Here is a 72,089-nt window from a genome sequence, read left to right on the forward strand (position 1 = left end):
ATAACTGTCCATTATATATACGATGGATGGCCAACATCATTAACATTATACTAATGACTTAAAATGTCTCTGGAGGAGAGCTTGCATGTTTTTTTATTATCCTATAACTCAATAATCAAGTCTCATTTAGCAAAAACCTTTCCTTGACAAGTGAAAGGTCATTAACTTTAGTACTTTCCTCATTGACATTCTAGAACATGGCAGAGAATCATGTTAAGACATAGTTAACTGAGTACATGCACAAGTAGTACAATGACACATGATATGTAGGAAATTGCCCGCCCGTTTAGGGAATACCACCGTAATGCCAAAAGGATGTGATTTCTAGACCTATTTAGACAGTAAAAATATACAAATGGTGGAATGGACTCTTCACTTGTGGCATTTATTCAGGAGTCCAGCTTAGGTATTCATTTGAATAAAGAGCAAAGCAAGTAAAGGGTATTCATCATTGTGTAAAGTCTTTTATGCCCCAAACAATACTTTGTTAATAAAGATGCGAAACCAAGAAGTATTCTACTATGGCGCCTTGACAGTCGCAGCACATTCCTATTATATATGTCTAACCTATTATATATGCATTCTAACCTATTATATATGCATTCTAACCTAAGTCTCTGATTTAAATAACACTTTGAATGGTAATATACTGTCATAAAAAACTGAAGCACACTTCATAGTCCAATATATGTCAGGAACAGTCAGAAAGAAGATGAATAGAGCAAGGATTTAAACACATTAAAGTGAATTACTTAACATGATGGATATAATAAGTAAAAATCCCAGAGAAAAAAACCTGTGTCCAACTAGTATAATTGCAGGTGGAGAGTCTCCGTACATTGCCTTCAGAACAGCCAAAACATCATTGCATAGAGTCTGCAAGTTACTAAAATTAGTTATATTTTCCTTTAATAAAAAAACTATTTGCGTTGACAATGTGATACAGAAATAGCTTAAATTAAACATGAATAGTTAAAGAAAAATTAGATGAAAGGAAGCTCATACATCAATAGGTAAGTCCACATCATTATCGGTGGATGACTTTCCATGACCTCTCAGATCCATAGCTACAACCCGAGCCTTTTCTTTGATTTTTCTTGCAGTTAATGCAAAGGAAAGCCTGGCAAGATAATGAATATCTTTAGAACTAATAAACATCGTAACGTAAGCATAATCTTCTGTTCATTTCCAATTAAACATAAATATTGATATCTTAGAAGAGTGCATTTTCGACATTAAGACAATATTCTTTCAATTCAATATCATCTAAAGCTTTTAATTTTTTCAAATCAAACAAAAGACCAAAATTTCGAGATTAAGATGATATATGTATCTTTACAAATTATCTAGTTGCAACGTTTAAATGGAGCAATTATTCCTGCGTAGAAACCATCTAGTGTAAGGCTTAGAACTGCCCACTAACCAATACCCCGTCTTTAATATTTTATAGAGAAATTTCCTTCTTAATCCTAACAATTAATCTTAACTACAAATCAGAGATGTTGAACAGAATAGTTAATAACACATATAGCATTTCATATTAAAACCCCAAACACACTCGATCACAATCAATTTTGTCAATTATTACCCACATTCTGCTTAAATTAAATATCAGAACACCCAAAACACCAAATATAGTTAAACGAACATCAAATTCTTATGCAATGGAGAATGTGCAAGTGTAAATAGCATGTTGACCTATAAATTGATACTCAGATCACCTGCCGGTCAAATGTCGACGGAAGATTTTGCCAGGTATTAGCCACCCAGAGATCCCATGACTAATAACTAGATTTGATTGTTAAAAATCACTTCTATGCCCACAAATACCTGTAAAATTGATGATAACAGTAACTCATTTCGAGGTTCACGGTCAACAAAGTGCTTTTCACGAATATGTTCGAAAGAACCATGAAATTGATTTGATTCTTAAAAAGAAGATGGATTAAAACATTGACCTTTGGACCAAAATCAGCGGAGGCGGCTCACGGCTGGCGGTGGCCGGTGGGACCATGGGAGCGGAGGTGGCTCAGGCTGGTGGTGGTAGCGGAGGTCAGGAGGCGTGGCGATGGGAGGCTGGACCGGAGGTCTTGATGTTTGAGAGAGGAGAGGAGATCGGAGGGAGAGGGAGAGGAGGGGGACGCGGTGGAGGGAGGAGTAGGAGGGGGTTTCCAGAAATGAAAACAAATTTGGGGATGATTTATTCGTTTTAGGGGGGAAAGTAGGGCATTCGCGGGTTTAATTGGGTGAAATTTTTTAAAAAAATTGATCTATGTATTCTAGACGGAAATTTCCGTCTAGGATACTATTCTAGACGGAAATTTCCGTCTAGAATACCTGGTTATTTTTTAAAAAAAATAAAAAATAAAGTAACCGTCTAGAATACTATTCTAGACGGAATTTTCGGTCTAGAATATTTATTCTAGACGGAATATTCTAGACGGAAAATTTCCGTCTAGTTTAATACATTCTAGACGGAAAAAATTCCGTCTGGAATATTCCGTCTAGAATACGTGATTTTCTACTAGTGGGAGTTAATATCCCTCGTAGAACCAGTTCTCCCACTTCTTTCATTTAAAGTCATATTAAAGTCACCAAAGATGACCTAAGGCAATGGAAAGAGTTGGCTAATTCTTTTAATCTCCTACCGACACACATTTCTTTCTTCCGAATCATAAGGTGCAAAAAGTGCCACAAGCTTCCAATTACAAGGCTTATGAAGAAAAACATTAGAAACAGAGAAAATACAATTCTAGAAGCACATCACCTCTAGTTTCAATAGCATCTAAGCTAAGCCATTCATTCAACCTATTACCACCCATAGCATTAAGGGATCTAATTCTAGAGACATTGAGTTTGGACTCTTAAAATCGAACTTTGACTAATCTTCCTCTTGACAGGGTCATTAAGCCCTGTAATATTCAAGCATCATATCTTCATGGAAATTGATTAAAAACTTCGAAAAAGACCCAAGTATGAAACAATGTAAGGAGCCAAGTTCTCTGTATCTGCCTCTAGGGTCTTAACTTAGAGATAACCTCCTTAGATATTAGTTCTATAATTCCAAGATTTGCAGCAATTTTAACTAATGCCTCATGAAGAAAAGAATTAATTGGTCTAGTAGAAGTGAAGCAATTTTAATTCCATAAAATTACTCTATGTTTTTATTTGTTGAGATGATTATGTTTATAGTTTGAGAAATTCTAATGGGTTCAAAAGGGTGGAATTTTACTTATTTTTTCCATGCGACTATACTTTATTAATATATTAATGTATCTGAGTATCCTAGTAGTTTGTGTGTTCATATTGAATAAGGGGCTGCTTGGTTGTATGTTTTTACCATGTAAAAGGATGGAAAGTGTAAAAAAGTGGGTCCCAATGTCAGCTTTCATCACTTTCAATTGTTTGTTTGTAGTTGTGAAAATAGTGTAAAGTGATTTCATATGCTGATGTGGCTTGTAAAGTGATTTCATAAAAAAAAGACATGATTTTAGAAGAAAGCTGACATTAAAGTCAGGAAAAAATAATAAAAAATAATTCCAACCAATATGATCATTTGAGTAGGGATCACTTTTTACACTTCCCAAACAAACAATTAAAGTTACATTTACAAACCAAACAAGCAATTTATGATTCCAATGGAATAAAAAATAAACAAAGAAAAATATAAAAGTAAAATTGATGAGGTGGACAACAACTTTCCAAGTTGTGTCATAAATACACAACTTTACCAACAACAACCAAACAACCCCTAAGAGGCGTCATTTGTAGGCCAAATTTCATAAATACCCTGAAACTTTGGGGTGTCTTCCAACCCCACCTCGCCAATTCAAATTTTCACGACGGACCATCTTAATAGTGTTAATGGCGTTGTCAACCATTTTTTTTAAATAGGATAGGATTGGAGGGATGGATGTGAAGGTTATTGAACTCATCAATGTTTATTGAACTCATTAATGATAGCCAACTCATTATCCAATAGGAGGGGGACACCTCACTTGTCCCCTCTATTAGTCCCATATTTTGGGTCCCCGTAGCAAAGCTCTTTACTTTAACATAGTGCTTTTTTTTAAATAACAAATATAAAATGTCCTTTTTCAATATTAGTTCCAAATGTTCAAATTTTGAAATTAGCTCCTCAAATCATTAACCTGCTATTAGGTTCCTCCAATTCCCCAGTTTCATAAGTTGTATTGAGTTCGTCCGTATAGTCAGTAATTCCACTCGTGATTGGGAGAAAACTTATCAGAATTAGTGAACCTAATAGTAATTTCAACGATTTAAGAACTTTGGGAATTTAGGGACGTTTCAATGATACGACGGATTAATATCGATAAAATCCGTAAAAATTATCATAATTTATGCAAAGTGTAGATGATCCTACAACTAAACCCTATTCTGTAATTATCAAAAGTTGAGGCAGTTATTTGTAATTTTTTACGAAAAGAGAAACCACGTGCCATCCTTCCCAAGAATCAACCCCCTTCCACTTCAGATCAAAAACAAATCCCAAAAATTATTTAAATAATAATAATAATAATAATAATAATAATAATAATAAGAATCACCAAACTGAGAGCCGAAATCGTTCATCCCTTCCTCTGATCGAAGAAAGAGATGGAGACGGTGAAGAATCTGCTGAAACCGAAGCCAGACCCTCAGCAGCACGAGAATGGCAGCGGAAGCTCCGGCAAAGAGTGCCGCAACGTCGAGCGCAGGCAAGCGTCGAGTTTCCTCTCGTCGATCGATTGATCTAGGGTTCCATCTCGGATTTCTCTTTGAATTTTTTTGTCTGATTTTATTTATTTTATTTTATTTTATTTGGGTAGATGTTCAGAGAGAGGAGAAGAACGTTCAGAAAGCGATCAAGGATGCGGCTAAGCGCAACGATATGGCCTCAGCGAAGGTATAATCGATGTTTCTTTCTTCAGATTTTAAAAAAAAATATTTTAGTCTCAGTATTTCATCTTGGTGTGAAAAAAATCGTGATACTTCGCTACAAACACGAAGTCAATTAACCTAATATATAGCTTGTTGGTGTTTAGAAGTACACCGAAACTCTGAAGTTGTGTTGGGGATTGTGGGTTATAATTTCATATTCTAACATGACTCCGTAGGTTGAAGGCCCTTTTTGGGCGGAGTCCGGGACTCATGCCGCGATGTCAAATTTTTATTATTATAAATCCTCTTAGAAGTTTGTGGCCAACAAGATTCAGATGGGTAGTTCTGATACCATAATGATCTGGCCACTACACCAAAACTCTGAAGCTGTGGTGAGGGTTGACAGTTATAATTTTATATTCTAACAAGTTTTTTCTTCTTGGTGAAAACTTTGCCCAGGTAGCTAGGGCTTAGATTGTGTCATCACCTTCGATTTTACTTTTGGCATATGAGGTTTGGCGTTGCTCTTTGGTAACTATTGAGTAGTGGACTGTGAGAGCTTAATTCCTATTTACCATGCCAAATAGGAAGGGAACAAGGATTTGTAATGAAGGATTAATAGAAGTCTCTGGTCAGTCCCAAGATTGAGGGGTTTAGCAAATGTGCTTCTATACGAGTTAAGAGATAATCGTTCTGTTTGTGTTAGAGTTGAGTACTTTTACGCTGCGCAGCCCCTTGCTATGCACAAGATTTGCTTAAGCTTTTCTAAGGGTGGAGTAGCTAATTTAAACCTTTGTTTTGATCTCTATTTTTGAAGGGGGTTCCTGCTTAAGCCTACAATCTTAATCCTTGTCAGACACAGGAGATTACTGAGAACAGTTTTTTTTAGATATTTAATACTTAGAAGATGGGGTGACATATCTCCTATATTAGATTATCAGTTAGTTGTTTTTCTTTTTTTTCTTTCTTCACTTGACCTTTCTACACTTGTAAAAAAGACCGGGCATGCCTTAATTTAGACTACTTGATCTACTCTAGAGTTAATCCATTTTAAGTATCAAAAGTATCACTGATGTTGTTGGAAAAACTAGAAAGAATTAATGCAAGGAGACCATGTTTCAGATCTAAGTAATTTTTGGCTCTGCAGAAGCACGGTTGAAAATTTGAACATGCAAAGCCTAAGGAATCTTGAAATTGTGGTTCCATTTGGAATCTTTTTTTCCTTTTCAAAACTAAATTGTAGGGAACTAGGGATCGTGTCTTCGTTGATGATTGCGCATGGCTGGTCGAGTTACAAGACCCAAAAAGTGTCTACATAATAATATAAAGATGGACACAGGGGATTTATATATTTTATCTGCTTGAACTAGTTAATATAGATGGCATTAATTAGTTTATGGATCATGGGACTGGTTAATAAATAGTCTGATGGTTATGGTTTGGTTTCTTGTCATCATACATGGGTTTATATATGCTTTGCCACTGAGGTTACTAGCTTATCAGCTTGTCATACCTTCCAACTTAACTGATGTTCTTATGCTCTTGTTTCTTTAAAAACAATAGAAAATAAATTCATATGGACATGACGCAACACATGTAACTGACAATTTCAAAAGATTTATGTGCAGAATAACAATTACACGGAAAGAATATTTTTTGTTTTCCCATCTCAGGTAACGTGCATAGAAGTCACATAAACCACCAAAATATTATGTTTTCTTTTGAACATTCCTTTTTCCCCTTTCACTCATTTGTAGTAAACATATGTTCGTTAGAAAAGGTTGTTTCCTCCTTTTCAGTTATCTTACAGGTCTCCACTCAGAAAATTAATGTTACTCCCAACTTTTCACTAAAATTTTCTATTTGCCATCACATCTTGTATTAAGAGACTAGCAGAAGTTGCTGAGATGTCAATGATCTGATCCATGAATATAGAATAAATATATGTAGGTACTAGGTAGTAGGATAAATAACATGCTATTAAGCCATTTCGATTGGGTATACCAGCTTTAATTTTGCTTCAATTACAGTACTACTTCTTTTCTGTTGCCCATATTGCTTTCAACATTTTCTCTCAGTAGCTATCAGTTTTTAATTTTTGAGAAGCAAAATCATCTAAAATTTGCCAAAGTGTATACTTTCTAATACCAGATCTATGCCATATCTGTTATTCTCACTTGCAGACCTGTTTACCTACGTCTGTCTGGTATTACTACATCCAACGGCTGGAACTTTCTTTTCTTATTCTGTTGCACTTCCTCCACCTAGCACTGAGTTGTTTTCCTATTATAGATTCTTGCTAAGGAAATTGTGAGGTCGAGGCATGCTGTGAACCGCCTTTATGAAAATAAAGCACAACTGAATTCAATTTCAATGCATCTTGGTGAACTTGTTGGTAAGTCAATTTGAACTTGTCCTTTCTATGTCCCTGTTGTTTAGACTAGTTAGATTAAAAGTTACATGATTCCTTTACTTTTCATATAGCCTGAATTGATTTTGTATCTTACAGATTAACTAAAGAGAAACTTCTCCCACCTTCCATCCATATGATTACTGCTATAGATCCACTCAAATACTGTAGACAGCTAATTAAATAATAATACTAAAATGCTCTAATGATATCGTCTGTATTCTTCCTTTGAACAATCTTCTTTTTTCCAAAATAGTCTTAACTCGTTGTAGATTTATATATTTTACAAGACAACGAACCTTTAGCATTCCACTATGAAAATAGTACTACACTTCAAACACTTCTTTTTCTTAGCTACCTCAAAATTTAACTTTCCAACGTTAATCCTCTACATGATCCAAACCCAAACTTCTTCAACATGAAATCTCCTGTCCCAAATGAAGCTTGTGTTGGTCAAGGTTTACTGGATCTGCAAAATTGTGGAGCTTGGTGTAGAGGCGTGAGACATGGATAGGAAGGGAAATGTTGGTTTTGGAGAAGGAGATATTAGGTGAGAGGAGGATAATGGTTAAGATTTAGAGGAGCTGATGGGTGGTTGGCGTTCCGGGAGATGCTGTGACGAGAAAGATAGTGCAAAGATGTTGGTGGTATTAAAGAAAACCTTTATGCTAAATCTATATTGGCTAGCAAGCAAATTAAGTGAAAAGTTAGGAAGTTGGAGTAATTGTGCTTCATTTGGCACCAGTATGGTAAGTTTCACAAATATGACAAAGAAGTAGTCTTGTGGATACTCAAGACTCAGGTAGTTGTCCGTAATTTAGCCTTAATAACATAATGAAAGCCCTGTGCCATTGACATGTCAGAATTTTAATGTGTCAGTTTATTTACCTGTTCGATAATGCTTGTATGATTTGGGTTACCTACCAATTGAATCTAGTGCACATGGTCTATTAGTTACAGCCTAGGTTACCCGGACACTTCGTTTTGGGTGCTATATTCGTGTCGAACACGTGTTGGACATGGATTCACAGCGGACTAGCCATGCGACGTGTGGTTCAAAGCAAAACCCAATTTCCCCATTACTTGTAACCCTAAACTAGCTTCTTTGGTATATGGAGCTCAAAACCAAAAGGTTTTTGAACCCAAACCCCAAAACTATTACTAAACTATTTGAAAAATACCCATCATATCCCATGCTATCAAAAGTAAACTTTTATTGTTAAACCTTAATTTGTTGCTTGATTTGACTTGATTCTTAATTCTTTGTGGGAGTGTGCCTGTTTTTTTGTTTTTTTTTTTTTGGGGGGGGGGGGGGGGGGTCATATCCTGCCTTTTACAAATTTTTCATGCCCCATGTCCGCACCTGCACCCATAACCGTGCAACCTAGGTTAACGCACGAGGCAAACCATGTGCCTACTAAGGCTTTCTAAAGGCTTTCAACCTTTCAATACATAGAAAGGCCCCTTCGCTTATCATTTCTTTCTTTTCCGAGGCAGCAATAGGATATGGAAATGTATCGAAAAAAGGATTATTTTGTACCTCATCAGCACTTTATTAACGTTAACTGTATTCTTCAGTTCTACTTAGCTTCTATCTATCTAATTTTCCTTTCCATGTTTTAACAAATAAGTAGTGATGTTCATAAGCTTGAGGATGTTTTATATGATATAAAGTGACTCTTAGTTATGATAGTTTTATGCTTTCATATTCAGTGTGATACTTGCAATACTATTGTATTGGTTTGACTTGGAAAACTCCATAATAAGTTCCCAGTGCTGATTCTTATTCTCAGCAACTGCAAGAACTGTGGGCCATTTATCCAAGAGCGCAGAGGTCATGAAGCTTGTCAATAATCTCATGAAAGCTCCAGAAGTTGCTGCTACAATGCAAGAATTTAGTAAAGAAATGACCAAGGTAATCCATTTGATGTTGACTCATATACCTCGATTTTCCATGATTACTCTCCATCATCTATAGTATTCAAATTTTAAGATTAACTTTGAGAGGCTTATTCACATTATAAAGATAATAAAACAAGGTTTATTTGTTACTGCATTTTTACGGTCTACTTTATATTATTTTTTATGACTATACTCCATGTCATTCATTAATGAATCATTATAGATGTTTTGATACATTGTCTGTCTTTGAGCTCAGATAAAATATTGCTTCTTAGCAAAGGGCATCTATGCATTGATTGTATTCTTGCTGATAATCAAGATGTTATCTACGAAGACATGCAGGATGCAGCATGTTTTTTTGTTGCTCCATGTTCTACTGTCCTATAGATTTTAAATGTTGCATTGTTTATAGAAAATTTACCATTTTATGGCGGGCTTCCAATATTTCTGCTGCGGTAATTGTCTGAAACCATATATACATGCTAACTTTTGGCTTTTGGGTTATTTCTGAAAGAAACTTTTAAGAAAAAAGTCAGTTTAGCAAAGCACCATGTTGTTTATCAAAATGCAATTTTGGAAACATTTTGGACAAAAGTATGCCTCTTAAATATTCATTTTGTACCCAATATCTTCATATATATGTGTATATATATTTATTTATTCGTTATTTATTTATTTATTTGAGAAAACATCCACTCTGCTCACGTTGGGCTGTTCAGACTCATCAGCCACATGCAACAACCTTTGAATTTCCTTCAGCCATTCTCATGGGTATATGAATTTAGTGTTGGCTTTACGTGCATATTGACAACATACCTGCTATAGAATTCAGGAACATTCGTGATGTTATAGTATGACCACATAGCATATATCAGCTTGTTAAGATCTACACCAGTAGGCAGTAGTACATCTCATTCATATGCTGATATGGGGTTGCCTTGCCGTCACTTTGCAATTGTTGTGTACCACATTATAAGTGGACATTTTTTCTTAATCAATTAGCTTGCCAACATTGGATGATATTGTGTGTGTGTGTGTGTAAAAGAAGCGCCTCTTGATCCATGAATTTGTTTGTGTCATTATGGAGAGTTGATATTCTTATGGACAATCTCTTCGTTGGCATGGCATTGTTTTCTGTTCCATCTTGATATCTAACACTACACATGTTCCATTAGTGTACCTATGAGGTCATCCCAAGTTAGTCGCAGCACTTGGTATTACTCCATTTGTTCCAAGAGCCTTTTCCTGCTCCTCTTAGTTTTTTTGGAGTAGAAACAAGTTTTCTTTGAGCTTCCAGGTTATCAGTTTACTTTCACCTTGATGTATGTTGCATACTTGCTTAGAACTCGCAAGTTACGCAAGAAGAAATTTCTACTTTGATCATAAGCGGTATCAACTCATTTGTCATATGTGTAGATATATCAAGTTGGGAATTTAACTGATGATCTCAGTGAATGCCCAAAAGCTTCAAAAGAAAATGCATATTCCACCTCTAATCAAGAGTTCAATCAGTTTTGATCTATAAATGATTGAACAAAGAATTCTTAGATGATTTCTTGGATTCTTAGATTCTCTTTCCGAACAAACAAGTATTCTTTGATGATTGAACAAAGATCTAAGATCAGAGAAGCATCTGAGCCTGCAAGAGCACCAATAAATGATTGAACGAACAATAATTCTCGGTCTCTTTTCAAAACCAACTTTCCACTACAAACCGAACACAAACTTAAAAATTTGGATTCTTGATGATTTCTTGGATTTTTTTTATGTTGTCATAAATTTAAAATACAAATCCAAACACCAAACAGCCCATTCAAAAACAGAGATCTGGAAGATTGGGATTTGAAAGAATAATTGGGATATCGAGAAGAGACGGTTAAAGATCACAGGCCCCTTACATGAAAATGTACATTCTGTTAATGGCTGCTGATGCGGATAAGAGCTAATGGCAAAAAGGTCTAATTTGAGTGGTGCATTTATTTTTAGCTTGAGGCCGGGTTATTGGCAAAGGGCGTGAAAGATGAACAGGCATTTTGGTTATATTAGTCCACCAAATCTATACAGGATCAAACACATTAATCAATTGCTACAAAACACTTATTAAGATATTTCTCGACAAATATGAAATGTAGAATTAGGACATTGCATAGCTAAGAGGTCCATTGTAAAGAGGGTGTGGGTTATGATCCGTCAAGAGGTGGAATTGTTGAGACTCACATGCTTCAATTTGATTAGCAGGGTGCGCCTCACCACCAAGGCACCAATGCATTTCTTGGCAGCTTATTTGACAAAATGAGCTGCTACCTTATACCCATTTTCTTAAAATTTTTTTGTCAACATGTGGTCAAAGTGTGACACATGCACTTGTATTCTCAACTTCTTGGTCCTATTTACAGGCAGGGGTGATCGAAGAGATGGTGAATGATGCCGTTGATTCAGCTTTGGACTCTGAGGACATGGAGGAAGAAACAGAAGAAGAGGTCGAAAAAGTTCTTGCAGCAATAGCAGGCGAGACTGCGTCACAGCTTCCGGATGCTGCACGAAAGGAGATAATAAAGCAACCTTCAACAAGCCAAACAACTGCTGCAGAGGTATTTTGATATAATTGCTAAGCGCTCTCTTTTCTTTTTTTCTTTCATAACATTCGTGCGAGGTTGCTGGTACACCCCTTGTGCTATACATGTTCTACTTACTATCCCTAATTGTTATTTTTTTAAAAATTGCACTTACAACCCCCTAATCTTAGACGCCATTACTTCTTTAGCCTCAAATTTGAGGTCAATTTTGTTTTTGTTTTTTGTTCTTTTTAACCTAAAACCGAGAGTATAGGATAATCTCAAATTTGAGGTCAATTTTGTTTTTGTTTTTTGTTCTTTTTAACCTAAAACCGAGAGTATAGGATAATTTATCATCTTATAAGCTAACTTGGAAATTTAACCTAAAACCGAGAGTATAGGATAATTTATCATCTTATAAGCTAACTTGGAAAATAACATCGTCCGGAGTTTTGAGTTCAGGGTGTAAGTAATAATAAAATATCTTAGAGGCACAAGTGGCTACACCCTCATAGTACAAGGTGTGTATCTGCAATTATCCTGTACCGCAAAGAGCTAAAAGAAAATATGGGTTATATGTTGCAGTCAGAAGCCATTGCAGAGGGAGTTGATGATGAGGGAGAACTAGATGAGATCAGAGCACGGCTAGCTAAAGTAAGGTCGTAGTCTGTTCTCTGATGATATTGTTAATTGGTGGCGATTCGAACCTTGCCTCGAGGTTTTGTTGTATTCTGATATTGTAACTAATGTATGATTATCATAGAAGATTCAAGCTTCGACGGTTGTATATTTGCATATATATATGCTGTTTATATGATTATATCATTCTGCCGAAGCACATATTTAGGCGAGGGATGGAAAGCCATTGTTCACTATAACATTTTGACACATATAAACTAATTTTTTTTCTTCATTTCTTAATGGTGTGAATGTACATTTATGCCGTGGCATATCAAAAAATTATTATTGCATATGAAACAAGATATAAGCCTTCGCATTGTCACATTATATTTTAGCTATGTGATTAATATACCAGGAACAAATTTGCCTGAGAAGTAGAATTATATTATAGCAAATCAATTACAGACTGTTAGTGGTATATTTCCAACTTCCATTATCATAGATGTAAATAAAAAGTGTTGATAAACGCAATCATGATTCAAAGAATTAGGTAGACCTCTCCAAAGAAAAGGTGAGCAAAAATTTGTATGCCAAAACTAAAATAATAAGTTTTTGCTTTCAAATAAATAGGCTAAGAAGAGAGTTTGATACCTTTGCACTGTTTTATACCGTACATAACGGGATGAATTAATGTAGGCTTTTATCTTTGCTTTTATATTATCAGAAAAGGTTTTTTAGGGTTTGTGTTGTCCTACATCACTGATATTTATCAAGAACTACAACAATTCCAATTTCTTAATTCAAACAAAATAGTTGATTAACACAAACCTGAAAATGAAAAATATCCACCTCCAACTGCTTTCTTGACACTATTTATGTAGTTAGTCTCCTGTTTTAGATATGGAAATAAATTGTGATCATAAACATGCATGTGTTTAGCACAGTTATCGAGTCATCCTCCAATGTGGAGGATGATAAAGAATGAGTCTCCAAAGAACCTGTTAACTAGATGAGAGATCATCTTCAACCTCTAGCCGGAAATATATTTTTTACTTGAAAGTAGAACGGTAGAAGTAACATCTACTATCTTTACTCTAGCTACTTCATAGCTATTTTCGTGCACAAACAAGTAGAACGGTAGAAGTAACATCTACTATCTTTACTCTAGCTACTTCATAGCTATTTTCGTGCACAAACATGCTCTTTTTGACCAAATTTGGGATATATCTTTACTCTAGCTACTTCATAGCTATTTTCGTGCACAAACATGCTCTTTTTGACCAAATTTGGGATATGATGTGTTACCGCTAGCAATTTTTTTTTTATCCACAAGCTACTTCCCAAATTATAAGGAAGTATCTAGTAAAGACGACCCATGATATTAATGTGCATCCAAAGGGTATCAATCCTTGAATCGATGCACGAATCATGAAGTCCAATGATCCAATGATTGATATCCTTTAGGTGCACATTTAATGCCATGAGCCATCCCTACTGGATACCTTCTTCTAAATCACATAGCAGATAACTGCATTGACTAATTTGAAATATATACTAGAGATTGGAGGCTAAATATCAATTTTAATGATTTGGACTAAATTCAGATTATGAAGTATGTAACAGACCAATAAATGAAATACCCATTTGGAGAAGTACTATTTTTAATCAATTTATTTTCTAGTGGTGGTTTCAAAAGAGAACACCCGCGTCCAACGCTCAACCCCACAAAGCTTACAAACTCTCCAGTACTCTCTCCTTGTACAAGGCCCCTCCCTCTGTCCTGTTATTTCCTTTTTCTTTTCTCGTTGCTTCTATTAGCAAAAGCATGGAGAATGGAATCTCAGAAGAAGATATGCAGAGGATTTTCAAGCGTTCTGACATCAACGGCGATGGCAAAATATCCTCGACAGAGCTCGGGGAAACTCTACGTGCTCTCGGCTCAACATCAGCCGATGTGGTTGTGGTGCAGAGCATGATGGACGAACTCGACACCAACAACAATGGATATATCGATTATAACGAGTTTGTTGCCTTCTGCAAGGATAACCCGGGCCTTATGAAGGACGTTGCCGAATCCTTTACATAATTGTTTGTTGCTGAATCCTTCGGATATTACTGAATGGTGATGTTGAGGAATCTTGCATGTATTACATGAGTGCTTGGCCTTTTCATTTAATGTTTAGGTATTATTCTTGTAGCTACGCATGGTGCTAATTTGAAATCAAACTTGAACTTGGATGTGGGCGATTTTCCTTATTCTCCTTTGTTGCATCAAAGGAGATAGCTTGATACAAGTGTTAGGACTCAAAATTCCTACAAGCGAGAGAGAAGTCAAGGACAAAAAAAGCAATAACAGAAGATAAATATTTTTACGTGATTCGGCAATTTGCTTACGTCCTTGGCTACACTTAGGTTTTGTTATTTTCTTTCTGATCAAGTTACAATTACAAGATAGAGCGCTAATATATATAGATAGAGACTACGACTACATGCTACATGTAGGTTAGAGATTTACCTTTCTACATAAGATATAGTTTTAGAACACCACAACTCCAACAACAAGCTATAACTTAGCCTCTGTCTCTGGACAATGTGATGTGAATCAATAAAAATACAAATAAATAATTAGTTGATAAATTAATTGCTCTTCTCCATCAGTAATTACTCGATGCTACCTTATACCAACCAAGCGTTGCGGCTTGTTGAAGAGATCATTTCTGAGGCATTTCTCATTTGAAGCCACAAGAAACCGACAACTGATCGATTGCAAGCAATTGACAAATCCTGTAATCTAAACAAAACGATCGATTAAGTAAGGCAGAAGTTTGTCAAACATCAGATTGCACACAACAATCACATATCATTTTTCTTTTTTCATGCCGCTGGAAGAAGGCAGAAGTCTGTCAAACATCAGATTGCACACAACAATCACATATCATTTTTCTTTTTTCATGCCGCTGGAAGAAGTCTCGATCCCATACATTTGCTTCAAAGTATCGATCACAGGGCGAAATCCAGTGCGCAAGGGAACAACGGAAGCAGCACGGAGATGCTGAGCATTACTGCTCTTTGGCTTCGACAGTGTAAGCCTGCACATTTCCCCTTCTAATACCTCTGCTGCCTTTTCGGCTGAAACTCACAAAACACACCAAAATAAGTGACGATAAACGAAAGAGAGAACATTTTGGATTTTAGAGAGAGAGAGAGAGAGAGAGCGCGCACCCGCGAATGGATGGAGCCTGCAGAAGTGAAAGAATTCGTCGGCTGAGCAGCCGAAGAGGACACGGGTGACGCGATCGAAGAAGATCACCACGATTACCTCGTCGGTAGTAGCAATGGATACCTACCGAGCAGCACAAATCACAATTGATTGGTCTTAGTGTACTATTAAGTATGAGCTGAAAGTTCGTTTAGCAAAATAAGTCGTAAATAAAAAAGTAGTGCAACCAGACAAGTGTGGTAGTAGAGAATAGTCTCTTAGCTCAATACATTAGTCCCCAATCTTCATGTTTTGCACTGATTCAAATATTCCTATCTTTTAAATCATCATGTATTTGTGAAATACAATCTTTGTCTTTTAGGTAGCTCATTTTGCTAAACAAATTACAACCTTACACCTAATTTCCGTAAAGTAAAATTTAATTATCCTGAATTTTTGGATGTTTAATATTTTTAAGAGAATGATGAATATGAGGTGACAACTTATTTAGTAAAATGAGCTACCAATAGATAAGAGTAGTGAGACCATCCACACATTTTGATATGATTGGCAAGATGAGCCTCATCACGTGACTATCTCATGATAGCCTATTTAGCAAGATGTGCTGTCATTTCATACCCATTATGTACAATTTTTAAATATGCATAAAACATACACTATAGGAAAGTTAACTCTAACAATATTAAAGGTATTGTCAAAAACCTAAACTTTAAATATCTTAATAGTTAAGGAGTAGAAAATGAAGAATCACGTATAAATGGCTAATCGCACATAAACCCTCCATACCATGACATTATATCATGTATTACCTCTTAAGTATGATATGGTAGAAACCTCTCAAGTTTGGCATAAGTCTAAGCAGAAAAAAATTATAGTGAGGGTTAAGGGCTATATTTTTTCACTCTAATATGCCTTTGCATGTTTGAGCACCCTTTTTATAGGTCGAAATCTAGACATACACAGCTGTTCTAGCACTAACTTAAAGCCCTTACCGCTGCAAAAAACTCCAAAGTTATGATAATGGATAGACTCCTATAAATTGTGATTATCATTAGAGATTTGTGGCGTTAGACTTGATATAATTCCGCACTGCGCACCTCTGTCCTAACTGTTATTTTCCATCTCCACCGTAAACCTGGTCGAAAACAACACACCTTCCAAGAAAGAGGAGACATGGATGGTGACGGTGGGGTTGGACTCCATTTCAATTCTCGAGGATCTATCCGTGCTAGAATATAAACTGTAACCCACAATCCTCGCTATAACTTTAAAGTTCCAGTGTATTGGTTGGGTCCTTTCACATATGGGACTAGTAGTCCCATATGTTTTCTGAGTTCATCTCAATGTTTTATAAAATTTTCTGAGTTCACTAATCCGTGATTAAAACAACGGGACTACTAGTCCCGTATGTTTTCTGAGCTGTTTTGCAAAATAGACATCTTTTTGGCCTATTGGCCAAAAAGAGGTCTATTTTGCTAATTATTTAGCAAAACGGTCTATTTTGCTAAATAATTAGCAAAAACGGACTATTTTGCAAATTTTCCCTATATTTCTCCTTACTGTCATCAGAAAAAAGAACATGGAAATAGGATTTTTAGGTGGGTATTGGATTTACAAGGATCCGATAGACGCGTTTGCACCCGGGATTTGCGGAGGAGTTGTTGGAGCAGAAGGAGCAGAAAGAGGAAGGGTCTTCAGGGAGGGTCCTCTCGCAGATGGAGCAGGCTCTGTAGCTGATGCTTTCGCTCGTGTCCACCGCCACGATGGTGCAGAATGGGAGCGACCACTTGTCTTCCTTGTTAGTGGATCCGGATTTGGGTCCGAACCCGGGTCCGCTGGGCTCCATTTCGGATTTGGAGGATCAAGAGACGGAGGTCAAGTGAAGAAAGGGTTCTGGTTGTTATTTTGGTGCCGAAGTAAATGCCCGTGCCCGTGCAGTACACGGGCGTGTGAAGAAAGGGTGGTATATTTGATCTGAGCCCTTAAATGTCCTTGATGTTGACTTTTATGAGAGTCAGTGAGGGCACTGACGTAGTGTTTTGCAAGTGTGAGAGTGTGTTTCTTTTTAGGGGTTGTTTGGTTGTTTTCCGAAAAAAATCGGAAATGGAAATGTCATATTTCATTTGCTTTCATCACATTTCAAGACATTTACCAGTTTTCTTTTTTTCTGTTTGTTTCGCAAAGAAATCACCCCATTTCACCGCCATGTCACACTAAAAACAAAAAAAGCCGCAATAGTAACAGTAGAATAGATTTCCATTTATTGTATTTGTTTGTGAAAAAAAAAAGAGAAATATAGGTCAGCCGCAATAGTAACAGTAAAATCAGCATTTAAATAATCTGTTTTATTCTCTTATACTATTTCAACAGTGCTTTTATTAATTAAAGATTCATAGAAGTGACATTTCCAAGTGTTTTCAGAGGTTTTTGTGTAGGATAAACTAACGATCTAGACATGAATAATTGAACTAGAAATTCAGATTAAAGTTACCGTTCACCGACGAAAATAATGGAAGTCTTCTCCTCTCTCCTCCCGTAGCCAATGATGGGAATTAGGTCTCTTTTCTGCATACGGTTTCAAAAAAAATATTTAAATTTTTCAAAAACTTTCAAAAGTCGGGTGCGCACCCATTTATTTTAGAAAACAACTTGTTGCCATGATTCTAATTAGGATAGTTTCCGAAACCTTTTCCTTAAAACAAAAGTACCACTAATGGTTGATCGTGAAAACACTATATGCTCTAATATGGCACAAGGTCACTCCACGGTCCAACCGCTAGTACCACTAATGTTCTAAAGACATTTTCCTTATGGTGGTTTTAGTGGAGTGTAATAGAGCCGTACATCCCTTATGGTCAAATCCGATGTACGCCCTTAAGTGTCCTCTGCAACATACACAAACATGTATGCCGTTCTGAAACTTTTACCGGCATCCGCCATGTGAAAACCATCACCTTTAGTCCAGAACGAAAGCCTCAAATATGATGCCCAATCATATTCAGCTTCTGCACAAATTTAAGAGTCTCTTTACTTTAACCTTTATGACTCTATGGACCACTGTCTTTAATTCGAGTTTCTTTACAATTAACTTGAAACTCTTTACTTTAAACTTTAGTTTTCTTTACTTTAAAATATATATATCAAGCAACAATGACCAAGAACACAATGCTTGAAAATATCAAACTGCTAAAAATTAGCACAATAGTTTCTTTATGAGCTCAAAGCAATCCAGAATATAGTACTTGAAAACAAAACAAAACTACTACGACAACTGAATCTCACTGATCATATAGAATCGAAAGACTCTAAAATACCCATACTGGATACATGTTCCTTGAAGAGCCCTGGAGAAATTCCCTTGGTCAAAGGATCAGCAATCATCAACTGAGTCGGCAAATGAGGAACCTCAATCAATCCTTGTTCGACCTTATCAAGGACTAACAAGTACTTCACACCGATGTGCTTATTCCTGCTAGAAAAATTCTTGTTCTTTACAAACTGTACGACTGCCTGATTGTCACAATACAATTTTACTGGTCTCTGAATGTAATCCACCACCTTTAGTTCACTGATGAAATTCTTGAGCCAAGAGGCATGCAATGTTGCTTCAAAAACAGCAACATACTCTGCCTCCATGGTGGATGTCGTCACTAAGGACTGCTTGGCACTTTTCCAGGAAACTGCTCCTCCAGCGAGCAGAAATATATAACCTGATGTTGATTTTCTGCTATCAGCACATCCTGCGAAATCTGAATCTGAATAACCAACGACTTCTAGATTTTCAGACCTTCTGTAGACCAACATGAAATCCTTGGTCCTCTGCAAATACCGCAAAACCTTCTTTACAGCTTTCCAATGAGCTACACCAGGATTTTGTTGAAACCTGCCTAATATTCCCACGATATAACTGATGTCTGGCCTGATGCATGACACCGCATACATTAGACTGCCAACTGCAGAGACATACTCCTCAGAGTTCACGAGCCTACGCTCAACTTCATTTCGTGGACATTGAGATTTGTTGAACATATCTCCTTTAACAACTGGGGCTTCACCTGGTGCACAAAACTTCATGCCATATCGCTGAAGGACTTTCTCAATGTAAGCCCTTTGAGATAAGCCCAACAAGCCTTTAGTTCGATCTCTATGGATCTTGATGCCCAAAACATAATGAGCATCTCCGAGGTCTTTCATATCAAAATGCCTCGAAAGAAAAACTTTAGTCTCATGTAGGAGATGAATATCGCTACTGGCAAACAATATATCATCTACATATAATACTAGAATGAGGAATCAGCTCCCACTGATTTTGAGGTATATGCAGCGATCGACAGGGTTTTCTCGGAAGCCATATGACTCATCATGTTGCGAGCAACATCTTGATAAGTACGATTTCTTCTTTCAGCTACTCCATTTTGCTGCGGAGAACCTGGGAGAGTGTACTGAGGAACAATGCCTTGTGACCTCAAGTACTCAATGAAAGGACCATGATTTGTGCCGTCCTGATCGCTTTTACCATAGAATTCCCCACCTCGATCAGAACGCACAGATTTAATCTTTCTTTCTAATTGTTTTTTCAACTTCAGCTTGAAAGATCTTGAAAACATCCAGTGCCTCATATTTGTGGTGAAGACGAAAAAAATAGGCATAGTACAAAAATTATCTATAAAGGAGATGAAGTATCGCTGACCACTATAAGAGAGAATGGGAAGGTCCACAAATATCTGTATGACTGAGGTCAAGGAGACCTTCACTCATGAATTACTATTAATCCTAGGACGCTTTGTACCAGAAGAAAATGAATTCACAGACATACAGAGAGGGGAAAGAAGAGATGCATCCAGATTTAATCTATAAAGACCGTCAATTAAGAAACCATGTCTGATAACATCCAAACCAATTTTGATAGAAACAAAATTATTCTAAAAAACAAAACTATAACCAGATTCAGAAAATCTAGAAAAGAAATAAGCTTCTCATAGAAGGTACATAGAAAGCGTCTGATAAAACTAAAGAAACTCCAGAATCCAAGCGCATACTGAAAATCCCAACGAGCTCCACCTCCAAGGGCTGTGAGTTTCCCAAAAACAGCTGCTCATTTGCCCTTGCCTTCCGACTGTGGATTATTCTCTTCCTTTTTCTTCAGCCACTGCTTATACTTCAGACAATCTCTCTTCATATGACCAGGTTTCTTACAGAAGAAACATTCAACCCTTTCACTTGCTGAAGAAGTGCTAGAAATAGTTGAAAGATTACCGAAAGACTTCTTCCCCTTATTGTGCCCTTGATACTTGAAGGATTTCTTTCCTGCCTTATTTGGTCCAAGCTTGTCATGTGCTAGATTTGCCATCTCAGCTTTTTCTATTTTCAGTCGCTCTTCATCGGCAACACATACAACAATAAGCTCATTCAAGTCCCATTTCTAGTCTTGAGAACTGTAGTTCACCTTAAAAGTGTCAAATTTGCTTGGTAGAGAAGCGACTGCAAAATGAACCATTAGATCATCCTCTAACTGAAGTCCCAACTCCCTGAGACGAATGATCAACTGAGAGACCTTCAAAATGTGCTGCCGAACATCACCACTTCCATCATATTTCAGATTAATGAGTTTGACCAGATAATTGTACTGTCTCGCTCTAACGGATCCCTCAAACTGCTTCTTGATGGTCTCAAGCAACTCCTTAGCAGTTTCACAAGCCGGAATCCCTCCACGAATAGTCTGGTCCACCGATGCTCTAATGATCAGCATTGCAAGCTTGTTGGCTTTGACCCACTTAGCATGAGATTTCTTTTCAGATTGACTTGATGACTCATCAGGCTCTTCTGGCTTATCTTCAGTGAGAACATAGTCGTAGTCAAGACACCCAAGTACTATTTCAACTTGCATCTTCCAGTTGCCATAGTTGGAACCGGTTAGGGGCTCAATCCCAGTCAGATGCTTCTGGATAAACTGTCCGTCCATCTGCATTACACCATGGACGTATAAATCAAATGAGACCTTCAATTTTATTAACTTTAATATTTCCACATCCAATTTAGGGTTAGAATGGATGGGTCAGAGTGTTTTACGTATGCAACCTTCCACTCTGCGGGACAGGCGGGTGCATCATCTCATCACACCTTTGGGCAAGTGATTTGATATGCTATTCGCCCCCCAAATGTGATATATATAATCACCTACAGAACTAGCCTACACAATGTCAGTTTGATTTGAACACTTCCTAACCTTTGGGCAATAGGGTTATTCTCCTCTTACTGACATGTTTCAACTATCCTGCACCACTTATCCTGTAGGGGATTTCCTAGACACCTTTGGGCAAGACTAGTAGTCCACCCACAGATAAGTGCAACCTGCCAGTCCAAATGAGACTAAACTTAACCTTAGAAAATTAGGGTATTATAGGCTGGTCACCTTTGGGCAAGACACTGACCTACTCTACCATAATTTCTAAGTGACTGTTTTACTGATCTTCCTTAACCCATAGGTTGATCTAATACTATAATCCGTTTTATCATCAACCCAAATATTTACCCCACCTGAATTAAGGATATAATCAGGGTAAATCAATTATCTTTATGTGCATACAATAATCTTTATGAATTTTCCAAATTACTGTATTAAAACTTTATAAAATGAAAATTAAAACTGTATAGTTGAAAAGTACACAAAATGATCTTTCCAACGACTATTTATGGGCTCAAATCGGACTTAAAACGGATCTGTAACGACCAAAACAAAATGAATGGTCAAAACTGTAATGGGTCGGGTCTGGAAATTAACGGATCTGGCTCATTACATAATGGGTTGGGTCAGATTTTAATGGATCCAATCCATTACTGTAGCGGGTCGGGTCCATTACATACTGGATCGGGTCTTCCTTAATGGGTTATAGGGTTATATAACTTAAAAATAAATAATTAGATTAATTAATTAATTTAATTAGTAAATAATTAGATTAATTAATTAATTATAACCCTAATTAAAACCCTAACCCTAATGCCACCCAACCCAAGAGCCGCCGCCAGCACCCAATCTCCCACAGAACCGACCCTCCGCCGTCGGCCGCAACCCCGCCACCTGCCGCAACCCCGCCACTGGCCGCCGCTCACCGCTGAGCACCGAATCCGCAGAGAGAGAGAGAGCGCGTGCATAGAGGGCGTGGCATGGCGAGGAGCAGCCATGGTTGAAGACAAATTAGAACCTTCATGGCGACGGTGTGGAGAGAGATCAGCAGCAAGATAGTTGAATATTATTATATATATATATATATATTTTTTAATCTTTGCTGCGGCTGAGGTTGAGCAGCCATGGCGGAGATTGATTTTTTTTTTTTTTTTGAAGCTAATGACCAAGATTAAATCTTTAATAATCATTATATTGGCCATGGCCGCCGCAGAACTTCTACCAGATGCAAATCAATGAAATATTTAATAATTATTATCCTTGCCATGGCCGCAGAACTTCTCGCAGATGCAAAACGATAATAATAATAATAATTTTTTAATTAATCCGAAAAAACTTTAAATCTAGATCAAAAATTCATGCACAAACTGTGCTCTGATACCACTGTAGGATAAACTAACGATCTAGACATGAATAATTGAACTAGAAATTCAGATTAAAGTTACCGTTCACCGACGAAAATAATGGAAGTCTTCTCCTCTCTCCTCCCGTAGCTAATGATGGGAATTAGGTTTCTTTTCTGCATACGGTTGAGAGGAGGGACTCCCACCCTTTAAATAGATATTTATGATTAACCCTACCCATCATGGTTTAATCACAACCGTGGGATTACACTCCGGTTGATCCTATCCTTTAGATATTCAAGATAACCACCCAACTTGATAAACTTGAAACTGTCTAACCAGACCATGTGGTTAGCATCCTGATCCTAACTTGAATCGATGGCAACTTTAAATCAAATCCAAAATCGAGTAGGTTGGGCCACTTGGGTTCGTTGGATTAATCGAACCCAACATTTTGGTGTGAAAACACATTTCTTAAAATTTGACATGGCATCCTACGTGGCATCCCCCTTTTCTTAAAACTCAAAATGAAACAAACATATGAAATGGAAAACGGTTAAAACCAAAATCTGAGGTGGCAGGGGGGGATTTCCTCAAAGGTGACATGGCGGGGGGGTTTCTCATTTTTTTGGGCAAACAAACAGCCCCTTATTTTTTATGTAGGATGCATAAAGAGAAAAATCATTGAAAAGTGGAGCCTTCACGAGCAAACGCGGATACAGATATATTACTAAGTTGTCCGATAAAAATGACCATATCTCCCGGTCCGAAAGGTGAATTCTGATATATTATATGTTATGTTGTTCCCAATCATCTAAGTGCGACCCTTTACTAGCAACGGATAGATGTACATCTGCATACATTAATGCTCCAATCAAGTTGGCGGCTGGAGATCAACAGGGACGACAACTCAGCTGACTTGTCGAGTCGTCATTCCCTCACATCGACTCGAAAGACAGTACTTGTCGTCCCCCTTTTGTCGAAGACGACTCGCAACGAGCCCACTCAACCAACTACTTGACGCCTTATGAGGTCGACTCGAAAGACATTACTTCTCGACGAAGCTAGAAGACAACTTCAACCTCGAGCCTCTCCCATTGACAACGTGTCAGCGTCACATTTAATGTTTAGTAGACGCCATCATACCTCTAGCACCGGTAGCATTCATGACTCATCGGACCACGTCAGCACCGCTATGCCTCAGATCACTTTCCATTTAATGCCGATGTGATCTCTCCTCCAGTCGCCTGCTGACACCTGTAAAGCGAGTGCTGACGCAGCTGTCAAGCCACGTTTCTTCATCGCCATCCTGTGCTCGGCCACAATGACGGTTATGCCCCTTCGACACTACTATAAATACAAGGTACTATTCCCTCATTGGAGGATCCTGGTTTTTTCTGCGAAATCAGTGTCTTCAACAAACCATACCACACGCAAAAGAACTCTCACGGTTCTTTATTTTCTCCACTCAAAGCTCACTAGCTGACTAGATCGTTGGAGGAATCACGAGGGAACCAGTCCCCGTCCTCTTACGTGTTTCTACTTGTGTAGGCTTTTCAGCGACCCTGTTTGGTGGAAAATTTGTAGTAAAAAGAAAAATTGAAAAAAATATATTTAATTTGTATTCTCTCAATCTTGATTACAATTTGGACTTCCTGAATACAAAAGAGAAGAGAATTAATGCAAATCCTCTCCTTTGTTTAAGTCTGGGTTCTTCACGATGGCGATGAAGTACCTCCCTCGAATGCTCGCGTCGAGTTTGCTCTCTGTTGACGATCTGAACGTCTTGATTCACTGGAACAATATCTCCTCCTCACGATTTGACGCTGTGGAGAACTTACAAAGCAAGTTTTAGAACTCTGAACGAGTTCGAAGCTCTATGAAAGAGTTGATTTAACCGAAATCGGTTTGTAAGCCAAGGATGAAGAAAGCTCCTGTTGCCGAAGAATGATCTGAGCTCTCCCAAGATAAATACCACTCTCCCTTAAAGATGATATGCCAAAAGATCTCTTCTGTGCTGCTGAAAAGAGGATGAATCCGAGAGCCAAAATGAGACCCCCCCAAGAGAAGCCTGAACTCAGTTGAGTTTACTCTTATTTATAAGGGATTAAGGGGTGTAATCGCCCCCTTAATTCGCTTCTAAGTAGGGCTGAATGGGGTATAACCGCCCCTTAAATTGCTCCCCAAATCTTGGGGAAAACAATTTTAAAACCGTTCAGTTCGTGCTTTGAACGAGTCAAACGCTGAAAAATAGCGTTCATGGCTCGAACTCTGCGTTTTAGACTTGAAACATAAAGTTGGGCTTATTTTGGTGGTTGAACGCACAGGTAGCGCTGCGTTTGTAAATCTGAAATGCAGAGTTGGGACGCAGAGATGAACTTTGCGTTTGAGTTCGCGAACTCTGTGTTTTTAACTGGAGCGCTGGAGATGACATCTGCATTTTGACTCTGAAACGCGGGCATGACCTCTGCATTTTGATGTTATAACACAGGGATGTCCTCTGCGTTTTGAGGTTGTAATGCAGGGAGGACCTCTGCGTTTTGAGTCTGAGACGCAGAGGTGAGCTCTGCGTCTTGATTTGAAAAGACCGTCAATTTGTAGTCTCTTTTGTTAGAGCGTTACAAAGACCGTCATCTTGTAATCTTCATCTTAACTCCTTGAAAATATGAGAGTCGTCAGATTGTAACTCCCGATGTTGATTGTGAAGGCTATTGAACTAGAGCTTTCATCGGTTATTGTGAATGTCGTCAAATTGTAACCTTCATCGATCTATGTAAAAGTCTTCAAATTATAGCCTTCTGGAAATCGTCAAATTGTAACTTCCATCATTGGTGTTTGATGGAGGATTAGCTATCTGTTATGATTTTTAGACAGCCTACAGACCCACCTAAGAACCGGGTATTCGGTGAAGGAAGTGGCCCCTCATCAACCCAACCTTACCCCTATCCAACCGCGGATATTATTGACTGTGTGATCACTTAACATCAACATTATATGTGTAAATGCCTATCTTGATAAGACAGGGCCAACCAAATTGACATTCTTGAAATCTCATCAGCGGTACACAATTGAAGTAGAAGTTCAAAAATAATATAGTTTGAGTTTATTTTTAGTAATAAAATTAGAGTCAATTTAGATTAGGAAACAAATTCATTTTTGATTCAATTTGTACTGATTTGTTCCTCTATTTTAGGGGGTCTCTTACGTAGTTTTAAAGAATGTCGTTTTTAGGTAGGGTTGGGGGTGTGGGTAGTTTGGGTTGGGTGGGGGGGGCTGTTAGGAGTAGACTTTATTTTGTTTTCTATTTAAGAAGAATGGTTGTAACTTTCATAAGTAGGTCACTTTTATCAATAAATTTTTTCTTATTAAATTTTCTTCGTGAATTTAAAGGTTGTTCTTTATGGATTCAAATGGCATCGCAGTGGATTCTGAGGTCCATCACTTAAGACATGCGTTAATTTTTCAAAAGGTATTTCTGAAGATATGACGCACAAAGCAAAATGGAGACTTTTCTTAAATATATAGTATGACATATATTATAATGTCATCCTATCTCTTAAGTGTGTTTGACAAAACTATGCAAAACTAGACCAGTACAAGTCCTAGCTTAGTCTTGTGCTAAACTAGTTTTCTTTTGGACCAATCCCCTGGTCCGAAAGAAAACTGGTTTAGAAGCCATATTTTGGCCCACGAAACAGGCCAAATCTGACCCTCTTGTTTGCCAACTCAAAAATCTTTTAAAATTGGGTCAATTTTGAACCTCGCCAATTTTGAAAGATTGCCAAACACACCCTTAAGAAGAAAAGTTATTTAAGTTAATCCATTTAGAATAACCGAAATGATTAGATAATATTCTACTTTATTAAATAAGATAATATTTTCATTCTTGAGTTTTTTTAGTGGTTGGAGTAGGAGAGTGTGTGTGGGAAAAAATAAAACACTTCGATGTTTTTCTTTAAAGAACATGAACCTTGATAATATAAAAATGACTTTTGCAATTAAGAGAAATATCAAAACAACGTCCAAATATGATTTGAGTACATAATCTGAACTTGGATTCAAACATTGGAATACGATTAAGCACACAAGTTGGGTGCCAAGCACAAGGAGTGCATAATAATGCAATTGCAATATAAATCCTAAATACTAGTCTGTACATATCCATTAATGGAGTTCCGCATGTATCTTTTAAAATTAATAATATATATTATAAATACTCTTTTCACCCCCATAAGCTAATATTTCGAATAAACCTGCAAAAATAAATCCAGAAATCAAACTCGAAAACTTTGCGTGAGTGAGAGGGAGCTGCGGCCGTAATATATCTTCTATCAAATTTTGAGTTCTTTCAGAACGATAGAAATCAATTCGACTGTTTTGATGACTGCATTCAAGTGAAACAAAAAGTATGAGAAACAATCTCACATTTGATCAGAGCTGATAAATTTAATAGAACAACATTAAGGATTACCATCATTTCATGGTCTCCCATAATCTCTTCAGCCACCTCAAGCAGAGGTTTATTTGCGCTGTTAGGAACAAGTGCTGCAAACACTGCAGGCTTTAACCCTGCACATTAAAACACAGCGAAACACTATAATGCAATATAATTTTTTTTTTGTAACCTTTTCTAGGCTTAAAATGTTTTCATGTTTTCACAAGGTCAAAATGAAAATATTCAGGCAGAAATTTCCTGTGCACAAATTTCCTGTACTATCTTACTATGCCACTTGTTACACTTTAAGTTTAATATTGGCAAATCGAAGCCTTGGAACTAAACTTAACGCCATCACTCATCCTGCACTCCTCCTGTCTTCTGAACAGTGCCGTTTCTAGCAAGGGTTGAGGCGGAGATTTTCTTCTTCTTTTTTATTTTTTATTTTTATTTTGTTGGTGGGGGAAGAGAGGGGAAGAGTGACATTATCTGCCACATATCTCTAGTGGCGTTCAGCATCAAACTTAAGGGGTAATAAGTGGCACATTGCTACATCACCGGGTATCTGTGTAATTGACCCTTTTTTATATTTCCACAAAAGAAGAGAGACCTATGAAGCATTATCAGATATTAAGAGTTAGAAAGATTGAAATGTGATACCAGTCTCTGGAAATGCGTCAATAAACATCATCATTTCCTCCCCACTTAATCCAGAGAGGAAGCATATTCTCGGCAAAGATTCAGCAATCTGCAATTTGGGAAGTAACGCACACGTAAATTGAGAAAAGCTCATAATCAGGAGTTTAGTGGGTTAACTAACTGAGCAACAATGCTGGATCAAAGCAAAGTCGATAAGTTGATTTGGTCGTCAGAGGTGTGATGTTAACGCGACAAGATTGTGGACCTATCGCTTTATTGAAGAGAGTCAATAAGTTGATTGTCAGAGGTGTTTTGTTACGATCGGAGCAACTTTTTGGACTTATCATTCTATTGAAGAGGATTGATAACTTGATTTGTCAGAGGTGTGATATTAACGTGATAGGAATTTTTTACGATCGGAGCAACTTTGTGGACTAATTATCCTATTGAAGAGGATTGATAAGTTGATTTATCAGAGGTGTGATATTAACGTGATAGAAATTTGTTACGATCGGAGTAACTTTGTGGACTTATCATCCTATTGAAGAGGATTGATAAGTTGATTTATCAGATGTGTGATATTAACGTGACAGGAATTTTGTACTTGTGATTTGAACAAGATTTTAAAGACTTAGCGTCTCGCTGGGGAAGATTACGATTTTGAGGACTTATCATCCTATCGAAGAGGATTGATAAGTTGATTTATCTGAGGTGTTATTGTTAACGTGACAAATTAGGAGTGATGCAAACTGAATTCATACTCCATAGATATGATGATCGTCAGAAGTGTAATGTTAACTCGATGATGTGAAAGATTCGTTACTCTTAATCCAGTGGATTTCAGGTAACCAACCCCCAGTCTTGATTAAGACTTAGCAGGGGAATAATTTTATAGTTGACAGAGGTGTTTTGTTGAACATACAACTTAGAAGATTGGTTACTCTTAATCCAATGGATTCCAAGTAATCAACTCTCAGTCTTGATTAAGACTTAGCAGGGGAATAATTTTACAGTTGACAGAGGTGTTTTGTTGAAAATGACAACTTAGAAGATTTATTACATATAATCCAATAAACCAACCCCCAGTCTTGAACAAGTGCAGAGGAAAAAAAGGGGTAGACAGAGCACATTGCCTAGTGGGTCACTATCTGACGAGTTTGACTATCAGAGGTAACTGTTAACGTGATATTTTTAGCAGACCCGCCATCCTATTGAAGATGATTGGTTTTAGTGACCGTAGTATCTTCCCCTTCTGATTAGGAAGATTAGACTTGGTCTCATTGCTCAGGTTGATCCTGCTTACTTTGTTCTTCAGCTTTGACCCTGGCAATAATTTTTTGAGCCTGTTCACCTTGAGAGATTAATTATCTCCAAGAACAGTATTCTGTAACCCTCATTTGTGCTAAAAGGTCGGTCTGCAAGTTGTTGTTGGATCCTTTTGTTTTGATGATGATTAACAAATAATTTATAACTAATGTTGTTTGTCTAGTGTTTGTGTTTTGTATTTATTCTAGGCAAATAATATGTTGGAGGATGGATGGAATCAAGATGTCACGATCATGTCCAATGGAGGTTGGCCGAATTATGGAGTGAAGACTTGCAATTCAAGTTGAATATCCGAGTTCAAGCTTCATCCAAGTTTACCAAGTCAATCTTATTGAAGATCAATATTGCTTGGATAATTTAGTTTAGGTTTTATATTATGTGTGTTAGTACTTTAAGCTCAATCACTTACACACATATAAGTTTTGGTTTCTTTTATATATATATATATATATATATATATATATATATATATATATATATATATATACACATTTTGGTTTTATCCACAAATAAAGTTTTTACAAATAAATTCCAAAAAATGTTTATACATGTGGATAAGTTGTTTTGATATTATAGATATGAAATAAGAACTTTATTTATACACATCTCATTTATTTCATATTCTATTGTATTTGCAAAAGTATTGTGTTTTTAGTTTATAGACTTAACATTCACTGTATACATCTTTTATTAAGTCTATAAAATTATTGTGTAAAGTTTCAAAACATGATTTAGCTATAATATAAAAAACATGTGTTTTGTATTTTCATGTTTTGGACTAAGTTTGAAAAAGGATAAGATTTTACTATTGGGAAATGCAATTCTAAAAATTCCTTTTGTTACATGTTTATTATCATGTTTATAATCATTTTCCAAAGTTTTATATTTTTCTGAATTTATTTGCTATTTTTAAAGGTACTTTTAAAATCAGATTTTCAGCATTAACAGTGTCTGTGCACGTTTATAAGTCGACTTATCAGAGTTGACAAGTCGACTTATGAAATTATCTGGAATATGCAAAATCTTTCTGCCAAGTCGACTTATACGAACTGTTAAGTCGACTTAGACTAAGTCGACTTATACCATTTTTCAAGTAGACTTATGTGCTAATTTTTGTGTGTTATTTTCATCTGGCAAGTCGACTTACGTTTTACATCAAGTCGACTTATACCAAGTCGACTATAAGTCGACTTATAATTCTGACCGTTGCACAGTAACGACTATTTTCCAGATCTATTTGTTTTTGGGTTTTTGGTCATTTTCTTAGGGTTTTGGCTGAGGTATTGGGTTGTTATAAATACCCCATTGCATTTACATATCCTACAAAACAAGAGAAAAGTTTTAAAAGAGTTTACAAGTTTTGTTTAAGGGTTTAAGTGTGGTTTAAGAGTTTCAAATTTGTGAAGACAATTTCACAAGAGCTAGAGGAGATCACTGATAATCATATTTTATTACAATTTTATACCCTCATTATCTAGTTTATATGAATAAATTTATCACTAATAATTATTTTTATCTTTAATTACAGGTTAATCAAAAATAAAAGCCAAATATCTCTTCTCTCAACAAAGCCCACTAATTAAATGAAGAACTCAAGCATGAAAGCCCGAAAGAAGAAGGAATGCCAAGAAGCTCAAGCCCAAAGCATAAAAGAAGAAGAAGCTGCGGAATACAATTGCAGCACACTGGGCATCGATGCCCGCATCGATGCCAGCATCGATGCCCGCATCGATATCGTCATTCTGTTACGAATCTAAGGCTGAAATTCGTGGTTTTTGGATAAGATTTCGATCCAAGGGCTCTCTTTCACTGATGTTTACTAAAAACAGGGATAGAGAGTGAGGGGTTAGAGGTGTGAAAATTTTTGTAACTCCTTTTGGAGAGAAGGGCTACTCTTAATTGAGAAGACCTTCCAACTTGTAACTTTTGTTACAATTAATAAAATAATTTTTTTATCACTTTAAATTTTTCTCTTCTTCTCTTTGTTGGATGATGAAGATTAATTTGAAGGTTTTTTTTTCTTATTTCTCTTTTATTGCTTATTAGTTTAGATTTATTTTCATGCTTGTAATTAGATTTTATTTTCTTGTTTAAATAGGCAAGAGGCTAGAACCCTCTTGCCTTAGATTTATTTTATGTTTATAGATTAGATTTATTTCATGCTTATAGAGTAGATTTATTTTCTTGCATTTAATTCTTATAATTTATTTTGTAGTCTAGATTTTGTAATTTATTTTGTAGTTAGATTTTAATTTCTTGCATTATTCACCTTGAGGCTAGAACCCTCTTGGGTTTAGTTTTTTTTTTATTCATTTTTTTTTCTTTGATTCGCCTTTAAGTTAGAACCCTTTAGGGAATCATCTTTTACTAAGAAGTGGATTCAATTCTAGATTACCCATATCTTTAATTGAATCCGCTAACTTTACATTCTTGATTTTTATTTGTTCTTGATTTTTTCCTTCTTGCATTGTTGATCACATTTATATTATCACTTCCACTCTCAAATATCTTCATTTACACAACCATTTTCATTCTTTCCATCTCTCCACAATCACATTCACTCATCACTCCTATTTGTCACGCACACAACATAAGAACCGATTTATATTTTCTCCTACAAAATACCTTCCTCGTGGGATCGATAACTTTTTATACTATAACTTGACACGGTTGTGCACTTGCAACATATTTTGGTACATAATTATGCCGCATTAGGTTTTAATTATTTTGGTTCTTTAACTTGTGTGTTTATTGTGAAGGAAACACTTGGAGCTTGAAAATTACGGATTGGAGAACTAGGATTTGAAGATTTGCTTGTAGGTAATTCTTCTTTCTAGAATTTTTAATTCCACCCTTTGCTACTTCTTCACAATTAGAGACAATTAGGAATTTAAAAAAAGATTTTATTTTTGTTGACCATAATAAAATTCACCCTCCACTTTGATATTTACTAACAAGATAATAAATTCAAATAATTTTCCCCTTCTCATTTGTTTGATTGTTAACCCTAATTTAAAAAAAGTGTTTTTCTTTTCCATCCTTTTTAGTTACTTTTAATTCATAGGGTTGCATTTCATATTGTTAGTAGGAATTCACCAAGTGATTTGAGCATCTTGATTTAGCACATACTTAAAAATATTTTTAAGGACAAAACCCCATATTCAAGATAAGGTGAGGGATTTCATCACCCTTCCCTTAGCCCAAAAATCACTAATTCCTCATTACACCACCCAAGCCTAATAAAACTTATTAGACGTTGGCCCTAAGGATTCGAGCTCAATAAGGAACAAAGAATCCTTAAGTGAACCGGTTTAAGTTTTCTTCGATTAGTTGGTGTCTAAGGCAAGGTTTAGGGGTTGCATAAAGCGCTCCGTAAGGAACGAGGTACTTAATTGATCTCTGATCACCCTCTAGTACTATCCTTACCTGGCTAACTACCCAGGTAAAACTTTAATCTTTTCACTTTAGGAGTTTTTGGTTAGGAGCTAGTCTAGTTGAGTTAGGCTTAACCCTAGAGTTAGAGTGATTGAAAAGTGATTGATTTTGATTTGTTTAGTTAGGATTTTTCCTCTTTTTCCATTCTCTCCTCAATAAAAAAAACTAACTTTTATAATAATAAAAAGGTATAAAAAGAAATAGTTTTGGTGTATGCAATCATGGATTAGGGATAATACACATCGATTAATTCGTTTTGAACCAATCATAAAAATGGCGTATCCTAATCCACCCGTTCTTCAAGATATGTGCTATCCCATTAGGAATACAACCCCCTCTTGTATTAGGCTCCCCGAAACAAATGGAATAAATTTTGAGCTTAGACCGTATTACATAAACATGCTTCCCAAATTCCTTAGAAATGAAACAGAAGATGCATATATTTTTATCTCGGAATTTGAGAAAGTATTTATTATGATTAAAATGAGAGAATTAACAGAAGATGCAATCAAACTCAGATTTATTCCATTTTCTCTCAAAGACAAAGCAAAAAAATAGCTGTATAGCTTACCCGTAAATTCCATCACTACTTGGGAGGAATTTATCACCGTTTTTCTTAAAAAAATTTTTCCTATCCATAAAACGGTGAAGCTAAGAAACAGCATCATGAATTTTGAAATTGTCTCGGGGGAACCTTTTTGGAAGTATTTTGACCGATTTAAAGATCTTCTCATCCAATGTCCTCATCACGGTTTAGAAAAATGACGATTGTGCCAAATAATTTATGAGGGATTAGATTATTCTGTAAAAACTTCCTTAGAATCAATGTGCCACAGAGATTTTATGAGGAAAAATACCGACGAAGCTTGGGAATTTCTAGAGAGTCTATCCGAGAAAACAATGCAATGGGAACACTGTGATGACAGGGTTTCATCAGTTCATCATTCTAAGTCTAGTGGTCTTTCCTTGGAGTCTAACATTGCTTCTGAAGCGAAGATGGCGACAATTCTGCGGAGGTTAGAAGCCATAGAAATTAAGGAACCTAACATTGCTTCTGAAGCGAAGATGGCGACAATTCTGCGGAGGTTAGAAGCCATAGAAATTAAGGAACGAGCTCCAGCTCAAATCAATAATATTTCTGCCCCAGGATGTCATAATTGTCAGTCTCCTACCCACGTTTCAGAGGAATGCCCTCTCCTAGGAAACAACAATGCATTAGAACATATGAATGCTGCATTCCAGCACCCTAGAAATGATCCATTTTCTCTAACCTATAATCCAGGTTGGAGAAATCATCCCAACTTTGCATGGAATCAAGAAAATTCTCCCGGAACTCAAAACTTCACTCCCGCTTCGACCCAACATTTTCCTAGGGGAAACACAGTTCCTTTCAATTCTCATCCATAATTTCAACAACCCAATCTGCTGTATCAAAACCAGTCTCCTCTTCATCAAGCTGTAATTCAGACTCATCATAATCCAGATCAGGATAAACGTCTCAATGTCTTAGAAAGAGGTTTGGAAACCATAATTAAGGCCTCCACTCAAACCACGAATATGTTGACTCAAAAGTCTAGCACTCTGAATTCCTTCATGCAATCAACTGGATAAATGCTCAACTCCAACACTCAAGCTATAGCTAGATTAGAATCCCAACTTGGTCAACTAGCTAGTGCCGTGAGTGAAAGAGAGAAAGGAAAATTTCCGAGTCAACCCATGGTCAACCCTAACTCAAGTGAATGCAATCCATTCACTTCGGTCAGGTAGACAGGTCGATAATCAAGTGAGAACTCCTCTAAGTCAAACTTTTGATCTAATACAAATTCCTTCTCCTTCTCCTTCTGATGAATCTATTCAACAATCACCCCCCTCAGATGACCAAGAACCTGAACCTGAGCCTGCTTTTGATAGATTTAGACCAATTGCTCCTTTTCCAGATAGACTCAGGCCAAGGAAACACTCTCCTCAAGAGGAGAAGATCCTAGAAACATTCAAGCAGGTTAAGGTCAACATTCCTCTCTTAGATGTAATTGAACAAATTTCATCTTATGCTAAATTTTTAAAAGAATTATGCACTAAGAAGAGGAGAATAAATGTTCCAAAGAAAGTCTTTTTAGCCGCCAATATCAGTGAAATGCTATCAAATCCCATACCTTTGAAACGTAAAGATCCAGGTTCCCCCATCCTTTCATGTATCATTGGTAATACTCACATTGATAAGGCGTTTTTAGACTTAGGGGCCAGTGTCAATTTGCTTCCATATTCAGTCTATCAGCAATTGGGTCTAGGTGTACTGAACCCAACCAAATGCACCTTACAGTTGGCTGATAGATCTGTTAAGGTCCCTATGGGTGAGTTAGAGGATGTTCTGAGAGATTTTATTTTTTCAGTAGATTTTGTAGTCTTAGAAACACAGCATGTTTCCAATCCCAAAGGGCAGACACCTGTCATCTTAGGACGACCTTTCTTAGCCACTTCTAATGCTCTCATCAACTGTAGAACTGGTCAAATAAAGCTGTCATTTAGGAATCTGACTGCTGGTCTCAACATTTTTAATTCAGGGGACCAGCCAAATAATCGGCCTCTAGAAATAAATTACATCCAGGAAAGATCAGAAGAAGAAGAAGAAGAAGAAGAAGAAGAGTCTGATTTGAGTTTTGAGGAAATTTTTGATGAAGAGTTTGAGTTTTTAGAAGAAGCAGATCAGGTCCTTGAGAATAATGAAACTGTGTTAAATATTTGCTGCTTTGAATTAAATTTTGAAGAACTCTTTCTTGATGAACTTAGATTCTTAGAGAATAATCAACAACCAAATTTTCAGAACTCTACAGAAGAATTGGTTGTTAGAAAATAAAAATTCACAATACAAGAGTATAAGTTCATTAAGAAATGCAAAATACATGACACCGATAATACCTACCTTACTTTGTTGTAAGAATTACTGAACACCCCGAAATGCTTAGAATTTTACATTATTGATTATATCATTCTGAATTTATTTAAAATCCGAGGAATAATTTTTAACAATAAGGTAGGATTCAATGTAGAATACGAGCTCTTCATGTTGAACACTTCATGCTACATTGTTTGTTTTGTTTATTTCAGAATAATAAAAAGAATTTATTCTTCTCTCATTTGAGAGTTTGTTGTTTAGTTGTAAAAAAAAAAAGAAAAGAAAAGAAAAAAACAGAAAAAAGAAAAAAAAGAGAATAATAAATTTTTGATTTTATCCTCCTCAGACCAAAGGTAATTGCATATTTTTATCAGCTGATCAAATGTAAGTATTTCACTTCTTATCTCCTTTACTTTGTGCATCATAGAGTTGCATTGAGGACAATGCAAAATTTAGGTGTGGGGGTGGGAATTAGTTATTTTTTCTTTATTTTACATTTTTAGTTGTATTTTTGTCATTTTTTTTTCCTTCTCCTTTAAAAAAAATTTATAAAAATATCGTCACTTGCTAAATTGATAGAGTTATGTAATAATTGATTTATTAGATAAATTTTAAAATTTTTAATCTCTAGTTTGTTATTTACCCAAGTTTACATTTTATGATAACTCTAAATAAATTTCTTAAGAAGTGATTTTCAATGTAGTATACTTCACTTAAGCCTTAACGTAGATTTTTATTTAAAATAATGGAATTTATGCGTGCTTAGCTTAGAGTTAAAAATAATTTTTCAAAGTGTCTTGACTTACATATTTTTCAGAATATATATACATATACATATAAAAAAAATTATTACAAAAGAAGAGTGCGAAAAATGGGCACCAAAAGAAAAAAAAACTCTTAAATTCAATGTGATTCTATCTTATAAAGCCTAAGCTGACTGAGTAATTAAGTCTAAGGAGTATTTTCATACTTAATGACCTAAACCCAATTGGATTGGGATTCATTGGCCCAAAACCTCGTTAAATGGTCGCTTAGAAAGCCCGTTAAAGTAGAAAAAAATCACCAAGGAAGAAAGAGTTAAAAAAATAAATAAAATACTAATAAATGTTTTATATATAGTTATATTTGTTTATATGGTCTTGGAAAATATTTTTGATCAAGCAACTTGAATATTATTTTAAACAAAGAGTTAGCATGTTCTTTTCAAAACTTTTAAATTAAATTTCTAAGTTTGGCTTGGTTTTGTATTGCTATAATAAGAAGATTTTATAGGAAATTTACCTTAGAGTTATATATAAAAATGTTTTCTTGAGTAATAACTAGCTTTAATTATCAAGTAAAATTAGTTATTTACTAACTTCTTTAATTTGGCAAGATGACCGAATTTTGTGGGTATATTCACTACAAACCCTCACGAGACTACAACTCGTCCACTAGGGTAACCTAGGGATTTAAAGGCTTGTTGTATGCGCTAAATACAACCGTGATTCCTGCGAAAGTGAGTTAGGTTTTCTTTTATTTTTTTTGCTAGAGGACTAGCAAAAGTTTAGGCATGGGGGTATTTGATAATCACATTTTATTATAATTTTATACCCTCATTATCTAGTTTATATGAATAAATTTATCACTAATAATTGTTTTTATCTTTAATTGCATGTTAATAAAAAATAAAAGTCCAATATCTCTTCTCTCAACAAAGCCCACTAATTAAATGAAGAACTCAAGTATGAAAGCCCAAAAGAAGAAGAAATACCAAAGAAGCCTAAGCCCAAAGCATAAAAGAAGAAGAAGCTGCAAAATACAATTACAGTACACTGGGCATCGATGCGGGCATCGATGCCCACATCGATGCTGGTATCGATGCCATCGTCATTCTGTTACGAATCTAAGGCTAAAATTCATGGTTTTTGGATAAGATTTCGATCCAAGGGCTCTCATTCACTGATGTTTACTATAAATAGGGGTAGAGAGTGAGGGGTTAGAGGTGTGAAAATTTTTGTAACTCCTTCTGGAGAGGAGGGCTACTCTTAATTGAGAAGGTCTTCCAAATTTATAACTTTTGTTACAATTAATAAAATAATTTTTTTACCAATTTAAAATTTTCTCTTCTTCTCTTTGTTGGATGATGAAGATGAAGATGAAGATAGAGATTAATTTGAAGGTTTGTTTTTCTTATTTCTCTTTTATTGCTTATTAGTTTAGATTTATTTTCATGCTTGTAATTAGATTTTATTTTCTTGTTTAAATAGACAAGAGGCTAGAATTCTCTTGCCTTAGATTTATTTCATGTTTATAGATTAGATTTATTTCATACTTATAGAGTAGATTTATTTTTCTTGTATTTAATTCTTACAATTTATTTTGTAGTCTAGATTTTGCAATTTATTTTGTAGTTAGATTTTAATTTCTTGCACTATTCACCTTGAGGCTAGAACCCTCTTGGGTTTAGTTTTTCTTTTTGTTCATTTTTATTTTCTTTGATTCGCCTTTAGACTAGAACCCTTTAGGGAATCACCTTTTTCTAAGAAGTGGATTCAATTCTAGATTACCCATATCTTTAATTGAATCCGCTAACTTTACATTCTTGATTTTTATTTGTTCTTGATTTTTTCCTTCTTGCCTTGTTGATCACATTTATGTTATCACTTCCACTCTTAAATATCTTCATTTACACAATCATTTTCATTCTCTCTATCTCTCCACAATCATATTCACTCATCACTCCTATTTATCACGCACACAACATAAGAACCGATTTATATTTTCTCCTACAAAATACCTTCATCGTGGGATCGATAACTTTTTATACTATAACTTGATACGGTTATGCACTTGTAACATTTTTGGTACATGTTTATGCCGCATCAATCACCATTTGTGTTTGAGCTTCAACTCTTCTTTCTCTCACTCTTGTCATTTATTGAAGAAGTTTTCTAAACTCAAATCTAGCTTTACATTTTATATTGTTTGATTATCATTTTATTAAGCTAGTGTTTATATTGAGTTTAGTTTGTTTTATTAAATCTCTTTGTTACGCACACCAACTTGAGCTTTTAGTATTTTCATACATAGTATAATTGGGATTGTGAGAGATTGTAACATTGAGTTGTGCCTAATTGTGTTCTCATCCAAATTAGAGAACGAATTTGTTGTATTAAGAGCTTTAATTGTGAGGTTCACTTTGTATTACACTAGTACACCAAGAGGAGTGTGTGGTGAGAGACGGGGTTGTCCTAAGAGGAGTGGCGTCGGAAGTAAAAGCCTAGAGAGATAGTAAATTCGAACACTTGAGGGAGACACTGGCTAGAGATCAATACTTGAGGTGGTAGTTAGTGTAGTTGCATTGAGAGTGTTGTAAAGTTTTTGGTTAGCTAGAAAACCGTATTGTGAAGTGTAAACGTTTTTCGGATAAGCATAGAAAACCCGGTGTGATAGTGGAGATCTCCTCGAGGTGAGGAGCGGGGACGTAGGTCAGGCAGACCGAACCTCATGAACATATCATTTGTTTGTGATTGCATTGGCGCACTTATTTTTTTGTTCATATCTTATATCGCCATTGTCTATTGCCTATTGTTTATATTCCCACTATCTTGTTTGTGTTCATATTACTCTTGGTTTATTATCCATTGTCTATTGCCTATTGTTTATATTCCCACTATCTTGTTTGTGTTCATATTACTCTTGGTTTATTATCCTTGCATATATCTTGTAGCATATCATATTTGCTAGGATAATTTGTTAATAAGTTTTAAATTGGCATAAATCGGATTAGATTAGCATAAACCTTATTCACCCCCCTTTAGGGTTCTTTCCTAGTGGCATTAGGGGTCCTTTCAATTAGTATCAGAGCATGATAGGGTTCTTTCAATTGGTATCAGAGCTTGGTGCTCCTTGATTTAAGGTCTAACCACCTTGAGTTAAAGATCCAAGTTATTTTTATGCTAATCTAGTTTTGATTGCATGGTTATCTTGCTTGCTCATATATATCATGAATATGGATTCATTTCGTTTAGGCTATGATCCAAATATTGTTCCTAAATATATAAATTTCCCTTATGCTCAATGGCGCTCTAGATTTAAAATATTTGTTCAATCTAGAAATATCGACTTATGGGAAGTTATTGATTGTGCTTATATTGTGCCCACATTGGAGAAATCCAAGTGGAGCAAACATGATAAGAAAATGTTTGCAATGAACAAGTTAGTGTTAGAATTTATGCATAAAGCTTTTGAACCATGTATTTCTAACGAACTTGCTCATTTTGATAGTGCTTACACGATTTGGAAATTTTTTAAAGCACATCAAGGAGATTTGGAGGAGATTCGATGCGTTGTGGCGGAATCGACTTCAAATGATAGAGGAGCATCGTGCACACGACCACTAGGCGATAGCCCTAGTGTGGTAAGCGATTCTGATTCCGAAAGTGAATTAACTATTGATGAACTTGCTTGTGCATATGAGAAATTATCGTATGCCTACACAAAATTACATAAAATTTTTATTGATTTACAAAGCAAGCATGTAGTTTTAAAATCCGATCATGAGAAGCTAGTGTCCAAAGTTGATGTCATTGTAAAAGAAAATACTATGCTTAAAGAAAACAATGACTTGTTAAATTTGGAAAATAAAATATTAACCTCATCTCTTACTAGCTTAACTCATGAAAGAGATAATACCATGCTAGAAGTAGTAGCTATTAGAAATGAATTTGATAACCATACATGCTCTACTTCTATCATCAATGATGTTGTGCATAATGATGATTTGAATCTTGTTAAGGAACACATATCATGTTTAGATTCAACTTTAAACACATTCATTGATAATCATAAGAAACTTATGGACAAGTGTGCTAAATGTAGTACTAGAACTTCTAAATCACATACACACTATGCACACTTGTATAGCAAAGTTTACAAATGCTTATTTGCGGCCGAAAAGGTCATTTGGCTAAATTTTGCTATGATGCACATAAACCAACAAAGACCAATGCTCCTTGTGCATCTCATCAAGTTTCTTCATCACATGTACACACACATGCTTCCATTGCTCATCATAATCATGCTCTTGTGTATCATTGTGATTTTTGTGGTAGAGTTGGTCACTTAGCTAAGTTTTGTTTTGATTTGCAAAAAGTTTCTAAATTGTAAAATATTTCGAGTAGACCAACATTGTTTTAAAATGTTTCTTATTTGCAAAATAATCTTAAAAGACCATCTTTATTTGTAAATGTTCCTCGTGCACATCCACATGGTCGACATAACCAAATGCATCCTCTTCATTGCACTTATTACAATCGAATGGGTCATTTGCATAATTATTGCTATGACTGGATCCGTGCACTAAATATGCCCAAATGGGTTTATAACCCAAGGGCTTTGAGCTTAAAAGATAGGGGTCATGTCACTAAATCTTTTGGTACCACAAGTACTTGGGTACCAAAACATATTTGATTTTTAAACCAAGAATTTTAGTGTTCTTATTTTTTCTTTTCTTGGTTTTGAAAATTTTGTCTTAAAATCTTTTTGTTATGAAAAATTCTTTTGTTTTCATGATTATTACTTTTGATTTTTGATGAGAGGTTTGTGTTTATATAACCCCCCGGATTTATTAGGTGTTTATTTCCAAATTATGTTTACCGGGTGCTAAAAATGTTTATATGGGTTGGAGCTAGCTCAAGAGCTAGATATGGTTGCCTCTCTTGATTTTTAAAAATCAATGATGATTTGGTTTTATGTGATTTATACTTGTGATTTACTATTTCATTGGTTGATTTGTTTTTACTTGAAAACTTTTTTCATGATACTCATGTTCTTCTTTCTTTTGATTTCATAAATCTATTTTTACATGGTTTTTATTTTTTGTGTATTGAGACACTATTTTCATAATGATATATCATTATGTGTCCTCATTGTATTTTTTGTATGTGAGTGGTGTTTAGCATATTTTTTATTTATGCTTGCTCACATATATTTGCCATGATCTTTTATTGCATATATTCTATATGGCATTTTGATAGGAGGAGCAATCCCTATACTTGTTTTATACTCACCCATGCTTATTTGTAGGGGGAGCTTTCGCTCTCTCTATTTATTTGTTTTCCTTTTTTGATGTTGTCAAAGATAGAGAAATATTATGAGTATATCGTGTTTTAATTATATGCATAATAATTATAACTTCTATATTCATTTCATTTCATGCATATATCTCTTTTTATAAATTGTTTGTCATCATCAAAAAGGGAGAGATTGTTGGGTCCTTTTTGTAGGTATCAAAAATTACCTATAGGTCCCCGAATATAGCTCAAGACAAAGAGAAGGCGATGAACATTATTATCCAAGTCGAAAAGGATTATTCGAGTCAAAGAGGATTATCCGACGCCGACAAGCGCAAGAAGCGAATCGGCGAACCGTTGATGACGCGGTAACGAACCACCACAACGGCAAACGCCAAGTGACCAAACGCACTCGTCAGTTAGATCGCACGCGTCGGTCAGCTCCAAGTGCCATAAAGAACCTAACGAGTGCATGAAGCGAGTCAACAAAGCATGCAAGTCAACGGAATGACAAAATACACAATACAAGTTCGGAAAAGTCAGAAAGTGTCGAACACCTCAAAGTGGCCCGTAAAAAGAAGAGGTATTTAGACCATGCTACAATTTGAATCTGAAGAAACTCAAAGATAAAAGTTGTAGATATCTTCGTTAGCTTTCTAACGTATCTTGAACCAGCTCAATCCGAGGTCGGACGAGAGAGTGAAGACCAAAATCTCGAAGATGTCTCAAACTGACCCGCGCGGCGGCGGGTCGGATCAATCTGACCCGCACGCCGGCGGGTCGGATCCATCCGACTCGCGCGACGGTGGGTCGGATCAGTCGTCTCGTGCCCAGAACTGCCTGTAACCTTCAAAATACGTTTTTAGGCTGTTTCGATCGGCTTCTTATGTTCCAGAGGTTTCTAAATACCTAGATATCATCTACAAATGTGGTTAGGCCGTTATTGACTGAAGATAAGGCCAAATCACTCATTCTTATCTGAAAACCCCCAACCGAAGCCTATAAGTACATGTCTAGGGGCTCATTTCACAGGGGCAGAATATTATCAAGAGGACGAGGTGCTGCCGGATTAAGGAGTCAAAGGAGCACGAATTTCAGAGGAGGCCAACTAATCTCGGCGAAGTTCTTCAGTATAAAGAGGGGGAGTTCGAGAGATCTGAAGCCCCGTCCATTCGTTTCTTGAGATTAGGCTTGGTCTTAATCTCGTGAAGAGCTACTGATTTCGCTTGGTCGATTTCAAAGCTTCAAGCGAATACTTCCTTGGTGAAGTAGGAGCTCTGTTAATTTTTCGATAACCGGATCTGATCCGTAGGCGGTCCACGGATATCGACGTCCTCGGCACAGACAAAGATCCCGCATAAGCAGAAGAACGATAAACGATCTCTTTACGTTTGTTTGATAAAGTTATAAGCTTTTTATTTTTATTGTGTAAGGAGATCCTATAAAAAGGTCAACTTTTTATTTTATTTGACTTTATTATAACGACCAAAGTTGTAATAGATTCAATGATAATGAAAGTAACTTTTGATGAAAACAAACTGGCGACCATAGTAGGAGCCAACAGCTTCGCTGTCGAAGCTGTCGTGTCGTAACCACGGATCCGGATCTCGGTTGAAGAAAAGGTCGATTAAGAGTTCGACCAACAGAAGTACGAGGGGTATCTGTTATCCTCCTCCTCCAGATCCTCCTCCACTCGCAAGTGCAGGAAGATCAACGCCCCCATTGCTACGGTAGCTGCATCTTGCAATGCGCCTCCGACCTCCAACAAAGCCGGATCTGCAGATCTGAACTCCTCCTCAATTAGGGAGTTGAGTACCGAAGGCGTGCCGATCCTGTCGAAGAGGGCACGCCAAAGGCAACGCCAACGACTCACGTGCCAACTTGCTAAAGCTTTGGAGCTGGTTGACGGGATTCACTACGAAGCGGATCTAAAGTCCAGAAAGCATCAACCACCACAACAGCGAGCGAACAACCCCTCCTCCTCTAAATCATCAACATGTGAATGGATCCAAGTCAAAAGGACCCGTTCAACTCTTGAGGAGCGGATTCAGAAATGCCGCATGTTGCTTGCACACGAGAGAACTCTTGTGCAAAAGGCACAAAAGATGCAGAAGGACATAGCCAAGAAACAACTAAGGCTGCATCAAACTTGGAGGCCAAAGTCTGAATCGGTGGCCGATAAGATCGAAAAACGCGAGTCACCCAGATCTGACCCTCCAGCCCGCGAGACAATTAGATCCGACCCTCCAGCCAGCGGGACACCCAGATCCGACCCTCCAGCCCGCGGGACACCCATATCTGACCCTCCAAGTCACGGGTCATCCAAATCTGACCCTCCAAACCGCGGGTCACAAAGGTCTGATCCAAGCCAGAGTCAAGACAGGAGATATTCTGCACCTATTCTATTGAGTCCTGTCTCTACATAAATTAATCCCGCACCTCCGGTGAAGCCCCACGATAGTGTGGACTTATCCCGATTCAAGATGAGGATGGCGGATCGCCTGGGTCCTTTACATGAGGATCGAGGCAAAGTTTCGATCAAAAAGCACTTGGGTCCGGTGACTGAACCCCGAGCAACTACTCGAGTTAGGGGTCACACACGCCCTCACAACAAGTAAGAGCCTTTCTATAATGGGAAAACTCCTGTAACTAATCGTCTTGGACTGTCAGTCAGTATCCAAGAGCCTGTTAAGGTCCCGCGCTCATGAAAGCGTAGTTCCAAACGTGTGACTCTTGAGAACGCCATCAAGGCAATAAGTCCTCAGAAGGAAACATGTTCGTCAGACGACGATGTTATACCTGAGAAGTCGTGCCAACATGCGATAGATTGCTTCGATCATCATACCGATGAGTTGTACTATCGGGCTGAGGGTACGAATAAGTCTCAAAAGAGAAGTATCCGGGAGACGGACTCTCACTGTCTGTGTACCAAGCTTATCAAGGTAGTATTATCAGCGTATAGCTGCCCCAAGACCGCTCCGCAGAGGGTCTCGGTATTCGAGAGGATCCCCAACGGAACGACTAAGTCCAAGACAAAGCGTTTCCGTAAGAAACGATCGGTCGTTCAAGGTGACAAATTTTCGGAAGTTACGGTAAATATGGCTGATAAGGGAAAGTCAATTCGACCTTCTAGCTCCGACCCCCTTGTATCACATCGTCTGACTCGGCTACGCGCAGGGACCACTAGATGCAGGGATTATTAGAGAATACAGAGAGGGTTATCCTCAGATGATAAAGCATTAGATGCTAACTCTGCAATCGCTTCTGATAATACGGTCTCCAGCCCAGGTCAATCCCGCGAAGCATTCATGATCAATACCGAGCAAGTGGCAAAAATCATCGAAGATGTCTTGGCTAAGCAAAAAGAGAACTTCAAGTTCGAAATGGAAATGGCTATTTTACGGATGAGGGAAGAGCATGAGCAACAGATCCGAGCCTTGTCGAATCAGATAGGTGAATCCAGTCGTCGCCACAATGTTAGCTAAGTAGTTAGCAATTCAGATGAGGATGAACACCTTAATGCTGATAACCCTCCCGTTGACCAGAACACTGGGGGTGGCCCTACTAAAAACAATGACGCTGGGGGTGGTCTCACCGAAAACGACAACACTGGAGGTGGCCCCATTATTCCCCTTAAGAATCGTCCAAAGCCCGATACGAGCAAGGATGAGAAAATAAAAGACCTCGAGAGCAAAATTAACACTCTAATGTCTGCTCGAGAGGTGAAAAGGACCAACATTCCGTGTCCTTACCCGAGAGAGTGTGAGTCGATCCCGTATCCGACCAAGTTTAACTTGATCAACTTCACGACGTTTGACGGGAAGGGTTCCCCTACTCAACATCTGATCTACTTCAAGTCCTACTTAGGTATGATCTCCGGCAATGAAGCCTCGATGGTTCGGTCATTCGTTGGCACCCTTCGCGGGCCCGCCTTCGATTGGTACTGCCGTCTCAAGTCTGCAAGCATCAACAGCTGGGATGACCTAGAGAACCTATTCCTCACTCACTTCTTTGATGATGACGTTGATGTGTCAATCAGAACACTCTTCGATGAGAAGCAAGAAGATGATTAGACAGTCGATGACTTTGTCAAGCGATGTGTCAATCAGAACACTCTTCGATGAGAAGCAAGAAGATGATTAGACAGTCGATGACTTTGTCAAGCGCTTTCGGAATAAGGCGATGAACTGATGAGAAGCAAGAAGATGATTAGACAGTCGATGACTTTGTCAAGCGCTTTCGGAATAAGGCGATGAACTGCCGAGATCAGATCACGGAGGACTTCATCCTCCAAATGTGTCACAATAACCTCTCTTTGGATGTGTTGGAAGTTATAGGACTAGCACCGTCAAACACCTGGAAAGAGTTAAAGATGTGCAGAGAGCGGGCCGAACGCTTCCTCTGAAGGAAGAAGGCCGAGAGGAGCCAACCAACGGTTAATCCTCCGAACTCGAACTTCATCTCCCGTGGTAAGAGCAAGGCACCTGCAACAGTTGTTGACGTTAATCAGACATCACAACAATAACCCCGAAGATAGAAAAAGACTTCAGATCCGAGACTCCAAAAAGAGTACTCCTTTAAAGATGAAGACCATTTTCGAGTCCCTCCTTAAAAATGACAAGATCAAGCTACCACCTATCGTAGATCAGGAGGAAACTGACAATACTGCGGATCCAAAGTACTGTGCGTACCACAGGAGGATTCTTCATCCTACCAAGGCTTGTATCGCTCTCAAGAATAGCATCAAAACATTGGTTGAAGCCGGCGTCATAACGCTCAATTAAGTCGAATGAAGACTCCAAAAAGTATAAGAGTATAAACTGCTCCTTCTAACACTTCGAAGAGTATACGAGTATAAACTGCTTCTCAAAACTCCAACATGTATGAGTCTAAACGGTTTCCTTTCTTTAACAGGAAGTTCCTAGAGAGTGTCATGCCTGGTATTCTTAAGGATAACCTGGTCATCCAACTAAGTATAATGTTAGACCCAGTTTTACGAAGGAAGCTAGGGGTGGATGATTCATGTAACGGAAAGTTCCCGGAAGAATGCTATATGTAATTTTCTTAGGGATAACCGATCATTACGAACAAAGTGATAGACACTAAACTCCTACTGTTGTTGACGATTTACAATCTTCCACCATAAAATTCCTCACTGATCAAATTAATTGATAGTGGGACCACCAAAATTCCTTTCGGTTGAATTCATTCAAGCTCCCACTACGTCTGTGCACTCAACACTCCCATTGTTAGAGTTCGTGCATAGTACTCAAAATTTTAATCTGCTGATTATTGACGATTGTCAAACCCCTTCGTGTTAAGTATTTGTCACTTAACACCAGGAACCCCTTCTGAGTGATTTGTATAAGTCAACACTCCCGCTGTAATTTGTACTCCCACTCTCACTGTTCACTTGGTCAAACCTTCCTACAGTTAGGACCACAGTCAAAATCCCCTCTCGATTCCTTCAATGAATGAGAGGTCCACATATCGAGTGATCAAACCTGTAAAAGTTAGGGTCATCTCACACTCCCACTTTCACTTGGTCAAACCTTTAAACAGTTAGGACCATAATTAAAATCCCCTCTCGATTCCTTCCATGAACGAGAAGTCCACAAATTAAACGATCAAATCTTTAAATAGTTAGGGTCATCTCAAATTCCCATCTTGGTCAAACCTTTCTACAGTTAGGGCCAAAACCATAATTCGCTCTCGATAAACGAGAAACCCACCTTTAGTTCGATAATCAAACCTTCCGACAGTTAGGATTATCCGAATCGTTTCGATTCTCGGAGTGAAGATCCTACTCTTAGTTTCACTCTTAAGATTCTCAAGGTGGAGATCCCACTTCGAGTCTTCTTTTTAACTGGAGATAGAATATAAAATTCTTCCTCTTCGGTTTTGGGAGATAGAATATAAAATTCTTCCTCTCCCATTTTGTGTTCGTCTTTGCCCCAAGAGAAGACACCATCCTTCAACTCCATAAAAATCCATGCCTTTTATGCATGAGAATTTTTATCCCGAAACCTAAGTAGGGATAAGTCAGCACCTAACACGCGTTACCGGTTAGTCTTTTGCTGTAAAAAGGACAAAAGCCCACATACTTAACATTGTGATAGGTTATTATTCATAACGCCAAAATCTGCGCCTTACACGCGCGGGGAATTTTATCCCGAATCCTAAGAAGGGATAAGTCAACACCTAACACGCGTTGCCGGTTTAGTCTTTCACCGATTGAAAAAAACACCAGAATCCGAGTCTGGGGACTTTTATCCTGAATCCTAAGTAAGGATGAGTCAGCGCCTAACAGTGTTGCCGGATAGTCTATTCCCGTAAGAAAGACGAAGTCTATATGTTTAATATCGTAGCACTAAAAGAGTTAACTCTTTTAGCACAACGTCACATGCGGAACAGACTTAAACAATCCGCATACAAGCCCGATTCAACCGGTAATTAGTAAAGACACGTCAAATCCGTTGATGGCTGAGGATTTACTAAAAATTCTAAGTCTATGTCTAACACACATTGTCGGGTAGTCTGTTCCCATGAGAAAGATGAAGTCTACGTATTTAACATCGTAGCACTAAAAGAGTTAACTCTTTTAGCACAACGTTACATGCAGAACGGACTTAAACAATCTGCATGCTAGCCCGACTCAAACGGTAGTCGGTAAAGGCTCATCAAACCCGTTGATGGCTGAGATACAAGAGTCATTGACGCAACAGCTCTATTAGATGGTCTCGTGACTTGAGCATCCGACAGTATCAGGATAAGATCCACACATGCAGATGAATCAGCTTTAATAGTTGGGCCTGCAGTCTAATATTTGGGACTGCCACACTCCAATGCCTTAAGAGCTTAAACTGTGAGGACTCCAGCTAAACTGTGTTAACACCGATCAACGCGTTGCAGCAAATGTCAACGCCGGACAACGTGTTACAGTAAAGGTCGATGCCGGTCAACACATCGATAATTTCGCCAAAATATGGCAAAGGATGATTCCAGGAGTTCAATCACATTTCATATATGAATTTCTGATGAAGATGATCAGTTCAAAGTCAACTCAATGACACGAGCTAGATTCAGAAACTTACGCATCAACTTCAGTTCAAGATTTTGACAACGGTCAGACGATAAACGCAGCGTCGAAAGAACTTTATCTATTCGACAAAACACTGAATAGGCTGAAGGCTGAAAAAGTCAAGAATTGAAGTAGTTCACAGGCCCCTCTATGAGATTGAGGAAAGGGCCTATCTTATCCAAAGCATTTCAAACTCCTATATAAAAGAATGAGTCTAAAATTCTTTAAATGGGTATCTGTAGGCGTTAAAAATTGCCTATAGGTCCCCGAATACAGCTCAAGACAAAGAGAAGGCGATGAATGTCATTATCCAAGTCGAAGAGGATTATCCGAGTCAAAGAGGATTATCCGAGTCAAAGAGGATTATCTGATGCCGACAAGCGCATAAAGCGAATCGGCGAACCGTTGATGACGCGGCAACGAACCACCACAATGGCAAACGCCAAGTGAGAAAACGCACTCGTCAGTCAGATCGTGCACGTCGGTCAGTTCCAAGTGCCATAAAGAACCTAACGAGCGCATGAAGTGAGTCAACAAAGCATGCAAGTCAACAGAATAACGAAATACGCAATTCAAGTCCGAAGAAGTCAGAAAGTGTCGAACATCTCAAAATGGCCCCCAAAAAGAAGAGGCATTTAGACCATGTTACAATTTAAATCTAAAGAAACTCAAAAGATAAAAGTTGTAGGTATCTTCGTCATCTTTCCAACGCATCTTGAACTAGCTCAATCTGAGCTCGGACGAGAATGTTAAGACTAAAATATCAAATATGTCTCAAACGGACCCGCACGGCGGTGGGTCGGATCAATCCAACCCGCACGGCGATGGGTCGGATCCATCCGACCCGCACGACGACAGGTCGGACCAATCCGACCAGCACGGCGGTAGGTCGAACCAATCCGACCTGTACGTCGGATGGTCGGATCAGTCCGTCTCGCGTCCAGAACTGCCCGTAACCTTCAAAACATATTTTTAGGCTGTTTCGATCGGCTTCTTCTGTTCCAGAGGTTTCTAACTATTTAGATATCATATACAAACGTGGTTAGGCCGTTATTAACTGAAGATAAGACCAAATCACTCAATCTTATCCGAAAACCCCTAACTGAAGTCTATAAGTACGGGCCTAGGGGCTCATTTCACAGGGGCAGAATATTATCAAGAGGACGAGGTGCTGCCGGATTGAGGAGTCAAAAGAGCATGAATTTCAGAGGAGGCCAACTAATCTTGGCGAAGTTCTTTAGCATAAAGAGGGAGAGTTCGAGAGATCTGAAGCCCCGTCCGTCCGTTCCTCGAGATTAGGCTTGGTCTTAATCTCGAGAAGAGCTACTAATTTTGCTTGGCCGATTTCAGAGCTTCAAATGAATACTTCCTTGGTGAAGTAGGAGCTCTGTCAATTTTCTGTCAACTGGATCTGATCCGTAGGCGGTCCACGGATATCAACGTCCCCGGCACAGGCAAAGATCCCGCACAAGCAGAAGACCGATAAACGATCTCTCTGCATTTGTTTGATAAAGTTGTAAACTTTTTATTTTCATTGTGTAAGGAGATCTTATAAAAAAGTTAATTTTTTATTTTATTTGAGTTTATTGTAACGACCAAAGTTATAATAGATTCAATGACAATAAAATCAACTTTTGATGAAAACACTTTTGTTTTGATGATGATTAACAAACAATTTACAACTAATATTATTTGTCTAGTGTTTGTGTTTTGTATTTATTCTAGGCAAATAATATGTGGAGGATGGATAACTAATATTATTTGTCTAGTGTTTGTGTTTTGTATTTATTCTAGGCAAATAATATGTGGAGGATGGATGGAATCAATCTTTCACAATCATATCCAATGGAGGTTGGCGGAATTATGGAGTAAGGACTTGCAATTCAAGTTGGAGATCCAAGTTCAAACTTCATCCAAGTTTACTAAGTCAAGCTTATTGAAGATCAAGATTGCTTGGGTAATTTAGTTTAGGTTTTATATTATGTGTGTTAGTACTTTAAGCTCAATCACTTACACACATGTAAGTTTTGGTTTCTTATATATATATATATATATATATATATATATATATATACATTTTGGTTTTATAGCTTTCAATTATAGACTTAACATTCACTGTATACATCTTTTATTAAGTCTATAATATCATTGTGTAAAGTTTCAAAACATGATTTAGCTATAATATCAAAAACATGTGTTTTGTATTTTCATGTTTTAGACTAAGTTTGAAAAATGATAAGATTTTACTATTGGGAAATGCAATTCTAAAAATTCCTTTTGTAACATGTTTATTATCATGTTTATAATCATTTCCCAGAGTTTTACATTTTTTTGAATTTATTTGCTATTTTTAAAGGTACTTTTAAAATTAGATTTTTAGCATTAACAGTGCCTGTGCACGTTTATAAGTCGACTTATGAGAGTTGACAAGTCGACTTATGAAATGTTCTGGAATGTGCAAAATCTTTCTGCCAAGTCGACTTATACGAACTGTTAAGTCGACTTAGACTAAGTCGACTTATACCATTTTTCAAGTCGACTTATGTGCTGATTTTTGTGTGTTATTTTCATCTGGCAAGTCGACTTATGTTTTACATCAAGTCGACTTATACCAAGTCGACTATAAGTCGACTTATAATTCTGATTGTCGCATAGTAACAGCTATTTTCCAGATCTGTTTGTTTTTGGGTTTTTGGTCATTTCCTTGGGGTTTTGGTTGAGTTATTGGGTTGTTATAAATACCCCATTGCATTTACCTCTCCTACAAAACAAGAGAAAAGTTTTAAAAGAGTTTACAAGTTTTGTTTAAGGGTTTAAGTGTGGTTTAAGAATTTTAAGTTTGTGAAGATAATTTCACAAGAGCTAGAGGAGATCACCATTTGTGTTTGAGCTTCAACTCTTCTTTCTCTCACTCTTGTCATTTATTGGATAAGTTTTCTAAACTCTAATCTAGCTTTACATTTTATATTGTTTGATTATCATTTTATTAAGCTAGTGTTTATATTGAGTTTAGTTTGTTTTATTAAATCTCTTTGTTACACCTACCCACTTGAGCTTTTAGTATTTTCATACATAGTATAATTGGGGTTGTGAGAGATTGTAACATTGAGTTGTGCCTAAATGTGTTCTCATCCAAATTAGAGAACGAATTTATTGTATTGAGAGCTTTAATTGTAAGGTTCACTTTGTATTACACTAGTACACCAAGAGGAGTGTGTGGTGAGAGATGGGGTTGTCCCAAGAGGAGTGGCGTCGGTAGTAAAAGCCTAGAGAGAGATAGTAAATCCGAGCACTTGAGGGAGACACGGGCTAGAGATCAACACTTGAGGTGGTAGTTAGTGTAGTTGCATTGTGAGTTGTTTGTAGGAAAAATTGCAATGAAAAGAATAAAGAAAATTGACTTGTATTTCTTTGATTCCGATTACAACTTGATTACAAAAGAGAGGAGAACGAATTTGGTTCTCCCCTTTGTTTAAAACTGGGTTCTTCACGGTGGCGATGGAGTGCCTCCCTCGAATGCTTGCGTCGAGTTTGCTCTCCGTTGACGATCCGATGTTTTGCTTCACTGGAACGATGTCTTCTCCTCACAATTCGACGCTGTGGAGAACTTGCGTGGTAAGTTTGAAACTCTTGATGAGTTGATAACTCTGAACGAGTTTTAACTCTTGAAAAAGAGTTGATTTGAACCGAAAATCGGTTATAAGCCAAGGACAGAGGCTTCCTGTTGCTGAAGTTGAAGATGATCTTCGTTGGAAGATGATGCCGATCTCCTCAAAAGCCTGTCTCCAGTGGTCGATTCAAGCCAAGAAAATCCAACCTTGCTGCCAACTCTCAGATCCGAAAAAATGCCAGCCTTCAATGGTCGATTCAAGCCAAGAAAAATCCAACCCTTAGCTCAGTTGAGTTTGTTGAGTTTTTATAGGGGGATAAGAGGTTGTAACTGCCCTTTAAATCCGCTCCTAAGTGGGCGAAAATTCCTCAGAACGTGGGATAACGGTTTTGAGGTCGTTCAGCTTGTGTTTGAACAAGTCAAAACGCCCAATCTGGCGTTCAGAACCCAACTTCGCCTCTTAGAATTGAGACGCGAAGTTGGGTGTTGGCTGAACATTGATGAACGCGAGGGTCGCTCGCGTTTTGGTTTGTTGTAGCTTAGAAACGCGGGGGTCGGTGTTGGCTGGACCCCTAAGAACGCGAGGGTCGCTCACGTTTAGCTTGTTGTAACGCGGGTACGACTCCAGCGTTTTGATGTTGTAACGCGGGTTCGACCCTGGTGTTTTGATGTTGTAACGCGGGTTCGACCCTGGCGTTTTGATGTTGTAACGCGGGTTCGACCCTGGCGTTTTGATGTTGTAACGTGGGTTCGACCCTGGCGTTTTGATGTTGGCACACGGGGAGGACCTCCGCGTCTTGTCTTGAAGAGATTATCACAAAGTAATCTCTTTTGTCATAGCGTTGCAAAGATCATTGTCTTGTAATCTTCGTCTTGGCTCCTTGAGAATATGAGAGTCGTCAGATTGTAACTCCCGATGTTGATTATGAATGCTGTTGAACTAGAGCTCTCATCGGTTGTCGTGAAGGTCGTCAGATTGTAACCTTCAGTGATCTACGTGAAAATTTTCAAATTGTAGCCTTCTGGAAGTCGTCAGATTGTAACTTCCATCATCGGTGTTTGATGGAGGATAAGCTATCTATTGTGATTTTTAGACAGCCTACAGAACCCCCTCCAAAGTTTTCGAAAGTTCGCGGTTGACTGGGACGAATTTTCGGAATACTTTGGATCTCACTCTAATCCTGGAGCTGTTGATTTCTTGTCACAAAGGACTTGTTCTCTGCACTCGCTTCGAAGGCAGCTTGGTTGAAGGGATTTTCCACGCAGGATCTGTGTGAAGGTATGCGCCATAATCCTGCTTCTGGAATGTGGGGGTGGACCCTGCATTTTGAATTTGAGACGCGAGGCTGACTTCGGCGTTTTGGATTTGAAACCCGGGTGTGACCTCGGCGTTATGATTTTTGTAACGTGGGTCTGACCTTAGCGTTTTTAAAGTTAGAACCCGGGTGTGACCTCGGCGTCATGATTTTTGCAACGCGGGTCTGACCTTGGCGTTTTGACTTGAGACATGGAAGTGGCTTTCGTGCATTTTTGACTAAGTTTTTGAAACTTGTCTTTAGCTTATCAGTTTCAAGTCTCGGCTCACGTCCATTAAGCTGATGGGCCTTCAAACATAGGATTTTTAGCAAACCCTCAGCCATCAACGGATTTGATAAGCCTTTACCGACTACCGTTTGAGTCGGGCTAGCATATGGATTGTCTAAGTCCGTTCCACATGTAACGTTGTGCTAAGAGAATGAACCCTCTTAGACTTGATGCTATGATTTTGAATACATAGACTTTGTCATTTTTACGGAAAAAGACTAACCGGCAACGCGTGTTAGGCGTTGACTTATCCTTACTTAGGATTCGGGATAAAATTCCCCATGCATGTGAGGCATGGATTTTGGCGCTACGATGTTGAATACGTAGGCTTTGTCACTATTTCTTCCTGTGTTATATTTTCACTTGAAACACTGAAAGAAAATTAGAAGTGCCAGAGGTGTAGTATTAACTTGGCGTGAATTTTCACTTAGAGTGAAATTCAGAAACTTTCTTTATTATCCCTGGAATAATTTCAGAAAATCTTTAATCCGTTAGGGATTTCATAATGAAAACTTGCTATTCTTGTTGAAAAAGGGTTAACAAGTTCATTGGGGGGTTTGACTGTTAGAGGTGTGATGTTAACCTAACAGTATTTTATGGACCTATCGCTCTATTAAGGAGAGTCGATAAGTGGATTTTTGTCAAAGGTGTAGTGTTAACGTGACAGGATGTGTGTTGCGATTGGAGCAACTTTGTGGACTTATCATCCTATTGGAGAGGATTGATAAGTGAATTTGTCAGAGGTTTAGTGTTAACGTGACAGGATGTGTGTTGTGATTGGAGCAACTTTGTGGACTTATCACCCTATTGGAGAGGATTGATAAGTGAATTTGTCAGAGGTTTAGTGTTAACGTGACAGGATGTGTGTTGCGATTGGAGCAACTTTGTGGACTTATCATCCTATTGACGAGGATTGATAAGTGGATTGTTGTCAGAGGTATATTGTTAACGTGACAGGATGTGTGTTGCGATTGGAGCAACTTTGTGGACTTATCATCCTATTGGAGAGGATTGATAAGTGAATTTGTCAGAGGTTTAGTGTTAACGTGACAGGATGTGTGTTGCGATTGGAGCAACTTTGTGGACTTATCATCCTATTGGAGAGGATTGATAAGTAAATTTGTCAGAGGTTTAGTGTTAACGTGACAGGATGTTGTTGCGATCGGAGCAACTTTGTGGACTTATCATCCTATTGACGAGGATTGATAAGTGGATTGTTGTCAGAGGTATATTGTTAACGTGACAGGAATGTGTTCTTGTGACTTGCACAAGATTTTAGGAATTAGCGTCTCGCTGGGGAAACTTGCTAGGTGAGTTTATCATCAGAATCGATGTGTTTTGATGCTCGTGATTTGAATAAGATTTTGATGACTTAGTGTCTTGCTGGGGAAGATTGCGATTTGAGCAATTTTGGGGACCTATCATCCTATTGACGAGGATGATAAGTTGATTGTTGTCAGAGGTATATTGTTAACATGATAAATTAGGAGTGATGCAGGCTGCATTCATACCCTGTGGGAGTGATGATCGTCCGAAGTATAATGTTAACTTGACGATGTGAAAGGTTCGTTACTCTTAATCCAATGGATTCCAAGTAGCCAACCCCCAGTCTTGATTAAGACTTAGCAGGGGAAGAAAAAGAGGCAGACAAGGCACATCACCTAGTGAGACATTATCCATGAAGTCAGAATAGAGGCACATCACCAGGTAGGCCATTATCAGATGAGTTTGACTATCAGAGGTAACTGTTAATGTGATAGTCTTTTGTGGACCCGCCATCCTACTTGAAGAGAATTGGCAAGAGAATTTGGAGGGAATGGACTATCAGAGATAATCATTAACGTGATAGTTTTTTGTGGACTTGCCATCCTATTGAAGCGGATTGACAAGTTGATGGACTATCAGAGGTAAATGTTGACGTGATAGTTTTGGTAGATTTTGTGGTTGACAGAGGTATTCTATTAAACATAACAACTCAGAAACTTTATTATTCATAATCCAATGAACTACAAATAAACCAACCCCCAGTCTTGAACAAGTACGGGGGAAAAGGGTAGACATGGCACGTCGCCTAGTGGGCCACAATCTAACGAGCTTGACTATCAGAGGTAGTTGTTAACGTGATAGTTATTAGAGACCCGGCATCCTACTGAAGAGGATTAGCTTCAGTGGTCGTAGTATCTTCCGGTTCTGACTGGGAAGAATGAGCTTGGTCCGATTGCTTAGGAGAAGATTGGGCTTGGTCCGATTGCTCAGGAGAAGATTGGGCTTGGTCCGATTGCTCGGGCTGATCTTGCCCACTTTATTCTTCAGCTTTGATCCTGGCAATAATCTTTTGAGCCTGTTCGTCTTGAGAGATTAGTTGTCTCCAAGAACGGCATTCTGCAACCCCGATTCAGGCTAGGAGGTCGGTCTGCAAGTTGTGTCGACAGGTCTCTACTAAAGTAGACTGTGTCATACCTGACGAACACCGGAGAGCCATGGTTCAGAACCTTTTGACGAAGGCTTTGACGGACTCCCTCTTCTTCTGCTTAGTGGCAAGAAGGGTATGGATGGAGACTTCTGTATCCTCTTCAAAGAATAGTATGGCATCGTTTGATATTACATTCCCAGTCTGTGACTTGAAATGATAGATATGTTGATTCGGTGATCTCGTGCCGTCAAAAGTTTATAGCATCAGGACTTCAAATTTTGAAGGATAAGGGGCTGCGTCTCATTCGGCAGGGTAGGGCCTGACAACTCCCTCCTCTTGGAGCTCGCTTCTGTTAGCAATGACATTGAGGCGGGCTTCCAATTCCTCGATTTTAGCCGACTGAGGATTTTGCTCATACTCCGTCTCTCTTCCTTCATCAGAGGAAGATTCCAGGTTGTGGGCTTCTTGGTCAGAAGCCATGTCATCAACCATTTTTCCCTTCCCTTTGCTTGTGTGAGGTCGGGACGAAGACGTTCTTTCCCTTCGGGAAGATTCTTGCCTGAGTGGCGAATCTGTCTTCTGAGATTTGGCATTGTCTGCGACAAGTTGAGTCAATAGGGCCAAGAGTTCATTGATGCCCTCCTGCTGAGATTTGAGCATGGCCTCTTGCTCATCAAGTCTCTTTGCGAGATCTTCATGGTCTCCCGTCATATAAGCGGAGCTCTCATGTTCAACAAAAGAGCTTGATGATTGGGACTCTGCAATGGCTGAGTGTTCCTTTGGCTAACCTCCGATAGTTGATAGGGGGAATGGCTTCTGTTCGCGTCCGAGTGCGTTGGTAGATTCCTTCAAACTCGTTAGCGATTTCTCTGACGGTCGGTGAATGACTTGTCTCAGAGTCATCGGAACTAGGACCCAAGGCTTTGCCCCTACCGATCACATTGATAGTGACCCTAGGATACTCGGTCTCTGGAGATTTCTTCCTGTGAGAACGTCGTCGTTGGTTGGGCAAAACAACGTCTGTTAATTGGTCGAACATCAATGGTTTAGCCGCATATGAGCAGCATTGATATCCCGAGAGGACCATAGGAATCAGCCGTTCACATTGGAATGAACGAATGACTTGCTGCATCGGTCTTTCTCTCGATATGAACTCTCTCAAATCTATTGTAAAGATTCGAGGAGAATTACTCACTGATCGTGAGGTTTGAACTGGAACCCCCAGTCCATGATTGGACAGGACTGGCTCTTGGTGAATATGGATCTGGTTGAGATGCCTTGAATCCATAAACTTCTTATATCCACCCCTTAATCTAGTCGCGCTACGCAGAGTATTCGGGGGTCTCGCGAGGTTCTTCATTGTCGACGCGAGGGTCGTGTTTTAACTTGGAAACGCGAAGTTGAAGTTCGCGTTCAACGAAGGCTTGAGGTCCGCGTTTTGGCTGTAAAACGCGCCATTGAGGGCCGCGTTCAGTCTGGTTCTCACGAAACTCATGTTCGGGCTCATAAATACGAGGCTTGCGTTCTAAAGTAGAAACGCGGAGCCCAGGGTCGCGTTTAAGCTCATGAACGCGAAGTTCGCGTTGGTTGGAGGATCGATTTTCTCGGAGTTGTGCTCGTCGCTGAGACCTTCTTCTTCGACGAGCAGTGTTCCTCTTGGCCTGTTTTAAGGCTTTTGCAGGGGCATCATCGACGTTGATTGGATCTATCTCTGTCGTAGGCCTTGTACCCCCCATGACACGTCGTGTTGATGTGGGTGTGGAGTTTTCAACTCGTTGAACGAGTTTGGCAAAGGCAGAGCCCAGTCCTTCAGAGGAGGGGCTGTTTGATGAATTTTGGCCAAAGAAGAGGACTTTCTTCAGCACTCCAGCAACAGTTGGAGATTTAGTCGCCTTGGAGACTTTGTGGATCTTGCGCATAGCCTTAAGGCTAAGGGATCCGGAGGAGATGAGATTTAGTCGCCTTGGAGACTTTGTGGATCTTGCGCATAGCCTTAAGGCTAAGGGATCCGGAGGAGATAGCCTCCTCAAACTTGGCTTGATCAAACTCTACCACGAGAGTTTCGACGGTTGTTCCAGTTAGATGAACATCGGATTGCACCACCACTTCTTCGTCACAGAAGATCTTCCCCAGCAGAGTCGCCATCTTTTGTTTGTAGGAAAAATTGCAATGAAAAGAATAAAGAAAATTGACTTGTATTTCTTTGATTCCGATTACAACTTGATTATAAAAGAGAGGAGAACGAATTTGGTTCTCCCCTTTGTTTAAAACTGGGTTCTTCACGGTGGCGATGGAGTGCCTCCCTCGAATGCTTGCGTCGAGTTTGCTCTCCGTTGACGATCCGATGTTTTGCTTCACTGGAACGATGTCTTCTTCTCACAATTTGATGCTGTGGAGAACTTGCGTGGCAAGTTTGAAACTCTTGATGAGTTGATAACTCTGAACGAGTTTTAACTCTTGAAAAAGAGTTGATTTGAACCGAAAATCGGTTATAAGCCAAGGACAGAGGCTCCCTGTTGCTGAAGTTGAAGATGATCTTCGTTGGAAGATGATGCCGATCTCCTCAAAAGCCTGTCTCCAGTGGTCGATCCAAGCCAAGAAAATCCAACCTTGCTGCCAACTCTCTCAAAAGCCTGTCTCCAGTGGTCGATTCAAGCCAAGAAAATCCAACCTTGCTGCCAACTCTCAGATCCAAAAAAATACCAGCCTTCAATGGTCGATTCAAGCCAAGAAAAATCCAACCCTTAACTCAGTTGAGTTTGTTGAGTTTTTATAGGGGGATAAGAGGTTGTAACTGCCCTCTAAATCCGCTCCTAAGTGGGCGAAAATTCCTCAGAACGTGGGATAACGGTTTTGAGGCCGTTCGGCTTGTGTTTGAACAAGTCAAAACACCTAATCTGGCGTTCAGAACCCAACTTCGCCTCTTAGAATTGAGACGCGAAGTTGGGTGTTGGCTGAACATTGATGAACGCGAGGGTCGCTCGCGTTTTGGTTTGTTGTAGCTTAGAAACGCGGGGGTCGGTGTTGGCTGGACCCCTAAGAACGCGAGGGTCGCTCACGTTTAGCTTGTTGTAACGCGGGTCTGACTCCAGCGTTTTGATGTTGTAACGCGGGTTCGACCCTGGCGTTTTGATGTTGTAACGCGGGTTCGACCCTGGCGTTTTGATGTTGTAAGGCGGGTTCGACCCTGGCGTTTTGATGTTGTAACGTGGGTTCGACCCTGGCGTTTTGATGTTGTAACATGGGTTCGACCCTGGCGTTTTGATGTTGGCATATGGGGAGGACCTCCGCGTCTTGTCTTGAAGAGATTATCACAAAGTAATCTCTTTTGTCATAGCGTTGCAAAGATCATTGTCTTGTAATCTTCGTCTTGGCTCCTTGAGAATATGAGAGTCGTCAGATTGTAACTCCCGATGTTGATTATGAATGCTGTTGAACTAGAGCTCTCATCGGTTGTCGTGAAGGTCGTCAGATTGTAACCTTCAGCGATCTACATGAAAGTCTTTAAATTGTAGCCTTCTAGAAGTCGTCAGATTGTAACTTCCATCATCGGTGTTTGATGGAGGATAAGCTATCTATTGTGATTTTTAGACAGCCTACATGAGTGTTGTAAAGTTTTCGGTTAGCTAGAAAACCATATTGTAAGGTGTAACATTTTTTGGGTAAGTGTAGAAAACCCGGTGTAATAGTGGAGATCTCCTCGAGGTGAGGAGCGTGGACGTAGGTTAGGCGGACCGAACCTCGTGAACATATCATTTGTTTATGATTGCATTGACGCACTTATTTTTGTGTTCATATCTTATATCGCTATTGTCTATTGCCTATTGTTTATATTCACACTATCCGCACTTATTTTTGTGTTCATATCTTATATCGCTATTGTCTATTGCCTATTGTTTATATTCACACTATCTTGTTTGTGTTCATATTACTCTTGGTTTATTATCCTTGCATATATCTTGTAGCATATCATATTTGCTAGGATAATTTGTTAATAAGTTTTAAATTGGCATAAATCAGATTAGATTAGCATAAACCCTATTCACCCCCCTCTAGGATTTTTTCCTAGTGGCATTAGGGGTCCTTTCAATTGGTATCAGAGCAGGATAGGGTTCTTTCAGTTGTGTCGACAGGTCTCCACTAAGATAGACTATGTCATACCTGACGAACATCTAAGAGCCATACTTCGGAACCTCTTGACGGTCTCCACTAAGATAGACTATGTCATACCTGACGAACATCTAAGAGCCATACTTCGGAACCTCTTGACAAAGGCTTTGATAGACTCCCTCTTCTTCTGCTTAGTGGCGAGAAGGGTATGGATGAAGACTTCTGTATCCTCTTCAAAGAATCTTAACAGGAAGAGTTTCTCTAGATTCGCCCACTTTTGGATACATCGCAGTTTCCTGAACCATTCAAAGACAACTCCCTTGAGGGTGCCAATGAACAATCGAACTAGTATGACGTCGTTTGATATCACATTTCCAGTCTGTGACTTGAAATGATAGATATGTTGGTTCGGTGATTCCATGTCGTCAAAAGTTTGTAGCATCGGGACTTTGCACTTTGGAGGATAAGGGGCTGCATCCCATTCGGCAGGATAGGGCTTAACAACTCCCTCGTTTTGAAGCTCGCTTCTGTTAGCAATGGTATTGAGGCGAGCTTCCAGTTCTTCTATTTTGGCAGATTGAGGATTCTGCTCATTCTTGTGTTCTTTCTCTTCTTTAGATGAAGAGACTATGTGATGAGCTTCTTGATCAGAGGTCTCGTTCACTTTTTATTTCGCCTTCGATATGGAAGATCTTCCTTTCTGGGAGGATTCTTGCCGAGGTTGTGACTCAGCTTTATGGAAATTGGCTCTATTTGCAATGATCTGAGCCATCATATTCCGAAGTTGATTGATGGTTTCCTACTGTGCTTGGAGCATAGCCTCCTGCTCAGCAACCCTCTTTGAGAGATCTTCAGAACTTTCTGCCATGTGGGTGAAGCTCTCATGTTTAACGAAAGAACTTGATGATTGAGACTCCACAATGGCTGAATGTTCGTCATCAAAATTGGTTCCTCGGGCTAACATCCGATAGTTGACAGAGGGAATGGCTCATGTTCGCGTTCGAGTGTGTCAGTAGATTCTTTTAAACTCATTAGCGATTTCTATGACGCTTGCAGAACGATCCGTGACTCATTAGAACTAGGGACTGATGATCTCCCTCTGCCGACCACATTGATAGTGAATTCAGGATACTCGGTCTCCGAAGCCTTTTTCTTCATGCACGAACATCGTTGTTGATTGGACAAAGCAACGTTCGTTGATTGGTCGAACCCTAATATTTTGGCCGCACGTGAGCAACATTAAGATCCCAAGAGGACCGCAAAAATCAGTCGTTCACATTGGCATGAATGACTGACTTTTTACATTGGTCTTTCTCTCGACAGCAATTCCCACAAGTCAGAGACTTGGGATGAACCTCTCAAAGAGCGTAAGGGTAGAAATGGAACCCCCTGTCTGTTAATGGATGGGACTGGTTCTTGGCAAACATGAATTTTTAATCCATGATGATCTTTTTGAACATGAGGGTCGTGTTTAGCTTGATTAACGCAAGACCGAAGTTTGCGTTTTGGTGGTGAAACGCAGTCCTGAGATCTGCGTTTTAGTTCTGGAACGCACGCCTGAGAGTTGCGTTCGGTTTTGGAAACGCTTCCTTGAGGGTTGCATTCTGCTTGAATAACGCGCCGCTGAGGGCTGTGTTTTGATTGTAAAACGTGTCTCTGAGGGCTGTGTTTTGGTTGCATAACACGCCACTGAGGGCTGTGTTCAACTTGGTTCACATGAGATTCTTATTTGGGCTCATGAACGCGTGCCTGATGTTTCATAGTAGAAACGCAGAGCTCAGAGTTACGTTTTAGCTCACAAACGTGAAGCTCACGGTTATCGAAAGATCGACTTTCTTGGAGTTATGCCCGTCATCGAGATCTTCTCCTTTGTCGAGCGGCGTTCTTCTTGGCCTGTTTTAAGGCCTTTGTAGTGATGTCATCGGCGTTGACAGAGTTGGTCACCACGATGGGCCTTTTGTGACCCGATGCCCATCGCTTTGGCGCGGGTGCAGAACCTTCAACTCGGTGGACGAGTTTGGCCGAAGCTAAGTATTCTCTTTCAAAGAGGAGACTGTATGAATAGTGCAACCCCCAGGGGAGATAGTTCTTTGATGAGTTGGCCACAACTGGAGCTTTATTCTCCTTAGAGACTTTGCGGATCCTACGCATAGCCTTGGGGCTAAGAGAACCGGAGGAGAGTACCTCCTCATATTCGGCTTGATCGAACTCGATGATCATAGTTTCAACGGTCATTCTAGTGGGCTTGATGTCGGATTGCGCCACCACTTCGTCGTCAGAGAGGCTAGTCCCCAGCGGAGTCGCCATCCTTTGTTTATTAAAAAATTTATAATAAGAAAATTGAAAGAATTGGATTTGATTTATTACCTCTAACTATTTAGAAAAATAATGTTTACAACTCTCTCAACCTCGATTACAATTTGAATTTCCTGATTACATAAGAGAAGAGAATTGATGCGAATTCTCTCCTTTGTTTAAGTCTGGGTTCTTCACGGTAGCGATGAGATGCCTCCCTCGATGTTTGTATTGAGTTTGCTTCTCGTTGACGATCCGAACGCTTGAACTCATGGAACACAGTTGAATCCTTTTGATTGATGTCGAGGATAACTTGCGTGGCAAGTTTAAAATTAACTCTTGACGATTTAATAACTCAGAGAGAGTTTTAGAAGAACTTGCAGAGCAAGTTTTGAACTCTGATTGAGTTAAAAAAACTCTAAACGAGTTTAGAAGAACTTGGATAACAAGTTTTAAACTCTGATCGAGTTGAGAAGAACTCTTATATAGAGTTCACAAGCCAAGCTGAGTAATCTCAAAGTCTTCAATAAAAGCCTTCCAAGATGATCCAAGAATTCCTTCAAGTTGTTGATCTCCAAAACTTCTGATCCCTGTACTCAGTTAAGTTTCCTGCTATTTATAGGGAATTTAGGGGTATAACCTCCCCCTTAAATCTCTACTTAATAAGGGTTTAATGTGGTGTAACCGCCGCTCATAAATCTCACCATGATAGGGTGGTGATCCCCTCAAATCGTGGGAAGAAAATGATTTTCGGAACTGTTCAACTCGTGTTTGAATAAGTCAAACACCGAAACTGATATTTTGGGCCCGAACTCTGTGTTTTAGACCTAAAACGCAGAGTTGGGCATGCACTTAAGGCTGAAAACATAGTGTTCGCACAACGTTATGAATCTGAGACGCAGAAATGAACTCCGCGTTCTGGACCTGAGACGTAGAGTTAGGCTCTGCATGAACTCTGCGTTTTGAGTCCACGAACTCTGCATCTAGACTTGAACGCTGGGGATGACCTCTGCATTTTAAACTTGAATGATGGGGATGAACCCTGCGTTCAGAACTTAAAACATGGAATTACCTCTGCGTTTTGACTCTAGAACGCGGGCATGACCTCTGTGTTTTGAATCTAGAACGTGGGCGTGAGCCATACGTTTTGACTCTGGAACATAGAGGCGAGCCTCAGGCGAGCTTGGCAAGCTTTAGGCTAAGTCCTATGTTCAAGCGAAGTCCAGTCTTGCAGACGGAGAGTTGATGTGAATTCTCTCCTTTGTTTAAGTCTGGGTTCTTCACAGTAGCGATGAGATGTCTCCCTTAATGTTCGTATCGAGTTTGCTTCTCGTTGATGATCCGAATGCTTGAACTCATAGAACACGGTTGAATCCTTTTGATTGATGTCGAGGATAACTTGCGTGGCAAGTTTAAAATTAACTCTTGACGAGTTAATAACTCAGAGCGAATTTTAGAAGAACTTGCAGAGCGAGTTTTAGAAGAACTTGCAGAGCAGGTTTTGAACTCTGATTGAGTTAAAAAAAACTCTAAACGAGTTTAGAAGAACTTGGAGAGCAAGTTTTGAACTCTGATCGAGTTGAGAAGAACTCTTAGAAAGAGTTCTCAAGCCAAGCCGAGTAATCTCAAAGGCTTCAATAAAAGCCTTCTAAGATGATCCAAGAATTCCTTCATGTTGTTGATCCCCAAAACTTTCGATCCCTAAACTCAGTTGAGTTTCCTGCTATTTATAAGGGATTTAGGGGTGTAACCGCCCCCTTAAATCTCTCCTTAATGAGGGTTTAATGGGGTGTAACCGCCCCTAATAAATCTCTCCATGATAGGGTGGAGATCCCTCAAACCGTAGGGAGAAAATGTTTTTTAGAACCGTTCAACTCGTGTTTGAACGAGTCAAACGCTAAAATTGGCATTCTGAGCCCGAACTCTATGTTTTAGACCTAAAATGCAGAGTTAGGCATGTGCTTAAGGCTGAAAACACAGTGTTCGCACAGCGTTATGAATCTGAGATGTAGAAATAAACTTTGCGTTCTGGACCTAGAACGCAGAGTTGAGCTCTGTATGAACTCTGAGTTTTGAGTCCACGAACTCTACGTCTGGACTTGAACACTGGGGATGACCTCTACGTTTTGAACTTGAATGCTGGGGATGAACCCTGCATTTTGAACTTGAAACGCGAGAATGACCTCTGCATTTTGACTCTGGAACGCGGGCATGACCTCTGCGTTTTGAATCTGAAACACAGGCATGGTCCCTACGTTTTGACTCTGGAACATAGAGGCGACCCTCAGGCGAGCTTCAACCTAAGTCCCATGTTCAGGCGAAGTCCAGTTTTGCAGACGGACTTTAGAATATAATTTGCTACGAAGAACATATCATAACTTTCAAACCGTAAGTCAGAATTAGACAAATTATATATAAAAATCGACTATCTCAATAAGACAGAGCCAACCAAACTAGTGCTAAATGGTTCAGTGGGTTCGGTTTGCTTAATCGACTATCTCAATAAGACAGAGCCAACCAAACTAGTGCTAAATGGTTCAGTGGGTTCGGTTTGCTTCCTTTGTTTTGCCAAATTCCTTACGGTTTGAGAGATATTTGCGTTTTGATTTGAAGAGACCATCAATTTGTAATCTCTTTTGCTAGAGCGTTGTAAAGATTATCATCTTATAACATTTGTCTTGGCTCCTTTAAAATATGAGAGTCATCAGATTGTAATTCCTGATGTTAGTTATAAAGGCTGTTGAATTAGAGTTTTCATCGGTTGTTGTGAATGTCGTCAGATTGTAACCTTCATCGATCTACGTGAAAGTCTTTAAATTGTAGTCTTCTGGAAGCCATCAAATTGTAACTTCTATCATTGGTGTTTGATGGAGATAAGCTATATGTAGTAATTTTTAGACAGCCTACAGAACCCCCACCAAAGTTTTCGAAAGTTCGCGGTTGACTGAGACGAATTTTCAGAATACTTTGGATCTTAACTCTAATCTTGGAGCTGTTGATTCTTTATCATAAATGAGTTGTTCTATGCACCTACTTCGAAGGCATCTTAATTGAAGGGATTTGCCATGCAGGACCCGTGTGAGTATGAACTTCGAAGAGAAACTATAGCTACTATACAAGCTACTCATGAGCAGAAGCTCTGAAACGTCATGTCACGGCTCACATCTATTCAGTTAATGGGATCGTAAATATTCATAGGATTTTTGGCAAACCCTCAGCCATCAACGAATTTGGGTGTGCATTTACCGATTACTGTTTGAGCCGGGCTAGCATGTGGATTGTCTAAGTCCGTTCCACATGTAACGTTGTGCTAAAAGAATGAACTCTTTTAGACCTAATGCTATGATATCGAATACATAGACTTTGTTATTTTTACGAAAAAAGACTAACCGACAACGCGTGTTAGGCGTAGACTTATCTCTAATTCGGGATCGAGATAAAGTCCCCCATGAGTGTGAGGCATAGATTTTGGTGCTACGATGTTGAATACGTAGGCTTTGTCGCTATTTTTTCCTGTGTTATGTTTTCACTTGAAACACTGAAAGAAAGTTAGAAGTGCCAGATGTGTAGTATTAACTTGGCATGAATTTTCACTTAGAGTGAAATTCAAATTTTTTTTTATTACCACTATGATAATTCCAGAAAATTTTTAATCCGCTGGGGATTTTGTAATGAAAACTTGCCATTCCTGTTGAAAAAAGATTAACAAGTTCATTAGGGGGTTTGACTGTTAGATGTGTGATGTTAACATAATAGTATTTTATGGGCCTGTCGTTCTATTGAAGAGAGTCAATAAGTTGATTTGGTCGTCAGAGGTGAGATGTTAACATGACGGGTTAGTGGACCTATCACCCTATTGAAGAGAGTAGATAAGTGGATTGTCAGATGTGTGATATTAACGTGACAAAATTTTGTTGTAATTGGAGCAACTTTGAGGACTTATCATCTTATTGAAGAGGATTAATAAGTAATTGGTTGTCAGTGGTGTGATGTTAACGTGACATGAAATTTGTTGCGATTGGAGCAACTTTGTGGACTTATCACTCTATTGACGAGAGGATTGATAAGTTGATTGGTTGTCAGAGGTGTGATATTAACGTGACTTGAATTTTGTTGCGATTGGAGCAACTTTGTGGACTTATCGCTCTATTGACGAGAGTCGATAAGTTGATTTGGTCGTCAGAGATATGATGTTAACGTAACGGGTTTGTGGACCTATCACTCTATTAAAGAGAGTCGATAAGTTGATTGTCAGAGGTGTTTAGTTAACGTGACAAGATTGTGGACCTATCGCTCTATTGAAGAGAGACGATAAGTTAATTGTCAGAGGTTTGGTGTTAACATGACGAGAATTTATTACGATCGGAGCAACTTGTTAGACCCTAAGGGGACGGTGATTAGGGTCTTATGCTAATCTAATCCAATTTTATGCCAATTAAAACTATTTAATAAATTATTCTTGCAGGATAGATATACAATATGTTACAAGCAAGAATAAGCTATATGAACAAAGAGCAATATCCTAGTAATGAGATATATAGTGAAATATATGCAATGATATATAAACTAACACAAGGGTGAAATAAACAATCTACAAATGTGATAGGGCAATTGACAATTGCGACAAGAATGTAATGAACACTAAGCACAAGTGAAACGCTAAAGCAAACTCAAACACAAGCAAATGATCACGGAGTTCGGATATTCCGTCCTACGTCTCCGCTCCTCACTCCCGGGGAGAAATCCACTATCACAACCGGGTTTTCTACATTCACACGAATAACGTTTATACCTCACACTATGGTTTTCTAGTTTATCGAAAACTCTACAATCAACACTCTTGCAATCCCACTCTACACCCTCTCAAGTGTTGGAACTAGACGTGTCTCCCTCAAATGCTCGGATACAACCTCTCACTAGGTTCGTCAACTGACGCCACTCCTCTTGGGGCAATCCTCGACTCTCGCCACACACTGCTCTCGGTGTACAAGTGTATTATGAAGTGATTCTCACAATAAGCACAATTATAATAAATGATTGTTCTCTAATATGGATGAGAACACAATGAAAGCTCACACTCAATTGTTACAACTCTCACCAACCCAAATATACAATGTATGCAAATACAATAAGGTCAAGTAGGTGTGTGTAAACAATGAGTGAAATCAAATCAACTAAACTCAATATAAAACTAGCTTTAATAAAATGATAATCAAACAAATAGATGTAAAGCTAAAAATAGAGTTTAGAAAAACTTCTCAATAGATCAAGAGGTAGAGGGAGAATAGTTGGATGCCCAAACACCAATAGATGATCTCCTCAAGCTCTTGCGAAATTGATTTCACAAACTCAAACTTCCAAATGCTTAAAAGCTTCTTAAACAAACTTAAACCAAACTTAAACCCTTGTTTAAAACTCTTTAAACTTGTTTTAAAACACTCTTTTAGTTGTTTGAGAACTGAGATCAATGGGGTATTTATAGCCTCCCAAAACCTCAGCCAAAAACCCTAAACAAAATACCAAACAGCCCCAAACAACAGCTATAGGAAATAGCCGTTATGAAATGAAAAGTCAGTGTGGCGGTCGACCGTGAAATTCTCGCGGTCGACCGCGAGGCATATACAAGCCTGAGAAAACTTCTAAAGAAAGCTACGGTCGACCGTGACGATCGACCGTGACGGTCGACCGTGGGAACTTATAGGCTGATGGTCGACCATCACGATTGACCGTAAAAGTCTCTGCTGTCTCCTCAGGGAAAAACATAGGCGCGGTCGACCGTGGCGGTCGACCATAAACTGATATATGAAAATACAGGTTTGTAAACAGTTTTTTGATTTTAAAACCCTATTTAAAAATATCAAATAAATTCTAAAAAATGTAAAATTTTAGGAAATAATTGTAGACATGATAATACACATGCTACAAAAACTGGTTTTTAGAAAGAATCTCCCAAGTAAAAAATATCATCATTTTACAAAATAGTCCAAAACATAAAAATGTGAACATATGAGTTTTGATATTTTAGCTTAACCATGTTTTGAAACAATACAAAATGATTTTATAGACTTGAAGAAAGATGTAAACTATTGTTATGAAGTCTATAAATAATGAATATAGTATTTTATCAAAATACACATATAATGCACTAAAACATGCAAAGAAACCAATAAAATGTGTGTGTGTGTATTATATTGAGCTTAAGGTACTAACACATATAATATAAACTCCTAAACTAAATTACCCAAGCTTGATCTTGATCTTCAATAGCTTGACTTGGTAATCTTGCTGATGAAGCTTGAACTTGGATCTTCAACTTGAATTGTACATAGCTTCACTTACTATTCAGCCAACCTCCATTGGATATGATCGTTAAGGCTCGATTCCATCCATCCTTCAATATATTGTTTGTCTACAATAAATAAGAAAACATGAATACTAGACAAACAACATTAGTGATAAATTGTTTGTTAAACATCATCAAAACAAAGAGGCCAACACAACTTTGTTGACTTATCATCCTATTAAAGAGGAGTGATAAGTTGATTTGCCAGAGGTGTGATGTTAACGTGACATGAATTTTGTTGCGATTGGAGCAACTTTGTGGACTTATCGCTCTATTGACGAGAGTCGATAAGTTAATTTGGTCGTCAGAGGTGTGATGTTAACGTGATGGTTTTGTGGACATATCGCTCTATTGAAGAGAGTAGATAAGTTGATTGTCAGAGGTGTTTTGTCAACGTGACAAAATTGTGAACCTATTACTCTATTGAAGAGAGACGATAAATTAATTATCAGATGTTTGGTGTAAACATGACAGGAATTTATTGCGATCAGAGCAACTTTGTGGACTTATCATCTATTGAAGAGGATTGATAAATTAATTTGTCAGAGGTGTGATATTAACGTGACAGAAATTTGTTACGATCGGAGTAACTTTGTGGACTTATCATCCTATTAAAGAGGATTGATAAGTTGATTTGTTAGAGGTGTGATATTAACGTGATAGAAATTTGTTACGATCGGAGGAACTTTGTGGACTTATCATCCTATTAAAGAGGATTGATAAGTTGATTTGTCAGAGGTGTGATATTAACGTGACAGGAATTTTGATTTGAACAAGATTTTGAAGACTTAGAGTCTCGTTGGGGAAGATTACGATTTTGAGCAATTTTAAGGACTTATCATTCTATTGAAGATGATTGATAAGTTGATTGTCAGAGGTTTATTATTAACGTGACAAATTAGGAGTGATGCAAACTAAATTCATACTCCGTGGGGATGATGATCGTCAGAAGTGTAATGTTAACTCGACGATGTGAAAGATTCGTTTACTCTTAATCAAGTGGATTTCTGGTAACCAACCCCCAGTCTTGATTAAGACTTAGCAAGCGAATAATTTTGTAGTTGACAGATGTGTTTTATTGAACATGACAACTTAGAAGATTGGTACTCTTAATACAATGGATTCCAAGTAACCAACCCTCAGTCTTGATTAAGACTTAGCAGGGGAAGAATTTTACAGTTGACAGAGGTGTTTTGTTGAACATGACAACTTAGAAGATTTATTACTTATAATCCAATAAACTAACCCCCAGTCTTGAACAAGTGCAGAGGAAAAAAGGGGTAGAGAGAGCACATTGCCTAGTGGGCCACTATCTGATAAGTTTGACTATCAGAGGTAACTATTAACGTGATAGTTTTGACGGACCCGCCATCATATTAAAGAAGATTAGTTTTAGTAGCCGTAGTATCTTCCCCTTCTGATTAGGAAGATTGGGCTTGGTCTTATTGCTCAGGTTGATCCGGCTTACTTTGTTCTTCAGCTTTGACCCTGATAATAATTTTTTAAACCTGTTCACCTTGAGAGATTAATTGTCTCTAAGAACGGTATTCTACAACTCTCATTTGTGCTAGAAGGTCGGTCTGCAAGTTGTGTTGACAGGTCTCCACTAAGATGGACTGTGTCATACCTGACGAACATCTCGGAGCCATGCTTCGGAACCTCTTGACGAAGGCTTTAATGGACTCCCTCTTCTTTTGCTTAGTGGTGAGAAGGGTATGCATGGAGACTTCTGTATCCTCTTCAAAGAATCTTGATAGTAAGAGTTTCTCTAGATCCGCTCATTTTTGGATACATCCCGCAGGCAGTTTCCTGAACCATTCAAAGGAAACTCCCTTGAGGGTGCCAATGAACAATCAAACCAGTATGGCATCGTTTGATATCACATTTCCAGTCTGTGACTTGAAATGATAGATATGTTGGTTCGGTGATCCCGTGCCGTCAAAAGTTTGTAGCGTCGGGACTTCGAACTTTGGAGGATAAGGGGCTGTATCCCATTCGGTAGGATAGGGCCAGGAAACACCCTCGTCTTGGAGCTCACTTCTATTAGAAATGACATTGAGGTGGTCTTCCAATTTTTCCATTTTGGCAGATTGAGGATTCTGCTCATTCTTGACTTCTTTCTCTTCTTCAGATGAAGAGACTATGTGATGAGCTTCTTGATCATAGGTCTCGTTCACTTTTTGTTTCGCCTTCGATATGGACGATCTTCATTTACGGGAGGATTCTTGCTGAGGTTGTGACTCAGCTTTTTGGAAATTAGCTCTATTTGCAATGATCTGAGCTCTTTGAGAGATCTTCACAATTTTCTACCATGTGGGCGAAGCTCTCACGTTTAACGAAAGAACTTGATGATTGAGACTCCACAATGGCTAAATGTTCATCATCGGAATTGGTTCCTCAGGATAACCTCCGATAGTTGACATGGGGAATGGCTCCTGTTCGCATACGAGTGTGTCGGTAGATTCCTTCAAACTTATTAGCGATTTCTCTGACGCTTAGGAGAACGATCCGTCTCTGACTCATCAGAACTAGGGACCGATGATCTCCCTCTATCAACCACATTGACAGTGACTTCAAGATACTCGATCTCCGAAGCCTTTTTCTTCATGTGTGAACGTCGTTGTTGATTGGGCAAAGTAACATTTGTTGATTGGTCGAACCCCAATGTTTTGGCCGCACGTGAGTAACATTGAGATCCCATGAGGACCGCAGAAATCAGTCGTTCACATTGGCATGAATGACTGACTTTTTGC

General features: G+C 38.4%; 3 protein-coding genes across 3 annotated transcripts; 1 reads left to right on the forward strand and 2 right to left on the reverse strand.

Annotated features, from left to right (window-relative positions):
- LOC109826221 (vacuolar protein sorting-associated protein 24 homolog 1-like) lies at positions 4,532-12,656 on the forward strand. The gene is given in 8 exon segments (XM_020393231.1): positions 4,532-4,663; positions 4,666-4,694; positions 4,696-4,729; positions 4,830-4,906; positions 7,174-7,276; positions 9,085-9,206; positions 11,590-11,784; positions 12,334-12,656. Coding segments are annotated over 8 exon segments (687 nt in total). The 5' UTR covers positions 4,532-4,617; the 3' UTR covers positions 12,415-12,656.
- LOC109825653 lies at positions 14,999-17,508 on the reverse strand. The gene is made up of 3 exons (XM_020392517.1): positions 17,205-17,508; positions 15,592-15,712; positions 14,999-15,498 (listed from the first exon to the last, which is right to left on the reverse strand). The coding sequence occupies exons 1-3, from the start codon at positions 17,433-17,435 to the stop codon at positions 15,305-15,307; spliced, it is 546 nt and encodes a 181-aa protein (XP_020248106.1). The 5' UTR covers positions 17,436-17,508; the 3' UTR covers positions 14,999-15,304.
- LOC109826810 lies at positions 21,012-24,424 on the reverse strand. Its single transcript, XM_020393830.1, has 2 exons — positions 24,326-24,424; positions 21,012-21,551 (listed from the first exon to the last, which is right to left on the reverse strand). The coding sequence occupies exons 1-2, from the start codon at positions 24,422-24,424 to the stop codon at positions 21,012-21,014; spliced, it is 639 nt and encodes a 212-aa protein (XP_020249419.1).

This window comes from Asparagus officinalis, chromosome 10, assembly GCF_001876935.1.
Source record: "Asparagus officinalis chromosome 10, Aspof.V1, whole genome shotgun sequence".
Lineage (NCBI taxonomy): Eukaryota > Viridiplantae > Streptophyta > Magnoliopsida > Asparagales > Asparagaceae > Asparagus > Asparagus officinalis.

Bases quoted from the DNA above. Each gene is read 5' to 3' on its own strand.
- LOC109825653 (XM_020392517.1), bottom strand. From the start codon at position 17,435: ATGGAGCCCAGCGGACCCGGGTTCGGACCCAAATCCGGATCCACTAAC. The intron at 15,713-17,204 runs GTAAATCCAATA...GCTGCTCGGTAG, and splicing joins AACGCGTCTATCGGATCCTT to GTATCCATTGCTACTACCGA. The intron at 15,499-15,591 runs GTGCGCGCTCTC...TGTGAGTTTCAG, and splicing joins CAGGCTCCATCCATTCGCGG to CCGAAAAGGCAGCAGAGGTA.
- LOC109826810 (XM_020393830.1), bottom strand. From the start codon at position 24,424: ATGGCGATGAAGAAACGTGGCTTGACAGCTGCGTCAGCACTCGCTTTA. The intron at 21,552-24,325 runs GTGATCTGAGGC...GGTGTAATGCAG, and splicing joins ACATCGGCATTAAATGGAAA to ATGGACGGACAGTTTATCCA.